Source organism: Centroberyx gerrardi, chromosome 18 (genome assembly GCF_048128805.1).
Source record: "Centroberyx gerrardi isolate f3 chromosome 18, fCenGer3.hap1.cur.20231027, whole genome shotgun sequence".
Taxonomy (NCBI): domain Eukaryota; kingdom Metazoa; phylum Chordata; class Actinopteri; order Beryciformes; family Berycidae; genus Centroberyx; species Centroberyx gerrardi.
The window spans coordinates 8,092,056-8,164,144 of NC_136014.1; the positions used below are offsets into that span (position 1 = coordinate 8,092,056).

The following is a 72,089-nucleotide window of genomic DNA, read 5'->3' on the forward strand; positions in this document are numbered from 1 at the left end:
GGAGGTATGGAGGAAGGCGCTGGATCCCGGTGGGGGCAGCGTCTGACTGAGGCCAGGCTGGAGTGCTGCAGTGGCTAGTTTACATTCCACAGAGTCGGCTAAGCTTGCCCAACCTCTGCTCTGCATAGACGCACACAAACACACACACACACACACACACTGATACAGTCGCACTGTCTCCGGCACAAACATATATACATATACACTGCACCCGCATGCCCACACCCTGGAATCTTCAAACTATTAGTACAAAGTTCCTATACCACCATCAACCCGCTTTGTCGGCAGACAGTCCACCCCTACCCCTACCCCCCTCCCCCCATACACACCCCAACCCCCCCAGGCAACTTTAGCAATGGCGTCACTTTGCTTCATTGCAGTGGAGGGCACAGGAGGGAGGGAAGCGAGGGGAGGTGGCGGTCCCGGGGGAGGAGCCGGCCAGTTTACAGCTGTATGGAGCGGCAGCGGCCTGGCTCCCCCCCCTCCCCCCCCCCAGAGACCCATTACCAGGGGTCAGATCTCTGGTCTCGGGGCGGCCGCAATGCGCAGGCCTCTATGTGCAACCTGTCAAAGATCAGCTGCGTGGCCCGCTTACATATCAGCAGCACGCCTGTATCGTCGGTAGGTAGCCTGTGCCTCAGGTGCCCGTGTTTGAGTCACAGAAGAAAAAAGAAGGAGTGCGAGAACAGCTGTGTGCCCATATACAGCGTTCCCCCATATATTGATTATAATTGGGCAGCCGGCCCAGGTAAATTAACAGCCGCCCAAGTAAATTTTTGTTTTATATTTAATTCGGCTGCTGTGATGCAGTAAGCTGGCATTTATGCCTGGCATTTCTGGTTGATGTAATTTTAAAAACAAAGATTTAAAGCTTCAGTAGGCAACTTTGCACATTATTGGCCCCAATGGCAGTGAGAAATAATTGTTTACATTTTGAATCGACTTCAATACCAAGAAATGATGTAACTCGAAATCAGTAAACTTCTTTCACCTAAATGTCTTCTTCTTAGTGGTTGGTGGGGGTGGAGGAGGTTCAATCGTCGTTGGTGAGTTCAGCTTTTCTGACGTTCAGGAGTACCTTTTGTATTTTGCTGTTACGTTTTGATTTGTCACATCCTGTGCAGTGAGATTTCCTGCCAATAACATTATCTGAAACCAGAATTCCATTTGGCCGTTGGGGGGGGTGGATGGGACGCTCTGCTCCGATGCAGCCCCACTTTGTGATTTAGGCTGATAAGACAGGTTTATTCTTACATAAAAATCTTTCCAAGTGCAGATTTAATGCTGTCAAGCACTGGAAGTGTGTTGGTGAACTACAGACCATAATACATTGCACCGATGACACAGCACCTGGAGCCAGTGCTCACCCGTGTCCCATATGGAATAGGGAGGCAAAGTTTGAAACACAGAATGCACAAGATCCAGAGGAGGTAACCCACTTGTAATTAGCTGTATGTTTGCTTCACAAAACTGGCGATAATCAGATGGGAGTATAATAGTCCACTAACGTCACCATAGCAAGTGCTGCTAATGCTAGTCTCATTAACTTATAATAGAGGGAGAGATTTTCATGCCTGAGCAAAGATGAGATACTGAGCTCACTAAATGAAATGTCAACAAAAATGCAGCCAAAATACAGCCTACTTGGATATATACACACAAGTGAAAATTGATGAAAACAAATGGCGAGTGGTGGGCAGAGGAATAAAGAGCGTTTTACAAGTCATTAATAAACAGCATGTGTTTCACAGGCCCCTCGCCCGCCCCCGCCAATAGTGACTGCCAACCAGTGGGAAACGCTGCATATAGGTTTGTGTCCCTTTATGAAAATGTGTGTGTGTGTGTGTGTGTGTATGTTTGGCATGATGAATACATTTGTATACACGTGCACCTGCGCTTTGGTTTGTGCCGTGCACGCTTGAGTACGCATGTGCTGTGTGAGTACTGCCCCCCCACCCCCACCCCACCACTCCCTCCTCCCCATGTCGCCCCCGGCTCTGACGGAGCCACTGGAATCAAATCAAATCAAGTCAAACTCATTTCATGTCCCCCCTCCGAGGAATTCCTCTGACGTCCTTGGCACCAACAAAGATATAAGATGACATTAAGGAAGCGCGTAAACACGCGGCGGCGCACGTGCGAGGAAGGACGCGGAAAGCACACGCGCACGCACACACACACACACACGCATCACACGGCGCGACGTAAAGATAATTCAAAGCAGCGGCATGCGACAGGCCCTATCCACACTGTTCCTTCCCCTCTACCCCTGCAGTCTCACACCGCTTAGTTGAAAGGACCTGTAACCCAGCGTGTACATCATTTTTTTTTTCTCCAGGAGACAGCCTGTAATGAGAAAGCGCCATTATGGGTCCAGCAGGAGCCTGTGCCTCGGTGCTGCCGCTGCTACCACAGTTACCCGTGAGGTCTTTCTCTTTGTTAGTTAAGGGAGAGAGCAGCCCGCAGACGTCCCCCGCTCTCTGCTTGTTAGCTAGCAGTAATGACCAGGCTGTGGGGAGCCAGGCAACCAGGCCAAGGCGCTGGCAGCCCGTTCCCCTCTGCTGGCCCTCAGCTTACCGACAGGAAGGGGAACAGAAGCAGACACCACAGAGGACACACTGGGAGAATCAGATCCGACAGACTGAGGAGGCAAGGAGGGGAGAGCGGGGGGAGGAGATTTCTACCTCCGGACAGACCGAGACCAAACTAGACCATTACCGACACACACACAAGCACACGGGATCCAGCTAGCACCCCGCCTGTTCGCAGAGCTGGCATTAGATCAATGCTAGCTGTGCAGCGCTAAGATCAATGCTTACTTTGTACAAAATGTGCCTCGTAGGTTTATGTGGTTCTCAAGGATCATGTATTCGCGTGGATGTGATTAGAATTTCTAAGCCAAGCGGCTGTTTGAATTGGAGGAGACTTTGTAATGGGCTACCAAGAGGCTGAGGATCTTCCAGCACAATCAAATATGACTTTTAACACAAGGTAAAAAAACAAAACAAAAAAAATAACACTGAGGTCGGTGTTGTATTGCATCAAAGAAGTATGCGATTACATTTCGCAATTGAGTTACAAGCAATAAGTAATTCCTATGATCTCCTCCCTTCAGTAGTTTCCAGATGGTCTGTGTTTGCCTATGATATATGACCTGTACGCACACGCACACGTGTCCCATGTACGGTGATAGAGAGGTATTATCATGTCTTGTTTATTGCGTTTACATTACACATGACCAGATCAATAATTCAGAGGGGAGCCACGCCAACCATCTGCATTACAGGGCAATATTACAGCAATAACATGGAATGGCCTGTTTGTCACCGTGCCCAATAGCGTGGTCTCCAGGAAAAGGCAGCGGGGAGTAGTAGAAGTATGGATATGGATGTTGTATGGATAGTAATATGTAATTCACTGCACCCAAAGGCCCCATAAACAACGATCAATGTAAGAAAGAGTCGGGAGGAGGCGAATGCAGATGATTGTATCTTTACTAGTCAACGTTTTTGGTCTGCAGAGCTTTTCAAGATCCAATCATGAATGCTGCCTGAGGCGTGGATTGGCAGTTGAGGAAGCATTTCGGTGCTCAGCTTGGCCGGTGTTTGCTCAGGTACTGATCAGTTGTGGCAGAGAAATAGTAGTAGTCATCAGCCGGGGCAAGAGAGCTGAGGAAGACAGCTAGGCGAAACTTTTTTTTTTTTAGTATAACCTAGTTCCCATTGAATTAAATAAATAAATCCATCAAATGAAATAAATAAAAAGATGATGTGGGCCTACTATAGAAGGTGGTGGTGTTTTTTGCGGGCATCCAGCGCCTCAGCCCAGGGCCACAGTCTCCGCCCCCCTCGGTGGATTGCGGACGGAGTGCAGCGTTGTGTGAAGACTCACAAACAACATCTGCAGCAGCGGCAACCAGGCCCTCCCTCTGTGCCTTGCTCTCCTGCCAAGTCCGCCCACGCTCCCTCTCATCTGCTCAGGCCATCTTCCCTTCCTCCCTTTCCTCGCCGTTTCCTCCCTCGTTCCCTTCGAGAAGGCCCATCTTTCATCTAGACTGTTTACTTAGCACAGGCCTGCCTGGTCCAGCGCTGTGGATTCACTTGAATGGAGCTGAGCTGAGCTGACTGCAGTGCCGAAACACAATAGGCAGTGCATTATTGATTATGTTTGTGATCTAACCTTGGTGCTCAGGAGTAGCTCGCCTCCCCACCCACCCCCCCCTTCCCAGCGCCCATGCATAATTTCTGCAGTGAAAATGTGAGTTTCTTCACCTCTTAATGGAAAAGTTGGGTGAACTCTAAGGGATTTCCAATAATGCGGGATTCTGCATTCAAGTTCAGCTCCCTTTGTTTACCCGCCGGCAGACAAACAACCCAGTGCTGCCTCCGCGTGCACGTGTGTTGTACTGTGTGCACACACCTATGTTTGTGTTTGAGTGGTGCTGTCAGGGGTCAGCATGCTAGAGCAAGAGAAAGGGAGAGGAAGACTGTACGAGAGAGAGAGAGAGAGCTGCATTATAAATAGATGCCATCAATCAGGGGGATGTCCTTCATTTGGCACGCGTCAGTCCTGGAGGGGGAAATGCATATTCACACTTGAACAATGAGTGTCAGTCACACAGCTCCCACCAGACACATGACAGCTGTGCATGGTGGCTGGTTACGCACTCTCAGACTGGGAGCTCCGAGCAGGCGAGGGAGTGAAAGCCCAATCATTTCATGAAGAGGACCCGAATAGTAGGGACCCTCCCCAGAGGAAGAGTGATTGACTCGCCTGCATGCGCGATCTTTGATGCAGTCTTGACTAGTGGCAGCACTGATGTTTAAGACTACCGACACGGCGCACATGCAACAGGCAGCGTTGCTGGCGTGACTGACATGTAACATGGCTGACATGAAGAGTCTCAGAGCGCGGCGGTAGGAGCGCGGCGGAGTCTCTCTCTGTCCCCGTGGGTTGCCTCGACTGATCCTTGCCGTCGGAGGAGGGGGGAAACAGTGTGTTGTTGGTGTGTTCATGAAGCGAGGATGCAGCTGCTCCCAGCTGGATCGCAATGTTCTGCCAGCAGTTGAAGTGTTTAGTCTCTCCCTTCACTTTCAGCTTTCACAAAGTCACGTTGTGTAAACTCTCGCCCTGGCTTCGGCGAGCGCACGCAAGGCCTCGGCGACGCTCGCTGCCGGACACCAGGAAGGACTGGATGAAAACTCTCATTTGCGGCAACGCGTGATTTTATTTCTCTATTTCCCCCCCCGTGAGAGACGGAGGAGTGAAGGGGAGATTGTGTTTCTAGGTGTGATTGCATCAGCTGTGCGTTAGCGCTGCCTGGCACACTGTGTATTGGGTTCCTTCATCTGCCGTTAGTTAATGTGATTTGAGCAACAGGTCCTGCTTAGTGGCTGGGTCTGTGGAGAGGAGAGATGCGGCCGCTGCTTTCTCAGGCTCCACTAATAGGGGTCAGCCAAGATAGTGTGCCAGTATTTCTCTTTAATCGCATTTGGGAAACTTCATCCCTGGGAGGTGAGGCGGGGATTTTTTTTTCCCTGTGAGCCTTGTGTCTTTTTTATTGTCCTCAGGAGGAATGCAGAGTTGGACCGTTTAGGGCCAAGCCCAAATGGCGAGACTAAAAAAAGGCCTTTGGTTATGAAAAGCCGCAGAGGGAATGTTTGCACTGTAGCTTGTAATTGTCAGTTTCATTACACTAACAACCAACAGTATAGCCAAGTCAAGCAAGTTGAGATTGACTGTTTGTGATTAGTCTCTCCAGCAAACCAGAAACTCCTCAGTCAGATCCCATTCTGCTAAGCTGACAGAGCAGCTCACCACCCTTACCCCAGGATTGTTTTGCTACAACACCGCAATAAACTTCTGTTGAACCTGCCAAAGGCGATCACGCCAGCCGTCGTTGCACCGCTGCACCCCGGCCAAAAGCCCCCATCCACGCGAGGGTCTAACACATGAAACTGTAACGCGGCCTATACGTTAACTACAAAAGGCTGACAAACAGGCCACATCAAGTGGAAGGAGCATCCAAGCAGAAGCTGATGGGCCGAGCAGACACGCACAGCGCCAGACGTGGAGCCGGAGTGGAAGGGATGGGAGAGAAGTCAGGCGAGCAAACTAGTATGGACCCGAAGCAGAAAACGCAACGTGACGGGGACGAGGAGTTCTGTCAATATGGCTTCTGCTGTGACGCATGCAGGCCGCCGCGGTGGAGGGAAGAGAGGAGAGGAGGGACGGATGAAGCTCTTAAAAGAAAGATGAGAGGGGGGGGAGAGAGGAGGAGGAAAGGATGGGTGAGGAGCTACAAGAATTGGACCTCAACATGGAGATTTGCGCCAGTCCCAAACACCAGAAATGTCTGTCCAAACCGCAGCCAAACTCAAGTGTAGTTTTTTTTTGAGTCCAAACCCGACTAAACCTCAACATCGCTGAGACATTTCCCAAGATTAGCTGAGGGTAACAGTATCTTAACATTTTTTTTTTTAACCAATCCCGACCCTAACCCAAGCAATTAAATGAGAAATTCAGCGTGAGCTTACCCAGGTCCGGTATACTCGGGTCCCATTGGTTTTGAGCTCGAGCTTCAACAGAAATCTGAGGCAATATGAGGAAGATGAAATAGAGTAAAGAGGAAGAGAAAGCAGCCACAATGAAGCAATGGCGAGCGGAGCAGAGGGTTGAGAGGAGGACAGCAGCGCACCCGCAGACACGCAGCCAGGCAGGCGCATGGAACAAAAACACCCATCTTAACTTATCAATTATTCATTTTGTAGTCCATTTTAACATCTTATAGCATTTTTTCTTGAAGCAAGTGAAGGCAAGGACGATTGTGTGAGCTAAGTCAGTTCGATGCAACTCAAGGACTTCCTCAAAACGGGCGATATTATCTCAGAACCACTTGTTTGGTGAAATTTCAGAAGAAAACGTTAATTTGCAATCAACTACCTCCCGCTGGTGGCAGGTTTTCTTTCCACTTGTTATGGAGAAAGTGAGATTTTGATACTGAGCGCAAGATAAATAGAGTGGCTTGTTATTATGGAGGTGTTTTCTGCAGTGTGGGGATTTGAGGCCAGTGAGAGCAAAGGAGGTAAGAGCAGTCGCAGACGGAGAATGGAGGTAATGTAGCAGAGAGCGATGAATGGGTGGTAGCTCTGTGTTACTGCTGTTTATAGAACTCCTGCTCAGTATTAGTCAGGACTCGGGCCCCTCGGGGAACACTCTTCATCTCCCCCTCTGTCTCTCTGTCTACAGCCGCCATCTTTCTTCCTATTACCACCTCCCTCGCTCCCGCTTCTTCCCTACCGCGCTCCTTTTTTTATCCCTCCCCTCTGTCTTTCTCTATCACCATTTTTTTTGTGCGCGTGTTCTCGGTGTTCTTGCTGTCTGGGCATTCTTGCGCTGTTTACTTTTCCCTCATCCTTGTTTTTTGTCTACCTCCTCCTCCTCCTCCTCCACTGCCTCCCTCTCTTCCGCCGCACAGCCACTCCTCTCCATCTCTTCTCGCCCCAGTCGATGCTTTATCATTCACGCCCCGGCCTGGGAGAGGGCGCTTTGACTCGGGGGCTATTTTCGCCCCTCGGCCGGGGTATAATGGGAGCTAACTGCGGCCCGTAAATTCCGGCGCCGAAGATGAGCGAGGTGGGGAGCGTTTAGGGTGTGGGGTGGGCTGGTTATTGTGCCGGAAACGTAACTTATTGCACAGGAGACCGCCTAGCCCCCCCGCTCTCCTCAATCACGGCTTTATTGGGAGATTGCGATAGGAGGTCGGGACAATTTCTCTCGCTGTCTTCCTCTGTGGCTGCTGTCCCCTAACCACCGGCTTCAACCTCAGACACATTCCTTCTCTGTCTGTTCTCTCCGCGGTGCCATTTCTCATTCTCTCTCTTTTTTTCTTTCCCTCTCCCTGCCCGTCCTATCTCTTTAGGCCATCTCAGTGTGATTTTTGATATCTGATCATAAAGATTTGGTTCCGTGAGCTCAGGCCGTCTCAATGCAATTTTGGATATCTGATCAAAAAGATTGGGTCTCACGGGTTCGCATGAGTGTCCGTCCGCGCTTGGCCTGAAAATGCCCACCGCGTATCTCCCATGGGTGTATTTATCTAAAATATGTTCATAATACTTTTTTCTCCTCTGTTCCTCTCTGGCTCTCATGCACACTGTGGCTGGATTGCGGCCAAATTACATTTGCGATCAGAATGCAAGTCTCATTTCAAAAGGTCTGATAGCAATCCAAGCAAAATCCGAATTCGCCGCATCTGGACGTATCACATTATGCGTCGCGGCATGTTCAGATGATAAAAATCACAATCGAAATGACAAGTTTAACCGTAGCCTTTCTCTCTGTCTCTCTCCTCTCCCTCCCTTTCTGTCACCGCTTCTCCTCTGCCATCCCTCCCTCCCTCTCTCTCGCTTACCTCTCTTGTGTATTCAGTCACTCATTAGTCCTCTTTAAAGTGACTGAATGAAGGTGGGCACCCTCGGCAGGGGGTCACCACCCGCCCTTCCACCCCCCGCTGCCCCCACCCCTCCAGCTCGTCCCTGGCACCCCAGGCCGCGAAAGGTCAGCCGTCATTGGGACTCATTACGAGGAACAGAAACCGGAGCAGACAGGAACTGTGTGTGTGTGTGTCTGTGTGTGTATGTGTGTGTCTGTGTGGTTGTGTGTGTGTGTGTGTGCACAGCTGAGCAGCTATATAGCCTAAGGTAGACGGGTGCCCTAGACCTAGAGCTTCGTGTTTTCTGTTTTTCACATCCAATAACGTCAAGGTTCTTTGTCTGTAATATGCTTCTGGCTTTTATAGGTAGAACTTTGTATTTCTCAGCACTGGTATGCATTTAGTAAATGATCAATTTGTAATGGTGCTTAGTTCCACAATTTCTCCGCAACACTTCCCCCCCGTACACACACTCTTAACGCATACACTCACTCTCTGACACTCAATGTCCCGTCTTCTCCAGGTATGATACATGCATCTGCTTGAGTGGCATTGACTCTTGCTCTTTCTCCATCCCCCCCCCCCTCTCTCCAACACACACACACACACACACCCTTGAAGCAGGACCAGTCCATCACCCTCCCAGACACGGTGAATTTACAATGCTGTCCTTGACCACGTCTGAGCCCCGAGATCCACCTTCACTCATCAGGAGACAGATTGGGTTGGCAGGTGGGGCCCCCGCTCGGGCCCGCGTTTTTTATTTGGACATAAAAAGTAATGAAACACGGGAATGATGGGAGCTTTTTACTGCTAATCATATGTCCCTCCGTCCCAATTAAAAGCTTGTTTGCATAAACCGCCTGCGCAAACACACCCCCTCGATGCCGCATCCCCCCACTGGGCCGGCGAAGGTGCGTGCGCCTTTGCGTTTGTGTGTGTGTGTGTGTGTGTGTGTGGGTGCCTATCTGTGTGTCACTGTGTGAGTGCGCGTGCGTGTGTATCCTGCTGTCAGCGAATTCTCCACAGAGATAACCTTGAAGGAGAGGCTGTGTGCTTAGCTCTGATACTGAATGCCAAGCTGCGGAAGGCTCGGTGTTCTCTGGGACCTTTGGCCACTTCTTCTCCGCTTAATCCTAAAGCTGCAACGAGGGGGTGGGGTTGCTCTAGCGGGCGTTGAATGGTTAAAGTGTCGCTCTGTAAATAATTGACCCCTCTTTGAAACACATTCACTAACCCTTGACATGTAAACTGTCCGGTGACCCCGTCCTTAATGGCACCATGTCTCCATAAATCAAGTGCAGATCAGCTATAGATGCACGCAGACCATCTGGATACTTTGTGAGGTACAGATAACCAGTCTCTCTTAATGCCTGTTAGTGTGACAACGTGTCTAATTCTTAGCATTTTACAATGCGGTGACAATCTAAAAATACAAGGTTTGGATGCGAATGAGTGTGTACTCCCCTAGTATCTGTTTTCCTGTCTTTTCTTGCCACCTCTCCCCATGCGTATGTATCCTAATCCTGTGCAGTTACTTTGGGCGTCATGCCCTTTACTCTCCTGGCTCGCCATCTATGTTTTTTCACCTCTTTTTTCCTTCCCTCGTTCCCACGCCAGGCTTTCTCTCCGCCATTTAGCCTAAGTTAATGGACTCCTACACATTCAGCTTGGAAATGTTGTGAAGTAAACAGCGGCTCATGAAATATTCACCACCCTCCTGCGTGTGTGTGTGTGTGTGTGTGTGTGTGTGTGTGTGCAGCCAGCCGTACCCAGCCAAGCCGGGTGACTCTGACACATTCACACGCTCGCACATGCACTCACACATACACGCGCGGACACACACACACACACACACACACACACACACGCATATAAACCACCGGGACGCCCCAAAAAGCAAAAGGCGTTTCCACATCTCGGCGCCGTGCCAAAAGAGAAGTGAAATGGAGCATTGGGAGTGGGAGCACTCTATGCTGCTGAGTGAGTCAGATGTTTGCTGATATTCATATTGATGAAAAAATCAGCGGATCACACTCAAAAATTAATCTTAATGCATTTATTGCAAAAAGCATCAGCGGGGGGAAAAATAACACAAACATTTCAGCATGAAGGCTTGTAGCCTGAAATATTTGTGTTAGTCGTTCCCCTGCTGATGCTTTTTGCAACAAATGATACATTTTTGAGTGCGATCCCTCAATTTTTTTCATTGATCTTTATTTGATGGACCAACACCAAATTAAACTAGTTAGGTCTGATATTTATATTGGAAATGAAGTTGAAATTGAAAAGGAAATTGAGGCAATGGTCCAGACACTAGTATCACCCCGTCCTTGGAGAAGTGGGGTAGTGACTGGAAGGTCGCAGGTTTGAATCTCCAGAACTGGCTGAGAAAATCGCTAAGCAAAGCTGCTCAGTGGCTAATAGCAGGAAACTCTGGCTGTACTAGGCAGCTAAAAGAACACGCTTGCTCAGCAAACCTCCCCTGGATAAATAATGGTAAAAAAAAAATAGCTGTTCATGTTGGAGTTGATGTTCCTCTTGCTTCATGTCTGTAGTCCAGATATCATGTCACCCCCTCCATCCTGCTCATAACCTGATGGTAGAAAAAAAAGTAAAGAGTTCAGTCATTCAAAATTTTATTCCCAACATTTTGCATCAGAGCACAAATATAGCTGTGCTTTCCAATCATTGGTCATTTTGAACTTTATCCATAAAATGAATATTTCAGCTTCGGAGCTTTTCTACCTCCTTTTTTTTTCCTTCGCCGTGCATCCCATTAACGCTGCTATGCAATCCTTCCCGATCTCCTCTTGCCTGTTTCTATTTTCCAGACACAGCCATCATATCTCTGCCACCCCCGCCACATACCATACGGTGTGCCACGTCTCGCTGCATCTCCCCCTGGGGGTTGCCCCTAGCAACACGCACTAATACACACTCGCTCATGCGCCGGCCTAGATGGGAAGCGACAGATATGTATGGTATAGATGACGTTCCATTCCAGCTGTCCCCGAGCCAGAGTGGTCTTGCTGGTGTAATAGAAGCCGTCCTCAGCCCCGGCGCCATGCATAATTCAGTGGTGAACCTCATCCCGGTGCTCATTGCCCGGAGACTGGAGCGTGCTGATAGATGACCTCTGCTGTGGCCCGAGTCACGTTGGAAGATTCACCGGCGGCGCTGAAAGCAGGTCATCCCGGTTGACCCCCGAGGCTCCCGCGTGTTGCTGCGGCGCAGGGACATTTAGTGACAGCGCTGACAGTCCGCCCTGCAGTTCCGCATGTACCGCGCCGGCCCGTGCCGCCCGTGCCGGCCCCTCGGTCGCCGTGACAGCGAGGTGAAGGGCGTTATGGGAGAGTGGTGGCGTTTGTAGCGTCGTATTGTCAGGAGGAAGGATTGGAGGGTGGGGCGACGCAGAAAAGATGTTCCATTTATGAACAGTAGGGATGGGACAGTATATCGAAATGCAGTATATCGCAATACAAAAATGTGACAATACGTATTGTGGGTAGGGATGCACTGATCCGCCTTTTTCAGTCCAGATACCGATACCGATAACTGGGCTTTGGGTATCGGCCGATACCGAGTACCGATCCGATACCAGTGTTTAATTAATAAGCTGTATGCCTCAGTGTGGAAGAGACTGGGATCATTCTTTTATGTGTAAGGCAACATCAGGCTTGACTTTAACATTGCTTTCCTAACTTTGTAAAACAAAATATAACAAATATATACATTGATATAAATTTACTGAATTGTTATTTATTATTAAAATAATAAATAATCGTGCACCAGCAACTTGGTAAATCTTCAAAATTAACAGGAATTACAATTCAAGTGTAAACCTTTTAAATGCAGCAACAAATTGGTCAGGAATTAAAATTCCAGTGTAAAACAATACAACTGCATCAAATGAGAACAAAATGTGAACATTACATCACAATTAAGTCACAAACTAGTGCAAACAAACTTGATAAACTAAATCACAATTCACAGTAGTATAAACAAGTAACTTGGTAAAAACAAAACATTCAAAATATGCAGAATAAGCCTAAATTACTGAAATAACTCTGGCTTAACTGGTAGTCTTGCTTTAAACTTGAAACAGCCCTCAGAAAAAAAGTCAAGGTATGTTAGTCTGATTATGTGTCGGCCGAATGGAGCAGCAGTACCTGACACTTTAAAGTCGAGATGAAACGGCATTTCGAGAGTATCTAACTTCCGTATCGTGACGTATTTCCGAGTGAAACAGGAAAGACAGGCGGGACATAACGTTGGGAGGAATTTGATTTGAACGTTGAAAAGTGGGTGTGTCATAACACCCGAAGACACACCGAAGTACCATGCTGTTGCTAGCTAGCTAACTAATGAATCTTAGCCTCTTAGCTCTGTGCGCTAAAAGTTGAAGATTGATTGATGGGTGGATGTCATGATATTATTGGTTGAAATTAGTTACGGGCATGCTTACGTAAGCACACGGCATATTTTGTTTTACAGGAAGAAAACATGATTGAATTTTGATATAAGAATACAATGAAATTGATTTTTGGTATTTTTTTTGGCATATTGTTAAATAGGTGCACAGTATGACCGGGGATGTGATCTAAAAGGGTTAAAAAGGCATTTTTCATTTCATCTCGTCTTTAAATCATGTTGTGGCAGGAAACAACGTTGGCCTACAGCCGAGTCCCCTTAAACCTGGGATTTATGAATGGAGTCTGGCTGGACGTGCCGATTGTATGATTGGTGGAAAACGACTTTACCTCGCAGGTTAAATGGCAGCCTGCTCGGCCGCGCGGTGACCCGGGAGAGTTTAAACATATAACCGAGACAAAGTATTCATACAGGTGTGTTTTTAACTACCGAGCATCAGCAACGACCCCCGGTCAGCTCACCCCGACCCCGGCTCTGTTATGAGGGCTGGGCGCCAGGTTAGCTTGTTAGCCTGGATGCTAGCTGCGGGAGGCTCACTGCGAGGCTCCGTGGAGCCCCACGAGCGAGAACTCAGCGCGTGAGACGCTGCGCACGGCGGGCGGGATCCTCCGGAGCCGCCGGACGGACCGGAGGCAAAATGGCCGGGTCTACCGGCGCGCTGCTGACACATGACATAGTACGTGCACGTAGACGTAAACATAGAATTGAATTGAATAGATCGGCCCCATTGTCACCGATACCCGATCCAGCTATTTGAGTCAGTATTGGACCGATATCCGATATCAGTATCGGATCGGTGCATCCCTAATTGTGGGGCAGAAAAATGAATCTTGATATTAGCTCCATTTTATTCTGCTGTAGGAATCACAAATGAGACGGCTTGACCATCACAATTTCACAAGCTCTACATCCAAATTATATTATTTGCACTTTGTAATGACATTTCTAAATTGTTGTTTACGTTCTAGCAAGTCAATGCCACTGCTAGAAAGATCTGTGGCTCAGAAATAAACACAATTCTGCACAGTCAGACTTTGTTGTCATTGAACTTTTATTTATTACATCGTATCGTGGTTGTATCGAATTGTGAACCCCATATCGCGTATCGTATTGTGAGATAAGCATATCATCCCATCCCTAATGGACAGCATAGGGCCTTTAATTCCCTGCAGTGGTTCAGTAGGACTGCAGATTCGAAAGGGAGCAGTCACATATTTCATTTAGGCTAGAGTGGCTCAGGCCTCGCAATCATGTTTCCACTTTACTTGTAGGGAAGGGGGGGCGGTGCTTGGCGGAGAGAGAGAGCAGAGGAACAAGAGCACTATACGGCCAACTTGCCTAAACTTTCACTGTCAGCAAATCTGTCACACAGTCCAACTTCGAAGTGATTCTGCCACAGTGGGAACGCTTTATTTATTTATTTAACTGACATTATTCTAATTTCCATTATTTATATAGCCCCTATTCATGGCAACTCGAGGGCAGGTGTGGAGGGCAACGTTGGTTTGAGAAAATGCAAATGTTTTTCCAGCATTTACAGTTCGCTTGCTCACATCCGGCTGTGTCCCTGGTGGAATATTACACCGCCAGCTCTTCATCAGTGGAATAAATTCAAGTAGAGTGTCGTTTTCTCTTCAGTCAGGCCCCATTTTGCTGAGAGCCGAGAGAGGACTCAATAGGTGACCCTTCATTCTTTCAGTTATCATAAAACAAAAACTGTCTGAAGCTAAATCGAAAGAGTGACCATGAAATTCTCTCTCCTCTCTTCTCCACTCAATCACAACCAAGGCTGGGCTGTAAGGCATATTGAAAAGCAGACTTGAAATCCACTTTACTCGTTTTCTAAAGCCATTCACTGGGTTTGATAATGCACATGATTATTTTTCATAATGTGCAGTTAGTAGAAATGTCTTTAATTTTGACGTGGCGTCAAGGGGTGATCTCGCAGGTTTTGTACCTTGTGAGGTAGAGAACATCTCTTTATTAGTGCAGTGATGTAAATAGGTGCGCGTCCTGCATCTCTGACGCGTTAAAATCCAAAAGGACACAGTAAACTCACTATCGACGCGTCCATGGGACGCACCCTATTTTTTCCTAGAAAATAGTCTCAATCATCGCGAGAGAGACTTAATGCCCTTGCTGGGCCTGCATCCAATGCTACTTTCGCCACACAGATTTCATTTCAACAAGGCTACAAACTTGGTAATTGGTAAATAAACTCACTTACCGTCGCGCCGTGTTGAAAAAAATAGTAATCCACCGGCCACGATTTTCTCACCGTCTGCGCATATATCTCTGGCATATCTCCCATTTTGTTCAGTCTCAATGAGTGAAAGGAAAACGTTTTAAAATGCCACCAAAGAAAAAGATCAAACATATTGCTGGCCAACAAACTATTGCAGGTAGGGATGTACCCGAATCCGAATCCGTTATTCGGGAAAGCACAGATAGGCTAATGCGATGGAAACAGATATTTCTTCTACCCGAAATTGCACGTTATTATTCGGGGAAAAAAGCCATAATTGACATGTCTGTGCGTCAGCCGCTATGTTTCTTCAAACAGATTCATATCATTGTGGATGACCACAAGATAAAAATGCCCATTCTGTTTGCAACATAGGACTTTGATTTCACTAACTAGTCGTTTCATTTACTACACATTAGAGGTCTGCAACCCGACCCGAACCCGACGGGACCCGAGACTGTAACGCGCTTGGTCGTGTCTTAGCTTACATTAGCTTTGTGCTTGTTAGCTTTAGGGAAGTAGGCTAACGTTACTCCCATGGATGTATTAAACTGGATAGCATGACAGAGCGAGACGACGTCAGTATTGGGTAGACTGGGAGTAGTTGGTAGGAGCCTACTCAACCTGTTGCTGTAACTCAGTCTCAGTAAAAAAAAAACAAGGAGCGCCACCCAGTGACTTAATCTGTTACTGCAACCAAACAATGTTCCAAAAGCATAGTAGGCATATTTGCGACTGTTACAACTGTATGTCGGGCTCGGGTCGGGTCGGGCTCGGTTGGTTTTTTTTCATGCTGTTTTATGCTCCTCGCTTTCTCCTGAAGCTCTGTGTCACACAGGCTGCTGGGCACACACAGCCCCCCTGCGTGTCTCTCTCTCTCTCTCTCTCTCTCTCTCTCTCTCTCTCTCTCTCAATTCAATTCAAAGGGGCTTTATTGGCATGGGAAACATACTTTTACATTGCCAAAGCAAGTGTGAAATAAAAAAAAAATGTACGTACAATTAAAAATATACTAGAATAAATAAATGTGTAACCAGAGCTGTGTAACATTGCAATCAAATATATAAATAGGAGTAGGTAAAATGAACTTAAAAAACTTAAAAACACAAATTTTATTGGGGACCCACTCAATTTCCCTGGGACCCACTCAAATTACCACCTGTGGGTCCCGGGGACTCACTACATTGAAAACCTATTTACATCACTGTTAGTGATTATGGGTTCCTACCAGTGAGGCACTTAATCGACCCCGAGTTCTGTTCCTTGAGCTTCATGTTCCCTCAGTAACATGACCAGGTTAGCATTCTCATCAGGAGTTCCACGGTCCAGACTCAAACTTGAGGACAACCCAGCCAAAAGTGTTAGGTCAGCAAAATCCAGCACTATTTTGAACAAGACTAAGAGTCTAACAGCCCCGCGACATTGAATTTTGTGGAAGCGTCCCTGCATGGAATCCGACTCAGGTCTTCTGACCGAGAGTCTGCAATCTAACTCCCTGCGGCCCGCTTTCACCCACGTGACCAAAAGCGGTGAACAGAGCGACCGACCGACACTGCGATCCATAGAGCCCCTGCTGTCGTGGGGCTAAAAATCAATTCAGAGCCCGCTTTTATTATTCTATGGCCTTCACTGCGACTCATGTGTGTTATATGCTTTTTTTGAAATGTGCTTGGTCTTTTTTTTATGTGACGAGATTGATCCTTATAGCATTTCCTTTAACCTTGTGAAGTGCTTTGTGGCAAAATGTTTTGTGTTTAAGGCATTTAAATACAGTTGATCTGAGCCAGCTTGAAATTTAGAGCAGCTAGCAGGCGATGTTATCTTGGCAGTTTATTGACATTTACCTCACCATTATCTTGACTGGTATTGGTGACTAGTTGTCCTGCCAGTTAGGCCATTAATTGCATTACTATTAACTTCCCTCAGCTCTCTGTTCCCTATCACTAGGTTAGCCTGACTTGCAAGCAGAGCTAGAATAGCTAGCTAGCAGTGCTATCCAAAATGTTCTTGTCATTTGCCTCACCATATCGTAACTGGCAGCAGGTGCCGCCCCACCCCTTCCAACACTTTTATATTTATCAGTTTTAGTCTACTGAACACAAACCTCATTATGGCCACGGCGGCTTCTCAAACACAGCGACAAGGGTTTCGCAGCCTGCCTTTTAGTAAGCTGCCGGTCGCGCATTAGCTGGCAGAGCGCTACCCGCTCGCAGCGCTTATTTTCCATAATAAAACACAGCTCAGCATATCCTTGTCCTGCATGCATAAAGAGGAGCCACCCTCATGTCAGCTTTGGTTAGTAACAACAGCAGCAGGAGCCTCTCCGAACGTCTGCGCGGTATTCAATAATTCCATAGCGTTCAATAAGGAGCGAGGAAGAATAGCCGGCGCCTCGTTGTTTCCCTGACCTCAGCTGCTGTATTCTGGGCGGTTTGCGCCAGTGAAGCATGAACGGTCTCTATGGTATTACAGCATGGCACCATTTATGTCCTACATATCAACTATGCTGCCATGGTCTACATGGTGAGCTACTGTTAACCTACTTCTGTGCTGCCAAGCTAAACCCAAGAGGAACACTTTCCTCTGTCTTGAAGGCACGCAGGCAGAAGCACCAGACACACTGGGACTTGTCGATCAAACCAACCCCACCACCACTCACAGAGAAGCTAAGATGCTTGGAATTATGCCAGCGTGCAGAGAGATGACAACACACATGCACACACACACACACACACAGTGATATTGTGTGCACGTACACACACACACCTGCCATCCTTGATCCCATCAGACGACAAGCCTCGGTTGCGTGGCAGGGCTTTGTTGGGGGAGTTGACAGGGAAGGTTGCTTCATAAACCCGGCACGCGTCCATCTCCGTCTCCCCCGCTGCTCTGGGATGAAGGGAAGTGATGATCCAGGGATTTTTCGTTTTCCCCCCGCTCCGCCGAGCTCCGCCGTATCACCTTGACAATGTCGCACTCCGTCACGGAGGCCACGGGGACGGCGGAGGGGGCGCTCGGGGAGCAGGACAGAAAAACGGCGCGGGATTTAGCTGTCACCGAACGAATCCATTAGCCGTCGGGCTTAGCTGTGCTTTAACTAAGAGTGAGAGAGAAAAGGTCGGGAGGTGGGTGGGATGGAGCGTGGGCGGTTGAGGGGGCGTCGTCGGGGGTTCAGGAGAATAAACGCTGGATTCTTGTTTATGTCCATTAGATTGTACTAGTATGTGTGTGGCTGTGTGTGTGTGAGAGAGAGATTGAGACTCAAAGATAAAAGCGTGGGCAATCGGCAGACAAAAGCCTTTCAGTGCATGTGTGCGTCTGTGTGTGTGTGTGTGTACAGTATGTGAGTGTGTGTGTGTGCGAGCGAGCGGGATGCGGAAAGCGGAACATCCCTGGCCTGCCTCGACAGCAGTGCAGCATCGCTCGGGGACCGCGCATCACTATGTAAATGCAAATTGCAGTGTCATGCTGATCAATCCTGTAGGCTGCTGAGACTGGGTTATGTCGGGACCAGTCAGCAGCACCCAGGCTGTGTCTGTCGGTCTGTCAGCCCGACACTCGGCTCTCTGTTCCTGCATGCCAGTGTGTGAGGCATGCCTGCTCTGCCCTTCAGGAACAGGATTTACTTGTTTAATTTGGCTAGCTGGCCTAGCTGTTCAGCGGCTTTAGTTTGTCTTGAGTTGGCCGACTAGTAGGGATGGGACCAGATATCGAAATGCAATATATCGCAATACTAATCTAGCAAGTCAATTCCTTTGCTAGAAAGATTTGTGGCTCAGAAATAAACATAATTCTGCATAGTCAGACTTTGTTGTCATTGAACTTTTATTTATTACATCATATCGTGGTGGTATCAAGTCATGAACCCCATATTGTGTATCGAATCATATTGTAGCAATTAGCAGGACTAACTCGGCTGTCTTTCTCTTTTTTCCCGCAGGACACACCTGAAATAAAAGAATCCCGCAGGACTGACAGGACGTGGCGAGGCAGCGTGGGGGAAACCAGCCAATCGGCGACTGAGTGGAAGGGAGAAGACACCAGATTTGCATCTCAGAAGCAGGACGGGCCTCCAAGCCGGAAACCCCCTGGAGGATTGAGTTGATACAGCAAGCAAGTGGCGTGCAGGACATCCGAACACAAAAGGACATCCGAGCATGCTAGCCATGCTTTAGCACACATAGAAAAGACTGGTCGACTGACTTTCACCTGAGATACGCCTGCTCCTTTTCTTATACACCGCCCCCCCCCAGACACACACACACGTGTACACACACATCCCCCTCTCATCCGCCGTTCACTCGTGTACCATCCCAGCGAAGATGCCAATGCCAAGGGCGGCGCTGCGGCAGTTGTGGTGACGGGGCACAGAGCGTGCGTGCACGTCCGGCGGGCAGGCCGGTGGGCGGGCGGGTGGGCAGGCACACCAAGAGGTGTTTTCGGGTGGGCGTGGTTGAACCATGCGGCCCTGGGCGGGTTCATGGCGTTGGATTACCCTGGTGCTGCTGGCCTGGGGCACGCTGCTCTTCTACATCGGTGGGCACTTGGTGAGGGACAGCGAGCACCCGGAGCGCTCCAGCCGAGAGCTCTCCAAGATCCTGGCCAAGCTGGAACGGCTCAAGCAGCAGAATGAAGACCTGCGGCGCATGGCCGAGTCTCTCAGGTACCAGCAGCTCAGATGTCAGTGTGGTTTTGGGGCGAATGTGAGTGTATGAGAGACATTTGAAATTGAACTCTTAAATGAGTCCCTTGTGTTTGATGACACCAAAGAGAGCGGAGGGGCAGTGGTGGAAAGAGTACTAGAATGTCTTACTCAAGTAGAAGTACTGTTACTTTGCTGATATTTTACTTAAAGTAGTAGTACTTAAGTACTGCTGTAAAAATCTACTTAAGTAAAAGTAAAAAGTAGCTAATTTACTTTTTAGAAAAGAGAACATTGTTAGATATTTTCCATGCAATTTTAAAAGGACAAGAGGACACAGTTCAAACTAGATTCTTTTCAATGGAAAATTTGGAAATTACATAATAAATTGCACAAACAAAGAAAAGCCAGATTACTCTTCTGTGAATGGCTCCACAATTTGTCAATTTATGATGGTCTCCTTTCTGTTGCTTATGGAGAGCCACAAAATGTGTACTCTGTAATGGATGTGATTTAAAATGCAGTACACAAAGAAGCTACTCCATTATGGTAACGTGAGTAATTGTTACCTCCACCCTTGGGAGGGGGATACTTCAGAAACAAGCAGCACCAACATACAATAACAGTGTACACAGTGTGCAAACACAGTGCACCATCATAAATAGAAGCATAACACATCATATGGGCTCACAGCACGCACAGCATCGTTCACACATTCAAACTATATGTGTCAAAAAGAGAGAGGGTTGTGCTGTTATCTGCATACATTAACAGTATTTCACTTAAGCATAAACCTTGTGGATCTGTGTATGTGTGTCTGTGTGCGCACGCATACGGTTGTGCGCCTGTGTGTGCGCGCGCCAGTGCAGGGCATGCAGCTGTGTGTCTTGGTGCGCGCCGTATTAATGGGGAACTCGGGCTTCAGATCCGGCTGTTGCTGCTCCTCTGTGATATTCCAATTCGCTTTGATGCGGGGCCCTCATCAACGTACGCAAACATAAAAACACACGCACACGCGCCACATCAGACAGCTGGTCCCCGATTAAATCCCTTGCTTTTGTAATTATTCAGAATTGGCTCAGAAACAAAGGTGGAATTCACGGCATAAAAAACAAGTGCAGCTTTCAGACGACCAGTGTCCAGATGGGTCCCGACACACTGCGCGCTTGTTGCTTGTTATTGAGTTCAGTCGCTGATCTGGGACTGAGGCCTCCACAGTTGTTTACTGGGGCAGCGCTACAGTGCCTTCTCAAGTCCCACTAAGCTCCGGCTAAGTATCCGGGAAAGCAAGCCAAAGCAGGCAACTAGCATGCTGAGGTTAAGCTTAGTGAGCTATCGACAGAGAGAAGGGGTTGGTTTGTCCTCTGTTCAATTTGTGTGTGTGTGTGTGTGTGTGTGTGTGTGTGTGTGTGATTACGTGCATGCGTGTGTGTAGTGGTCAGACACAGGCCCAGGAGAGAACACCGCCAGCGCCTCATCCTGTAGTGTCTATTATCCACGTATTAGAGCTCTAATAGACGCAAAGAGGCTGTTAGTGAGCTGCCCGTCATCCCAGCCGTGGCCCCTCCCCTCCCCTCTCTCCCCATCCCCTCCTCCGGTCCTCCCCTCCCCCCTTTTCACTCCTTCTTCGCCTCCCTCCTCCCCCGCTCCTTCACTCCTCCACCAAAGTGCTGACAGAGACATGGCGCCGAGCCAGACTCAAGCCGGCAGGTTGTCACAGACTGACTGACTATGTAACAACTCAGTAGCTTACTGATCTACTAACTCACTGCATGCCTAGCCCAATTCAAGGACTTTACTGGTTCTTCAGATTTGGACTGAGGGCATGAATCCCTCCATGTTGAGAGTGAGACCAGTTATTTGCCTGCCATACTGAATCGTCAAAATCATTCTTTGACTCACAGATTTCATGAGCATCCCGCTGACATTAAATAATATCAAATATCGCATGTGCCATTTGGATGCTTTCATCCAAAGCGCCTAACTTTACCGTGAGTGCATTCACTTTTCCTACGAGTGGCCTCAGTGGGAATCAGACCCATAAAACTGACATTGTTAGTCCCGTTCCCTATCTGTTGAGCTCCAGGGCCTCAAAAACTGCTCCCTCTACACCACTGTTCTTTCTTAAAGGACCACAATGGAAATGAGCCTTAGGGCATTATCCTGATGTCTTCTTTTTTCAATGTATTTTGGCAGAACTATGCATAATCTTTAATATGGAATTGTTATATAACTTCAATCAATCTATCAATCAATGCATAGATTCAGATTGGTATCGCCTTGCCAGTCTGCAGATTCAGTCGAGCGACTCGTTATTCAGGCCGTTTCTGAGCGGTTTGAGTGACAGGCGAGCGCGGCAACCCACCAATCACCCAGCAGCATTAATGAGAGGTGAGCGGAGGGTCGAGCCACTCGGCCCGTCTGGCTCCGCCCTCTCCGCGGCTGTCAGTCACCTCGGGCAGGAAGCCACCGCTCCCGCGGAGACGCTGACACGCGCCAGCCTGATGGTGTGACAGCGGAGAGAGCGAAGGGTGAGAGTGACAGCTGGGCTGAGCGATGAGGACCTGATCGATCCCCCAGGCGTGCCAACAGAAGGACGTGGGGAGGGAAGGAGTGATGCAGAGGAGGCGAGGAGGAGGCAAGCGTGATGGATGGCGCGAGGGCCGCACTGTGTTGAGAGCCAAGAGGAGGAGAGGGAGATGAGGATGGAGGGGAGGAGAAGAGCGGTGGAAATCAAAGTCATGGCACAGACCAGACCGGGGCCAAATAGCATTTCTTAATCTGTTTAATAGGTTGTTTCATCTTACCTAGGTGCCACATGGGTGGGTGTTACCACATAGGACAATACAGTGACTGGCAGAAACGCTAGATGATCACAACAGAGTATGTAAAAGTCAATTTAGTATGCCCTAACAACTTATGCAACGCTGTTTAAACCTGATGTCATAAACCCCACCCATCTGAAAGTTAAATCAAACACAAAGAATTATTTGCATCTACCGTTTGACCCAGATGTAGGACAGGCAGAGAAGAACGAGGGGAAGAATCAAGACAAATTGTTTTTACATGCTCCAGAGGAATTGTCTTTTAATGGTCCAGGCCATTGACCATTAGACCTCAATTACTCTCCTTCCATGTGCCCTTGTGTCTTTGTCGGTTTGCTTCCAACCCCATTAGCTTAGACGTTTTAACATCTTAACCGTTCATGCTGGTGTTTGCATATGATTTCCCTGCATTGTCTCATATAGGCCTGTGTCATTTGGGTGCCTATCTTGGAGGTAACATGTAAGATGTAAATGCAAACTGTTAGCGACCCGAGAGTCGGTAGAATAAATCGGCGAGGCCGCTGTCCACCCCTCTGCGGGGCGATAGTGAGAGGACTCATTTACTCTGTAATGTTATTAACCCAGCGCGGCTCCACCAAACAGATGCTGCTGCCGCTTCCAGACCTGAACTCCCATCGACCCGGCCGTCTCTCAGGCCCGGCGAAGGAAGGCCGACTGCCACACACACTAGCCCCATTGTGGGAGCTGTCTGTGGGCAGGACATCTCTGTCAAGTAGGGCTCAGAGCGGAGCTGGCTGGCTCTAGATGTACTGAGGCGTTAAAGCATGCAAAGCAAGAATGCACCATTCAGAATCAGTTTACTAGGAATTAGCCTGGGTGAGTCGGTGTACGTAGCATGAATACAGCAAGGGAAGTAGGCCTGAGCAGACACTTAGTTAAGACACAATTCGCATACACACACACACACACATCTAGTCATGCAACCTTTTAAGAATTCTGAATAGGACCTGCATTCCTATTCTGGGCTGTGGTAACAGGTTTTCATGGTATTGCCAGTCATTTTCACCCATTTACAGTGTTTACCCGCCTTTTCCCGCTGCTACATTCCTGCGGTTTATTAGCTTGACTTATTGGAGTCAAGTGGTTGCATGTGGTCAGTTCCAGGAAAGACGTCAGACTAATCCCTGTCTTGTCACATGCACTCACAGTGCTATGACACGCGCGTGTACACATACAACAAGTTGATATACACACACACACAGCGATATTAAATCAATGTTCCCTCCAAATGTAAAAGCAAATTGCGTTCATGTAGCCCACTTTCATCTACACTTCCCAGACCACTTTACATTTCCATCCATATGTATGGCTTCCCAGGTCAGCTCATAGGTTTCCCTTTGAAGTCTAACAAGCCATGTATATGGAATATTACCGGGGAAATATGCATGCAGCGGCGCCCGGGCCACCGCCCCGCCCGGCTCTGATCGTCCCGTGAACTCGGCGGGTACCGGGCGCCGGGGGGCGGGAGCCAATGGGGCGACTGCTTGGGCCACCGTATCAGAGGGAACTGGGTTGCGTGCCGAACCGCACCTGCCTTCCCGATGCCACGATTTCCCAGCCTGCCTTTTCACTCGGCAAAACCGGCAGAACCCCGCCCCACCTCCCCCGACTCCCTGACTCGCTCCTCGTCTGTTTCCTCTCCCGTTCCGTTTGATTAAGAGGCTGTTGAATCCAGCTGCCTCGTCTAGTCCCCACTTCACGTCCCTGGGAGATAACGTCAGGGATCATTTGTGTATTCGCGTATGGCGTGCGCCTCTCTCCCGCGTGTGCGCCGTCTGTGGGTTTTGATACCGCCGAGTGTTTGGATTCATTTGGCATCTGCATGTCCCGGTCGGAGATGCTCGTGCGTCGCCTGCGCCGGCGTGTGTCTCCGCCGTTTATGTCTCTTTGGAGCATCGCTAGCTAACCTCTGTAGCACGTCTGTGTTTATTAGCCGGCGTTGGCGTGCTGGAAGAGCTGAGGGAGCGTCGGAGTACAGCCTCGGCGTATCCTGCCAGATGTGTTACGCAGAGACAATAGAAGCTCTTTCTTCTGCCTCGTCCAAGGAGATATCTTGTTCTTTTATGTTACCGTTTCAGAAGCTCTTAAACCTCTCCCGGGACATGATGTCACCGAGGAACAGGTGCTGCTTCCCGTGCGATAGTGTGACTGGCAGGTCGGGGTGTGGCCACTGGGAGATCCTGTTGAATATTGTTTGAACAGACTTCGCTGTGAGAACCGAGAGAGAGAACTGATACTTAAGAAGGGAAATGCACCTGGGTCTTCTTCCAAAAGATCTGTGTCAGGCAGCTGAAACCGTCACGCCTCAGATTTCACCGTGAAAAGAAACACAAATTTGAGACATATATATAAATATCTCAAATACCACCAAGGTATTGAAAGGTTTACCCTCGTCCATCACCCGGTGTTACATAATGCAGCGGTTAAAACACCCTCCTTCTCATCACTTGTTTCCATGGCTTTGAAGCACCGTGCTCAGTTAGTGCTCAGTGAAGTGGGAGGCCAGGGCGTCCCGGGGACTGGCGGCTGCACAGCGGAAGGGGGGGTCGTACAATAAGAAGGGGGCTGTCTACGCAACTTTAAAAATCCTCATCTTTATGCCTGCCAGCAACTGATGTTCCTCACTCAGGGAGCAAATTGAGTTTGCATGCCTTGATGACTCATTAACGTGGCCTTTGCAGCACTTCACCAATGCCCCTGTGCATTTGCACATATTCCATTTTTAATAGTTTTATGTAGAGGAGATGATTTAGTATGATGTTGACGGCAGTTCTTTTTTTTTTTTTTCTCTCCTCGGCTGAAGTTATCTGATCTGTGTGTTCTGAGCATGTCTGAGTGTTCATTTGTGTTTTCATTTCACACATCGCGATGGTTATTTAATGAACAGGTCATTGAGACGGAACCGTGCAAATCCCGATTTAAATCTTTATATCCATCATGTAGTCCTAATGGATAAAACACTGTGAAAATATACCATTGTAGCAGTGATTAGTTTACAAATATGCATTCGGGAATAGCTTGCAATGAATTACATTAATGTGGAGTGCATTAAATGGGCTGAAAGGCGGCCCAAACATCATTTAAACTATAATCAGCAATTAGGCTTTGCAAGATTTCCAGCAGTAAATTTGCTAAGCCTACTGAGTACGTTGCGTTGGAGCACAGAGCCCTGTCATGCGTGCTCACATTTAATCAAGACAGCCACAAAGAGCCACAGAACCACTATAGATGAGCTCTGGCTCAGAGACAAACAAGGCACAAGGAATGATCAGTTGTTTAAGACGTCACGAGTTTTGTGCGACAATACGCCTATTCAGCTGTATTTCACACATTTGAGGAAGAATAGGCTGCCATGACCAGGACAGCGCTAATACAGGATAAATACTTAATGATGGGGGATTTCTGCTATGGCGGAAATAACAAATTAGATTTACTCTCTTTACAGTAACTGAATAGCTTTTTGTGTGCTTGTACTTTTGTGAGTGTTTTTTTTTAAATGAGTCATTTCACTTTTAAGTATGTTTTGACTGAAGTATTGTTCTTCACTGGGAACTGGAAACTGCATTTTGATGGTGTGGCTTCCATGTTGGAGCGGGACATAACACAGGATGGGACTGTTCAAAAGTGCACGTTGGACCAGAACAAACATGGAAAGTGACTCGGTGCTTTGCGCATAATTTTGGATTCTTCAAAGTGAATAATCCAGAATCGCGCCATTGGTTATGTATGCTGTGAAGTAACCTAGTTCCAACTCGCTGTCCTCTTGTCCTTTTTGTCTTTCATGGGAAAGATCATGTGTAATAATAACTTCCTTGTTTTTTTTAAGTGACTCCGTAACCTTTACTCTACTCTACAACTTTTTACTTTTACTTAGACTTACCAGTAATTCTACTTATACTTAAGTAAAATTTCAGCCAAGTAACAGTACTTTCCATCCATATCACTGTATACATATGCTCACCAAACACTCTCTCTCTCTCTCTCTCTCTCTCTCTCTCTCTCTCTCTCTCTCTCTCTCTCTCTCTCTCTCTCCCAGGATACCAGAGGGCCAGGCAGAGGCAGGGTCCCTGGCCGCGGGGAGACTGCGCTCCCTGGAGGACCAGCTAACCAGAGCCAAGCAGAAGATCCACAGCTTCCAGAGACTCACCGGAGACGGTGAGCGGGGCCCGGGACACCTTGAAGTTGCAGGGGGAAGGGATCGGGGCGTCGGGGTTCGGAGAGATGGAGGGATTGATTTGGAAAGGCGTAGGGGTTGACTACATACGGTATAAAGCCAGGCGGCGGCTTGTGAGCTTTCGCCTGCAGTCAGAATCTCTGCCTCAGCTACCCCATTAACCCTGTTGTAGCACAGCGGTGATGATGGCAAAGCTCAGCCAGCAGACGGGCAGGGTTATGTGTGTGTGTGTGTGCGCCAGTCTAAGCAGGGGTCAGAGGGGGGCAGGAAGGCTGTCAGGTGAGCGGGGAAATGTGTGAATGAAATGGAAGCGGTGCAAATGCCCCAATGGCAGAACGGGAGTGAGAGAGGCAAGAAAAAGAGACAGACAGAGAGAAAATAAGAAGGACATGTGAGCGCAGAGGGCAGCGCAGGGTCAGCCTTTCCATCTCGCCGCAGGGGGAAGAAAAAGCTAAAAATACCCTCCAGCTTTTTTCCGCCGAGGGACGGAGCGAAGAGAAAAGAGAAAGAGCGGGATAGGAAGGTAAAAAAAAAAAAAAAACCGTCCCCCCGCCTTCTACCACCGCCACCACCACCTCCTCCGCCTCCTCCTCCTGTTTCAGGCCGTCCTTCCCATTCCCTGATATTTTTTTTTTTTTTTTTTTTTTTTTTTTTTAGGGAAACCAGAGCTAGCAGCTGTGTTATCCATGTGGGTCACTCCACATTGTTCGGCTGGGGCGGGGTATAGAGTTCCTTCCTGTTGTCAGAACAGTGTGAGAAAAACACATCAGAGAGCCAAGAGCCACAAACCAGTGATCAAATGCTCCATAATGAGGTCAAAGCAACACCTCGGGACACAGGGGCAGACAAGGAAAAGAGGAATATTTTAATAGTCGCATCCTGAAGCCACGCTACATGCCGATAGCCTGTATGGGCCGATACTCTAATGATCGGGAAACGAGATCTTGTATTCCCTCCTGGTATTCCTAAAGAACTTTGCGGGGGTTTTTTTGTCCCCCGTCACTCTGAGGATGAGATGCTTTGAAGTCAGACTCATTGTTTCATCCGTTTAGGTCATTGCTGGACCTCAATCGTCATTCTGACTGGAGCATGTTTGTTATGTTTTGTTCTGATCCGGTCTCTCTTATCCACCCACCCCCCACCCCCCCTTCTGCAGGCCCCGGGCCCACTCAGGAGGAGCTGCGGAGGAGGGTGGAGAACGGCGTCAAGGAGCTGTGGTACTTTGTCCGCAGCGAGGTGAAGAAGCTGGCCAACGTGGAGGCCAGCGAGAGGCAGAAGTACGCCGACACGCTGCTGCAGGACCTGGGACACCAGGAGAGGTGGGCATACGGTGCCTTGAAGTCATGCTATATGTCGTCAGTAGAAGTCCTTGAATGACACAGCAAAAGTGGTAATTTTCGATGGCGATTTGACACATATTGAGGCAGGTCATGAGATTAAAATGATGGAAAGCAGTAAAGTTATGGCAAAAGCTGACAGTGAAATCAATGTGTTTTGTTGCTAATGCTATTCTATGCAAGAATAATAATAGTAATCAGTATGCTAGTGAATTTGATAGTTGTCACATTTTTGGTGCATGCATTCAGTGTTGATTAGAGTTTGCTAGCGCTACCTGTTGATGCTGTCAAAATTTGGAACTAGGAGATGAACAAGAAGACTTGAAGGCAGCAATAGAGCAGAGGTTGGCAAGGAACAAAGGGCAAAGGAAAGGTCACAGACACACCCACACTGTCATCTGGATGGCTGGCCTCCGCACAGCTGAGCGGAGAAAGGCCCGGTGTCACTTAGCCAAGTGCTTCATTGTAATCCCGCTGAAGTGGCTTACAGGGCCCATTGTCTCAGCCGTTGCTGCCTAAGCAGCTTTCCGCAGTCTGATTCCTCACCCCATACACACACACACACACACACACACTTTCACACACACACACTTTCACATAGGCATTCACTCTCCCTCTAAGCCCCCCAAGTTTCCTTGTATGTGCTCCAGGCAAAGGCTGAGAGAGCGAGCACAGATAGGGGCAGAGGTGGAAAGAGTAATGAAATATTTGACTCAAATCAATGCACTGCTCCTTCATTTAAATTCTGCTCGGGTAGGGGTAAGAGCACTTGTCTAGGAAATTTCCCCAGTAAAAGTAAATATGTAGGGCATTTAAAAAAGGATGCAAGTACGTATTTACTCTCCAAGTGAAAATCATTAGGATATTGTGCATCTCTCTAAATTGTACTGTATTGTATTGGATTATTTACAAGAGCTGATAAGTATTTGTTTTACTTGAGATGACATCTGAAAATATGAATGAGAATAAGAATTAGTCAGGTACGTGTAGCTACAAGGTCAGACTTTTAAATAAAACTAAACTAACTAAAACTACTCAAGTACAGTAACTGCTGTAGCTGTAATTGGCTACTTTCACCTCTGGCTGCAAGGTTATTATAGTAAACTAAAACTAAGACGAACCTAGGTGTTAAAAAACACTGTTGTACTGTACACTGAAGTAAAAGTATTTTTGTTTATGTGCAGGGTAAAAAAAAGAATGAATTTTGGATGGAGCATTTTTCGCTATTTTCTGAAAACTTGATTAATTGAAAAATTAATGTAACATTTTTTTTTTAAAGAATTCCTGATTTACTGTTTGTATTACACAATACCTGTTGCAAGCGCAGGGCAAACGGGGTCAGGCCTTCCTCTCCCCCTGGGGCAACCCATGCTAAAGAATGTACGCACTCACAGCAGTGTAAGGCGCTTTGAATGAAAGTGCCGTGTCACATTACAAGGACAGGAAGACGATCCCGCAGAATCAGTAAGGCGGTACGTCTTGCCTTCCGCTACCCCTCCGCTCGCCTGTCTTCCCATCCTCTCTCTCTCTCTTCACTCCTGTTGATTCATGGCGTAATTGTAAACGGGGCCGGTAATTGCCCTCCAATTGGAGCGGGGTAATCAGCACTGAGGGCCGCTGTGCTCCGCCGCCAAGCCCACCGCCTGCAGCCTCAGCGTCTGTAGCCTCAGCCAAGCCACGGCGCTGGGGAAGCCCACAAGTTGTCTCACACACACACACACACACACACACATATGCGTGCTACACACTCCCGATTCATACATATACAGGACTGCAGCAGAGTGCGGCGTTCCCCCCCCCCCCTCTCTGTCGCTGCCAGAGCCCTCGGGGGCTGTCTGCCGATCCCTTCTTGTTAAGTCTTGCGGCCGGCGAGGTTTTGCTTTCCCTTCCCGCAGAGGGTCTGTGATGGCTCCCCAGCGGGCGCTGCCCAAAAAAAAAAAAAAAAAAAGGGAGTTTGACATCCCGTTCACACACGCTGCGGTTACGGCTTCAAAATGGGACAATGAGTAATGATACTGTCTTAGCCGTGGAGAAAGGCTAGCATTCGCCGTGCCGCGCAGTTGAATGAGGACACGGGCCGTTTATCCGCTTTATGCGTATGTGTCTTTGCAATGTGCTGCTGAATATGTGCATAAGAACTCTCACTCACACAGGATGTGACTGATTTGGGTCAAAGAAGTGAGTAATGAATTAAGCTTGTGTGTGTGTGTGATGTGTTTGTGACCAAGTAGCTGCCCTCAGCTGCATATATCAGAGCTCTCGGGCGTGTTTGTAAGTGGATGGTCACGATATTTGGCAGTGTGTGACATGTACACAAACTCGCTGTCAGAGGCTTGCAGATGGCAGACTTAATCCAAAAAAAAAAAGAAGAGCTAAACAACTAGCAAGACTCTGTTGCAGCCAGGCCGTCTGACGGAGATAACGCTCCTTCTATCCATAAATATCCTTAAAGCATGTTGAGCCTCGGTGATATTTAACATACAGTATGGTGTTTAACGTATGCTGCCTGGTGGATGCTCTTATCCAAAGCGCCTTACAGTACCAGGAGTGCATATTTAGCATGGGAGGGTGGGGCATGATGCACCTGCTGAGGTCCACAGAACCACATTTTACTTATATGCAATATAAATTCTACTTCTACTACTAATTCTACTTCTACTAATATTTATTTATTCGACTTATTTAGTGCATCCTGATGAAGCATTTAAAATATGCATGTGTGTTTCTTTGTGTGTGTGTGTGTGTGTGTGTGTGTGTGTAGGTCCATCATGACAGACTTGTACTACCTCAGCCAGGTGGATGGAGTGGGCGAATGGAGGATGAAGGAGGCCAAGGACCTGTCGGCTCTGGTCCAGAACAGAATCACCTACCTACAGGTATCTACAGGAACACCTGCTGCCCAAACAACTGGCCTCCCACACACACACACACACACGCACACACAAACACACACAGTCATAGACACACACACACGCACGCGGTGTCTCCATTCACGCATTCAATCCTCTAACTGGCACGCGCGCACATATAGGCACACAAATGTCGTGAGCAGTCATGCAAACCTTTCCCTTACACACACTCGCACACACACACACACACACATATATTTGGAGACATCTTTCACACTTGCTTGTCTCATTTGCACCACACATAACTGTCACCATCAGTTTCTAAGAGGAGCAGGTGAGGGGTGTGATAGCAGAGTGTTTCAGCAGTCGGATCTGACAAGGGAGGCCTCCTGCTGCTTGTCATCTGTCCAGTCACACACACACACACACACACACACACACTGCAGATGGGCAGACACACATATGCAGACATTCACAAGCGTACATGCACACACACAAACACACAAGAGACGGACACGAACGCACACAAGCGCATACGCAAGCACCCACACACACACACACGCACTTACACAGGCATAGACACATGTGCACACGCTCACACATGCATATGCGTACACCCACACCTCCACACACACACAGGTATAGTGACACACACACCCCGAGCTCCAGGACCCCTCCGCTCACCCCCAGCCGACCCCGCTCCCCTTCCCCAGCCCCGGTGCTGTCGGGCCCGGGGTGGGGCGGTGCGGCGCCGGGCCCCGCAGCATTAATGAGCCGGTGTGTTTGATGAAGAGGACCCAGTCAGTCTGGCTGGGCGGAGACGGCACCGCTAACAGCTGCTGTCACCACCGCTGAGGGATCACACCGCTCCACCGGCTGCCATCACTAATTCATCACACACACACGCACTCACACACACACACACACACACAGAATCATACACAGATGGATTCACCCACACCTACGCCGGGAATGCGACGCACGCGCGTACACATGCGCCGCCGCCGCAAGATTGATGCACACGCTCATACTCAAAGAGATGCTCTGTCTGTGTGTGTGTGTGTGTATGTCTCTCGCTATCTCTCGCTCTGTCTCTCTCTCTCGCTTACACACACACAGAGCCAGAGACTCCTCCCTCCTATCCTGCTGTCTCTGCCACCCCCACCAGCCTCTCTCCCCTCATTCCCGGTTTAACTAACTCCATCTCTGCGTCTGCTCCATCTGTCCGCTCACAAAACTGGCGCCTTGAAATATATTTCTTTTGTACTATCTATTCAATTTTTTGGCATTTAAAGTGGTCATATGCGAGATTGTATTTTGGATTTTTTTTTCAACATCTTTGCTGCTCAGCGCTCATTGCTGTGGTGTTTCTGCACTGCACTTCCCAGAGATCACCTGTCAATCAAACAGTGTGGGCGGGACTGTGTGTCATCTTTTTGGGGGATTTTCTGCTGATGAAGTTTGATCTTCTCTTTTCTTAGTCTGTTCAGCCATGGTGGCTATCGCTGCTCATGCTAACTACCCAGTTCTTCTTCTGTTTATTCCAAACAAACCGCTGTTGCTGTTTCATTTATTTATATGAAAATGTCGGCGTGTCTTACTTAAAACATCTTTTGTTCCTCTCCTCTTCCAATATGTCGTGCGTCTCGAACGTGGGCACCTGTAGCAGATAATTATCTGGCCTTGACTCGACATACTATTCCTCATATTCTATTGTTCTCAGGCGTATTCCCTCCACAAACAATATCTCTGTGGTCTCTCAGAACTGAATCGCGCTGCAATTGCCTTTGCATCGCACACTCGCGAAAAACGCACCGTTTAAGCAGCCACTTAACCTACAGAGCGGCACTCAGAGGCCGCCTTTGTGCTCGCATCTGCCGTCATTATCCTTGAACCGGGTCTCAGAGCACTTCGCCGCCATTCCAGCCTCGCCATTATCGGCCCCGAGATCCGACGGCGGCCTCCGCGGCGCTCGGCCCCCGCCGCACGTCGATCTCATTTAGCCGCTGCGACGGGAAAACAGCCTTTCAACGTGTCCTTTTGTCAAAACGCCACGGTAGATTATTAGCGCTGTAAGTTAACATACACCAGTGGGGCTGGTAGTGAACCGGCAGCAAATACCTCCAAGGAAATACCTGTGTGGCTTGTTCTGTCAGCACTGATGGCTGCCCCGCTCGGCTCATGTTATTGAGCGGCGGCGGCGGTAATAAGTTTTCGCGAAGCATGAAGGAGCCTCGCCCGCTCCTCGCCTCGCCTTTCTTTCTCTATTGTCTCCTCCTCTCCTTTCCTTTCCTCTCCTTTCCTCTCCTTGCCTCTCCTCTCCTCTCCTCTCCTCCTCACCTCACCTCTCCTCTCCTCTCCTCACCTCTCCTCCTCACCTCTCCTCTCCTCTCCTCACTTCCCTCCCTCTTCTCACCTCGCCTCTCCTCTCCTCTCCTCGTTTCCTCTCCTCTTCTCTCCTCACCTCTCGTCGTTTCCTCTCCTCTCCTCGCCTCTCCTCCTTTCCTCTCCTCTCCTCTCCTCCTCTTTTCACCTCTCCTCTCCTCTCCTCTCCTTGCTTCTCATCCTTTCCTCTCCTCCTTTCCTCTCCTCACCTCTCCTCCTCTCCTCACCTCTCCTCCTCTTCTCACCTCTCCTCTCCTCTCATCTCCTCTCCTTGCTTCTCCTCCTTTCCTCTCCTCCTTTCCTCTTCTCACCTCGCCTCTCCTCACCTCTCATCGCCTCTCCTTTCCTCTCCTCTCCTCTCCTCCTCCTCTCACCTCTCCTCGCCTCTCATCTCCTCGTCTCCCATCTGTTCTTTCCTCCTGTCTCTCTTCATCTTCTCGCATCTCCTCACTTTTCCTCTCTTCTCCACTCATTTACTCTCCTCTCCTCTCCTCTTTTATCATCTCCTCTCCTCTCCTCTCCTTTCCTTTCCTCCTCCTCCTCCTCTTCCTCCTCTTCTCCTGCTAGCGTGTGATAGGCAGCGTTAGCTGGTGGGTGCCGGGCGGCCTGATTACCGTGAACCATCTACAGCTGCAGCAGCCTAATGAGGAAAACACTCCCATCAGCCAGTAATTGCTGTTTAGGAAGCCGGTTGGCACGAGTGTTGCGGAGACGCTCAGACCGGCTGCCGAGCAAATCACAACCCGCCCGGCGACTCATCGACAACACAGCATGTGTCACTCTGCTGGCTTCCACTTTTTCTTTTTTTTTTTAAGAAAAAAAAAATCCTTGTTTTTTTCCCCCAGTGCTTCCCATTTGGTATTCTTCCCTTCAGTCTCTGTATGATATTGAAGCTAATTTATGAGATGGGGAATGAGAGGGGGAGGTGGGGAATCAGAGGAAGAGCAAATTGGAGAGAGAGTAGGAAAGGGAGAAGAGGAGAGAGAGCATCAGAGAGAAAGGGGGGGTAGAGAAAAGAGATGGGGGGAAAGAGAGAGGGAAAGAGTGAGAATAGGAGGAGAAAAGAGAGGTGGCAAAAAAGAGACAGGGGAAGAGAGAGCATCATAGAGGAAAATGGAGAAGAGGAGAATAAGTGACAGGGGGAAGCAGATGGAGCAAGAGAAGAGAGGGGGAAAGGTAGAGAAAGGGAGAGAGGGAGCATAAAAGAGGTAGTGAAAAACGAGGGAAAGAGAGCGAGAAGTAGAGGATGAGAGAGCAAGAAAAATGGGGGGAAAGAGCATCAGAGAGAGAGGGGTGTTGAGAACAAGAGAGGGATGGAAAGAGGAAAATAGAGAGGGGGAGAAGAAGAGAAAGAGAGTGAGAGGGTATCATAGACAAATAGAGAGAGGCGGAGTATAAGACAGACAGCCAGGCAGAGGGAACAGAGGAAAACGATATTAGCCGTGTGTTATTACAAGTCAGAGAGCGGGGCTTTGAGAGATACAATACGAAGGTCAAGCAATAAAAAAGGTTGAAACATTCTTTCCTCCTCCTCCTCCTCTTCCCCTCCTCCTCCTCCTCCTCCTCCTCCCCGTCCCAGAACCCCCCAGACTGCAGCAAGGCGAGGAAGCTGGTGTGCAACATCAATAAGGGCTGCGGTTACGGCTGCCAGCTCCACCACGTCGTCTACTGCTTCATGATCGCCTACGGCACCCAGCGCACCCTCATCCTGGAGTCCCACAACTGGCGCTACGCCACCGGCGGCTGGGAGACCGTCTTCCTGCCCGTCAGCAACACCTGCACCGACCGCACCGGGGCCACCACCGGACACTGGTCGGGTAAGATACGCTCACACGCATATACACACACGCACCATCATCGCACGTGTATACACAGCTTGGGAATGGTAAAGTTCTGAGACAACCGGCACTTTGGCGGCCCCAAGTGGCAGCGAGAGGTAACTGTTTGAATTTTTGAAGGTTTGAAGTACTTCGCTACCCAGAAAAAGCGTGTAACTTGACCTGAATTTCTTCTGCTGGTAGGGGGGGCGGTAGTGGGGGGAAAAATAACTTTTCACAGCAGGTTCAGCTTTCATTAGTGAATCCAGCTTTCTCCGGACAGAGCGCTCACTCACTGCTGTTAAGAGAAAGTTTTGTGTCACTCTTAAGTTTTGATTTGTCACTTCCAGCGACTGTACCTGACACCAGAAATGAATTTCGGGAAAAAGGGTGACTCTATGGTGTCTCAGTTGAGTTGGATGGGATGCTCCTCTCTGTTGCAGCCCCAATTTGTCATTAAGACTGATAAAACAGGTCCTTTTTTTTTTACATTTCAGTGCCAAAAATATCCATCTTAACATAGCACTTAATCTAGTATTGAGTCTTAAAATCAGAATTTTCTTAAAAGCAAGTGATAAAATCTGAATTTTCTTGATACAAGTGGAGTCATCTGTCTTATTCTGCCTTGTTTCAAAATATTGACACTTGTTTCTAGAAAATGCCTGAAACAACTGAAACATTGGAAACTGCATTGGAAACTAATGGAATTGTCTCACCCTACAGGCAGAATTTTTCATTTGATTTAAAAAAATAAATAAATAAATAACAGTTTAAGACTAAATGGCCTGTTAAGATGAACATTTTTGCAGTATGCACATCCCAGCTGGCAAAACTAATATTGCCATACTAATTTTTAATTTGCATTTTTACCCACTTAGATAAACATTTCCATTAATCTGACTTATGCCACATGTAGAGCTGTTCGTAGAGCCGCGCTATACAGATAACTCATGTTTGACCAAAATGTCAGATGGAATCGAATAATTCAAACTTTACCACATGCTTGACTGCTTGACCGTCCACAGTCCTGCAGTGCGAGTGTGTTCGCCTCTGCCAGGCTGACAGGACCTAAGCATCTGTAAATGAAGATCAATGATGATTTGGGATTTACTCCATGAAGCCGTGCCCGCTGTGCTCCCTCTCTATCTCCTTCGTTCTCATTGCTCTGTCTTCCTCGTTGCTACATCCTCTCAGCTCTTCATTTTTTTCTGCTATCGCTCCATTTGACTCGCGCTCTCCTGGGCTCTCCCTCTTTCTCCGGCCTTATCTCCTGCTTTCCCAGCGCCTTCTCCCTCTCATTCTTCTGCCTTTCATGTGTCCTTTTCCACTATCTAATGTGTTTCTCTGGTGTCTCTCACAAATGGCCTCCTATAGATCCATATAGGCCATCTGGGCGCTTGCAGCCTACAGCCAGCTCGCTCGCAATGCTACTCATCTCTCTTGATGCCTGTTAGCATTTTGAAGTTATTAATTCTCATTATTATACAGACTCGTAAATGTGCAGAGGCAGCATTTTCTGTTTTGACCAAGCCAGCTCACTAGCATAGGCGTTGCTAACATAAGCCTGTTGGGTAGTTTGCTACGCCTGTGTTCATGCCTGTTTTACCCACAGTGCATGCAGGGCACATTCCTTGGAGCCCTGGACCACCAAGGGACCCAAAAGCCTCAGATGGGGTGTAGATATACTTTCGATATCTCATTAATGTCAAGCGGAGCATGTGCCCATGTCAGCACATTTATGTGATTGTAGTGAATAGGAATCTCTTGCAAATCTCATGCAAGCTTATGCCAGCTGTTCAGATACTAGGCCCTAAATTTGCAAGTGAGTTTCAGCCTTAATTCAAATTGTGTTATTATTAGTGGTTTGTGGTGGATGTTCCCATGGCTGCTGTATGGACATTTGCAAGTTGTACTTTGACTGGTGTATGTTGCCTGCTGTGCAACTAGCCTAAAATGACAATGTGGTCTGGTTGGCAGTGTGGTCTGCATCTATGTGCACAATGTAAATGTAGCCTATAATATAATTTTTTAGGGTGAATTCAGCATGAGTGGGACACTTTTTGCATTTCTGAATTCTGTCTCAATTCAACATACTAGCCCCCAGTGGGTGATACACGTCTGAATTCCTCAACGTATTGCTTAGTCATGCTGTTATATATTTACAGGAAGCATGAGGCACCTGTTTGTGTACAGTGTGCCCAAAGCCTATTTTTATTTAGCATTTGCCAAAGTGGGACAGCAGGTTAGATAAAATGGGACACTCCAATTCTATACTATAATTCTGTTACTTATGAGGCCTCATCCTGCCCTCTCTTCTGTATCGTTTTGTGGTAATTGCCACCGGTCCTTTGTGGTCACCTTCACATGCAAATTTGCATACTGTCTCGGGTATCTGAAGTTGTACATTGGGCAGTTTTTTGTATCTTTTGCCTAATGTATGTGTTGGGGTGGGCACTTAACGGAGCAGCCCTCCCAGTCTGCAAGTAGAAGACCTTTCCCTTTTCTCCACTTCTTCCAGCCTCTCCTCGTATATCTATATGTAGTTAGCCCATTTTCTATGAAGTGTTTCCCTTAGGATGTGAGATGTTTATAGACAGAGAGAGAATGCATGGTGTGTGCATACAGTTTATATGTGTTTCTGTCAGGAAAAACATATAGCTTAGGGCAAAAGACAAAGATAGAGGGAGAGGGAGATAGAGAGAGAGAGAGAGCGGTCAAGTCATTATGGGACCGGCACTGATTCCCTCCGTAAATGAGAAAAGAGGAAAACACGGTTAAAGAGAAAATCCACCTTAAAATAGAAATCCTATACGCTGTGTTTGCCCCCCAGGACTTTCTCTCTACAACAGCGGCGTAACGGTTGTCTGAAAAAGAGAAAATAGATGAAGTTTGGAAAGAAAGCGGCGAGGTTGTCAGTTGCTTCTCACTGTCTGTGTGAAACACAGGCCATTATATATGTGGTGAGGATGCCTCATTCCCTGTCTATCTGCTCATCCGTGTCCTTGGAGTCTCTCAGTACACCCAGACCGGGTTTTACCTTGATGTTACAGGAATACACTGACAATTTGACAAGCGAGTTCTCAGATCGACTTACCATTGAGCGAGGGGGAAGACTGGGAAAGGTTGTTCTCACCTCTGTGTGTTTATTTAGCCCGCCACCATGCATGCTAATGCTTTAGCACGCCGTTTATGCTCCGTGAACGGCGTGAGAGGGCGTAGCGTCACCCCCGAGGCCTGGGAATATACGAAATTCCGAACACACAAAGGGGAAACTGTTACCAATCTGCCCGTCGAACAATGGTTCATTGATCAAAGAGCTAATTTGCCGAAGAGTCAGTGCATTCCTTTGAGGTTCAGTGTAGAGATATTACCGCCTTATGAATGTGTCTGACAGAGGGAGGGGAGACATAATATTCCCTGCCATGTAAAATCTCAAACAAGCATTCTGTAAGTTCATAAACTCGGTCTCTAATTTATTATCAATGGAGAAGCTCCAGGTTCTGTGTCTGGACGGTGTCACCCCCGGTTCTCCGGTTCCGTCGCTATGTTAATCTTGTCAAATATTTATTGAACTATAGATCATAGGGATAAAATATATGAATTCTGTTTCAGGGCAGACCCTTATGCTTTAAGTCACAGAGCATAAATGTATTCACGGGGCATCGGAGTTGAGATGAAATTTAGAATAGCTTTGTGATCTAATTAGGTAGCAGTGGGAGGAAGAGGTACTGCATATCTGTACGTTTGTGCCAAGAAGTGCAGGCCTCAAAAATATGCCCATTCCCCCTTATGTGAATCCTGCCAATGCTGTTATATAAGCAAAGACGGGCCTGGGAATATTTTTTCCGTTCAATATTTAATGCCTCTACCAATTTATATTCAGTTCATGCTCCGGCGTACAAACACACACACACACACGCACACACTCAAATTGAAGCCTCTGTGTCTGTGTCCTTGTTTTTAACATGTTTTTTATGTACCCTTTCTGTGAAAGACCGCTTTTAATGAGTCATTATGCCATTTATTTAGAAGGGTATTGTGGAGGCTGTGTTTGCAGCTGTATTAGGCCTGTCTGTGGCAGTTAGAGCAGCCTCTTTAGTCTGACAGAACACAAGACTCAAACTTGTTTTTAAATCACTGGTTTAAAGTGAGAGACACTCACACACACCCACACACACACACTCATACACAAAAAAAAACTCTCCTTGGGTTTTAAGACTGGAAGAGAGTGAAGGTTGTGTCTGCCAGGCATATCCCTTCTGGTGAGATGAGATTAGCCGGGGCTGTGTGTGTGTGCGCGTGTGTGTGTGTGTCCGTGTGCATGGGTGAGTGGGTGGGTGCGTGCGTGCTTGTACGGGTGTGTGCGCTTGCGCTTGCGCTTGTGTGTTCGCATGCCGTCCAACTGTCCTCACACATATATAGGTGTGTGTACATGCCTCTGTGTGTATGGAGCGACGGCCTTGCTGCTCCTTTGTGTGGCGAGGCTCTCTGGCCTGGCAGCGGAGGGGAGGGAGGCTACAGTATCTGCCGCCCAGAGAGGCTGACCTTCCTAATCAGCCCCGCTCAACCGTCTCTGCCCAGGGCCTCTGCCAGGCAGGACCCAGCCTCCAGGGGGGCCGATGCCAGCCGCCCCCCCCCCCCCCCACCCGGCCCCGGCCCCTGGCCCTGAACAGCCTGGGTACAAAGGAGCTCACCTTGGCCTTTAAAGGAAGGACAGGCAAAGAGCAGCTGTCACTCAGGACAGCGGGACGCACAGGGGGATAAGGGATTTGGGTTCAGGTTAGAATAGGAATGAATCCATAGTATAAAAGGGCTGCATCACAATATGAATGTTTTTATTTTGGGTAACGATATTTTATGGTCTTTAGTTTTTCCAGCACCAAATGAAACTCGATGAAAAACCACCCGCCTCCCACCAGCTGAGTTAATTACAGATTCGAGTTGTTTACTCTTTATGCCGTGCTTAAAAATAGGTAAAACTGCAAAATGCATCTTTAGAAAGAAAAAAATCTATGTGTTGGATTAGAAAAAATAATACAAAAGTATTGTTGATAATGGTATTGCAGAAACGCTTGCCTCCACTCCCATATTCCTCAAAATTCAGCATATCACCAAACCTGACAAGGCGTACTCTCCTACCTTTAGCTTTTCTTAAGAGAACTTTTTTTTTCTTTTTTTCAATAACTATGCAATAATATTTTATTTGGGCAGGCTTTTGTTTTTTATTTCCAAGACTGCATTGCCAAAGCATACATATTAAGAATGCCCACAAGAAGAGAATGAAATAAAAACAGCTTGTTTTATACTTTATTGATCCCCATAGAGAAATTTCTCTTTCTCTTTTCTCTTTTGTGCCTCCAGGAAGGTCAGAGGTCAGATACAGAACAGCAGCCCCGGAGCTGGTAGGGATTTAGTGTCTTGCTCAAGGACACTTCAGCATCGTGGGTGCTTGGTCAGGGTATTCAGGGGTCCTTAAAAAGTGTGAATATGTATTAATAATAATCATTAAATTAGCCTAAATTTAATGCCTTAAAAAGTATCAAAAGGTCTTACAGTTATTAGAGGTCTTATTTTTTCACTATGCAATTGGGTTGGATTTCTTTGCACTGCATATCCTGTCTTAGTTTAATACATAACAGGATTTGTAGTAGTTAGATATGAAACTTTCTTTTCATTCTATCTGCTTTATTTAACAAGTGGACATCCTGTCCCTTAACAATTAATTTCTTGTTCTTTTTCTTTTTCTGCCCATTTGTGTCAGAACTTTCATTAGCTGTGTTCAATTGGAAATCAGCTTGTTTTGCCAGTTTTGTTTCTTTTTCGATTCCAGGTAGCCTTAAAAAGGTCTTAAAAAGTTTCTTCCTTGGCTTTCTGAAACCTACAGATTCCCTGTTACTGTCAAAAGGTTTGAACCCGGGACGGTTTCTCTAACCACTAGGTCGCCTCTGCTGCCCCATATCATGTTTTCATCTTGAGGCAAATTCCAGTCTACTCTGTCAACAAAGGCAATTAAGTATTGAATCTTGACTCTCTTATTCCTCTACCCCCCTCCTCTAGGTGAGGCCCACGACAAGGACGTCCAGGTTGTGGAGTTGCCCATAGTGGACAGCCTCCACCCCCGGCCCCCCTACCTGCCCCTGGCCATCCCCGAAGACCTGGCCCAGCGGCTGCACCGCCTGCACGGTGACCCCTCCGTCTGGTGGGTGTCCCAGTTCGTCAAGTACCTGGTGCGCCCCCAGGCCTGGCTGGAGAAGGAGATCCAGCAGACCACCGCCAAGCTGGGCTTCAAACACCCCATCATCGGGTAAGGACGCTCCACACTCTCAGTCTCTGTCCTCCTTTCTCTGCGGTAATAATAACTTTAATAGTAGCAACTTTATTTCTGCAGCACTTTTCTGGAATCAAGTTCACAAAGAACTTCACAGTCAAAACAAACAAAAGGCACGGAAATAGGGTTACATAAGAAAAGAGGACAGCGGCAAAAACAAAGACATAGCTGTAAGGGTGGTAGAATTATACAAACCCTGCTTTGGGTAAACGTTGAGGGGGGGGGGGTGGGGGGTAAGGTTAATGCAAGGTTAATGCAATAATATTAATAACTTAATTTGATAATAGTGGGGTTTTTTTTACCTCTATTTATCCGTGGAAGTGTTTTGCTGTTTCATCACCGCCTCGCTTTACATTCATACTGAGTTGGCCAGTGCGATCACGGTCCTCTGCTGTTGCAGTTGCAGTTCTGCAGGAGCCATCGGGGTTTACAGTGCTTTGCTCAAGGGTACTTCAGCAGTAGATGGTGAGGGAGGGGAAAGTGTTCATTCACTTTCCCCGTCCAACTGGTCTGGGAATTTGAATTGTCTTCAGGACACAGACCCACTTCTCCCAATTTTAGGATCCCATCAAAGTATCCATCTTAGGTCAGAGTTGGACAAGGGTTATGTTTTCGCCCCATTCCGTCTGTCTTTTCTGTTTGTCTGTCTGTCCCAAAGTCATGAACGGATTTGCATGAAACTTTGTGGAAAGTTTGGTCATGGGGCAAACAATTACTGATTCACTTTTCGCACAGATTGGCCAAAGGGGGGCGTGGCGGTGGGCGTGGTTTCTCATATAAAGGCATATAACTTCCAAATGGATTCACGTCACTATCAAACACCATCAAACATTGTGGCCTATCAGCAGACAGAAGAAGAGGCAAACCCTCCATTATTGGCCCAGTTAAACAACATGGGAGCACTATGTTTAGACATAACCACCCTGCCAATTTTTCCAAAACTTGGTCCAGTGGTAGAAGGGCAGCTCTAATGGCCACTGAACAGATACAGAGCTGATTGGTCATGTGGCGTTGTGATAATTGGCTAAAATGCTTAAAAATGGCTAGAACAGGAATATCTCATGTCCCATTTCAGGTCCAGTCATGAAAATGTGTGTATCACCTGATGTGAAACAAGTTGGATTCACTTTTCTCCAGTGCAAATCAACTTGTTTTAAAAATGTTCTTGACTCAAGTATCATTTTCTTGATAGTGGTGGAGTGAGCTACCTGTTCTCAACCTGTTGGTAGAATTTTTCACTTGATTTAAGAAAAATAAGATTTTAAGGCTGAAATTTGGACTGGATGATTTGTGGTCTATCCATGTAAAGCTTAGTCTTGCGCTGTCTCCGGTTTGAAACTGGCTAGGGACGATTTCTTGTTGTGGTCCAGTACAGCGTGTGGCACTAATACTGTCAGGGTAATGGGTTCGATTCCCAGCAGGGCCGCCCCTTCTAAAAAATGCATGCACTCACAGTACTGTAAGTCACTTTGGAGGACAGCTTCCGACAAATGGGATGGATGTGTTTAGGTATTTATTTATTTACTTTTCTCTTTCTCCCCGTCAAGCACTCCACATACGCTCATAGGCTGTGTGCCAACCTCTTTCCCTTCATAAATCTTTTCATCCCTAGTTCCTTTTCGCCCCCTTGTTTATCCTGTCCCGTTCTGTTTAGTTCGCACCTGGCTCAAATAGTATTTAGCGTTTGTTTTCACCTGCTTAGCGTACCAGACGAGAGGGGGGGTGGGGGTTTACCACATCAGGACAACTCAGATAGTGTCAGGTAAGCCGTCAGTCATGGGAAAAGTATATGAAATTGACTTTCAAGTACTTTGCTGAGATTGTCTAAAGTTTCATTGTACTGACCCACGAGGCAAACTCCACCCGTCTGGTACAGGCAGTAGTTTAAAACAAACGCTAAGAGTTATTTGCTAATACTTTTTGAACTCAGCCTGGTTTCGTTCTGTCATTCCCTTCACAACTCTCACACCCATATGTTCATAGTTTGTGTGCCAGCTTCTCTCTCTCTTCATAATTCTTCCCCCCCCCTCCCCCTCCCCCTTCTCTTCTTTCCATCTTGCTCTGAGCTGTCGTTCCCTCCTTTCTCCCTCACTTATCCTGTCCTGTTCTGCTTGGTTCTCGCTGCCTCCTCTCTCATGCTCTCTCTCTCTCTCGCTCTCTCTTGCTCTCTCTACTCCTCACTTTGGTTTTTACCCCTCTGCCTTTCATCAACCCTGCAGCTACCGTCACTCTCTCTCTCCCAGCCCTCATTTCTTTTTGGGGTTTTTTTTGTGTTTTTTTTGCCTTGACTCATCCCCGGCTTTTTCATCCTCCCCGTCCTCTCGCTGCCTCTCATTTGTGATCGTCCCTCCATCTTCATCTGCTCGTCCTACTCCGCGCTTTCTCTTTTTTCTCGTACGTATCGCGCTCACCTCTCCCTCGCGTTCCCCCCGCGCGCATCCAATCCCACGATTCTCTCGCTCTCAAAATTTTTTTCCACACATCTCTATCGCTTTACTTTTGTCTTTCCCGCTCTATGCCTCCCTCCCTCCCTCCCTCCCTCCCATGGTGGAAGAGAACCTCAGCCCCCCCCCCCCCCCCCCCACCCGTACCTCCCACCCCACTCCTTCCCCTCTGGGGAAAGCGTATTGAAATGAAGTGCTGGATAGAACAAAGTTTCTATTTCTTTTTTTTTTCTCCCATCTTCAGCTCTTGATTCATCCGCTCCGCTCTGCACTGATGTTGCAACAAAGTGCCTGAGCGCGTCTCTCAACACTGCGGGGGAAGGCGGGGTGGGGTGTGTTTGTGTATGTGTGTGTGTGTGTGTGTGTGTGTGTGTGTGTGTGTGTGTGGAGAGTGGGGGAGGGGAAAGAGTAAGAGTGGGATTGAAAGAGATCCATAGTGAAACGTTGTGGAGGAAAGGCGTGAGGGCGGTGGTAGGGCCTTGGAGGGGGGTTAATGGAGGGAGTGGGGGGGGGGGGGGGAGCCGTCCCGACAACCAGCGACCGTCCCACCCGTCCCTCCGCCATGCTCCCCTCTCCCTTCTCCTTGTTAAGAGGCTGGCTGCAGGCGGGCTGGATGCCTCAGACTACAGGCAGCTCCATCCTGTCAGCACTTAAAGCTTGCCTACTGTTAGCATGGCCAGTCAGGGAGAAAGAGAGAGGAACACTAATGCGACGACGGCGCTATCGCTACGGTAACCAAGAGGCACGTTCAGCTCTCTATGGGGATATGGGATTCACGATTCGACAGAACCACGATACGATAAAAGTTCAGTGACAACAAAGTATAAGTCTGCAGAATTCTGTTCATTTCTGAGCCACAAATCTTTCTAGCGATGGCGTTGGCTTGCTAGAACGTAATCAGAAATTTTAAAATGTCATTGCAAGTGCAAATAATATAACTTGGATGGAGCTATAGCTTCCTTTATATCAACCTTGTTCTTTATTGAGCAGTATCTAATTAATACAAAGGATGTAAAAGTTGTATTATTGTGAAAATCTTCACATCTTAGCTGCGATTTTTCACAAAATTCCCACAATCCTCTTCTCACACTCAAATGATTTGACATGACGTCACATGACCGTAGAATGCACTTCTGGGTTCTTCCTCTATTAGCTTGCATGGACTGCAGCGATAAAGTGACATATGGTGAGATACATGTAAAGGTAAATCTTGTCAACACATACTTTGGCATTTTATAATGAAGCATATTGTTGTATAAGCAGTGCTTCTATGTATGTATGTAATATGCCAGAAGCTATATCATCACCACAAATGCACTGTGGGACTGTACGTAATCTGCACTTGTTATGTCTTGTGTGTGTGTGTGTGTGTGTGTGTGTGTGTGTGTGTGTTTGATGTTTTTAATGTATGCTTTTATGCCCACCATGAGAATTGCCCTGCCGCTCAGGTATTGCGTGAATAAATAGAATGAATAGAATTGAATTGAACTAAACTGAACTGAACTGAATTGAATTGTGGTTGTGTGTGTGTGTGTGTGCGTGTGTGTGTGTGTGTGTGTTGGGGGGGTTCGGGGGGTGTAAGCAACACCTCACTGTGGCCCCTGTCTCTGCTCTGACGGAGAGAGAAAAGGGCGAGACAAAGGGAGTTCACAGGAACAAAAAGAACAGCAGACATGAAAGAAGCCAGGGGAGAGCAGGACAGGGAGAGCAGGACAGAGAGACCCTGACAAAGGACGGGAAAGCCCGGAGTCAAGACCCTCCGTCCGATCAGAGGGAGAGAGACCAAATGAAAGATCGTGTTGTGCCCACTGTTGTGTATGTAGGTCCCCCCCCCTCCCCTCCCTCTCCCTCCCCTCCCTCTCCTCAGTTCTCTCTCCTTACTTTGGGGTTTTATTTGCCATGTAAATAAAGGGGTCTGTGGCTCCGGTGAGCATCCCCGATACTGACTGATTGATCTCCGGCCAGTCTTAGCAATTAGGCCCAGTCTCTTTATTCTCTTTCCATCTCTCTCTCTCTCTGTACCTCTCCCACTCTACCTCTTTCTCTCTCTTCTCTGCCTCTACCTTTTCTACCTCTACCTCATTCTCTTTCCCCCCATTCTGTAGGACAAAAGAGCCTAGAGGTTAGAGAAGCAGTTTGAATCCCAGGACCAACTGGTAAAACATGCTTGGGGACAGTGAATACACACTCAACAGCTATTGTTTAGCGCCCTAAAGCAAGGCACTTGACCCCAATTGCTCCAGTGGAGTTGCTCTAGAAGACTGTGGTTGTACTGGGCGGCTCCCAGTGTGGAACGCGCGGACCTGTGCGAAATGTGAAGCCGGGCGTTGCCGGGAAAGAGCGCACATGCTCAGTCGACCTTCCCCTCGATAAGTAAAGGTTAAAAAAAACTCCTTTTATTCCCCACTTAGATTTTGAAGTTTGGTTCGCCCCTCAGGGCCAGGAGTCACAATGCAGATGGAGCAGCGGTGGTTTTTGTAATTGAATGGTTCTGGATGGAGCAAATTGTGTTTCGCCGTCCGTCAGTTTGAGGGATGCCTCAATGTCAGGAGAGGAAATGTTTCTGTTCTTGCCCGCTCTTTGTTCCGTTTTCAAGCTCCGCTCCTTTTCTCATGTGTTCAGCCGGTGACAGCACTCTCTCTTTGTCCTCGCTTACTAGAAGGGATGACAAGGACACAGTAAAAAAAAAAAAAAGATTCAGCTGGGTTTGTTATTTCCCTTTCTGGCTTTCTCTCTCGCTGTGTTTCTTACACTTTCTCTGTCACCGCTTGCCTTTTCTTTCCCTCTTCTCTTTTTTTGTTGCGTTTCTCGCCCTCTCTTTCTCTTTCTTCTCCCGCTTTCTCTCTCGGTCCCCTCGCTCCTCTCCGTCTCTGATATCTCTATGTCTATCTCACTGGTTCCTGCCAGTGACGGAAAGAGCACCAAAATATGCTTTTCAAGTAGGAGCGCCGTTGCTTTTGCTGAAATTTTACTTAAGCAGAAGCGAAATTACTGGTGTGAAAAAATGTACTTGAGAAAATGTAAAAAGTTGTTAAAATGTTATATTCTATATCATTTTTCCCAGGCAATGCACAAAGGTAGAGAGTTCAAACTTGGTTCTTTTAATAATAATTTTAAAAAAAATAAATAAAGTACAAACAAAGCATGAATCAACATCATCCCTCATTTCTTCACCACCATACTCAGTGGTTTCAAACCAACAGAAGAAAGGCCCTGGATTCAGCCCCACTTTGTGATTTAAGCTGAGAAGACAGGTGTTTTTACATAAAAGTTTTGCATGGTGCAGCTTTAAATCAGCATATACTTAAAGGTGCAATGTGTAGCATTTTAACATTGATAAATTATCACCATTAGTCATTCGCCATTAGTAGAATTACTGAGCAAAAGAGGCCACCGCCAAGAAGATTGGCAGCCTCTACTGGCCTCTACTCTGCATTTTACATTGTGAGCTACCGGGTCAGATTTGGCGGGAAATCTGCTGGATTGCTTTACAGCAAAAAAAAAAACAGGAAGACGGCGCTGTTCTGTCAGCACAAATGCAGCTAAAGCTTTCATGGTTTTTGGCACTGGCAGATGGTGGAAGGAGTGAAAGGCCCAGAGAAAACAAACTCATGCACAGCAACGCCAGGCGGGGCGAGTAGCAGCATCCGCTTAGCCACGGGACGCAGCGGGGTTTAGGGGCAACACTAGCACCAACAATACCACAGTTGTCTCCACCATGGTTTCATTTGTTTACTGTAATTATACCAAGATATCACAATTAATCTGACAATAATAATAATACACTTTATTCTAATGCAGAGTTTACAGAGTGCTTTACAAGAAGACGAAAACAAGAAAAGTAACGTACGTAACGAGGAGATAAAATGAGAAGCTTAAGCAATAGAAAAAACATTAAAAGGAAGATAAATACATTGATGAAATTAGCAAGAAACAACACAACATTAAAAGTGAGCAGGATCAAAAGCAGTTGCATAAAGCCAACTCTATAAAAGTGTGTTTTAAGAAGTCTGAAAAAGTCTAAGAACTCAGCAAGCCTAAGTAAATGTGATTTGTCGCTTCCAGCCTGGGTCTGTAACACTGTCTGTGTGTGTGTGTGTGTGTGTGTGTGTGTCTGCAGAGTCCATGTGAGGAGGACAGACAAAGTGGGCACGGAGGCGGCCTTCCACCCCATAGAGGAGTACATGCTGCATGTGGAGGAGCAGTTCCAGCACCTGGCCAGACGCGTCCACGTCGACAAGAAGCGGGTCTACCTGGCCACCGACGACCCCTCGCTGCTGCAGGAGGCCAAGACCAAGTCAGTGTGCACGAGCGTGTGTGTGTGTGTGTGTGTAGATTCATTTTTGACCTCCTCAGCGTTTGTTGTGACTCGACCTGACTCCACCCACCCGCCTTCTTGTCCCTTCCAGGTATCCGGACTACGAGTTCATCAGCGACAACTCCATCTCGTGGTCGGCGGGCCTTCACAACCGCTACACCGAGAACTCGCTGCGGGGCGTCATCCTGGACATCCACTTCCTGTCCCAGGCTGACTTCCTGGTCTGCACCTTCTCCTCGCAGGTCAGCCCACTCTCCACAATACACATTCAGCATTGAAACAGAAGGTTGAGGTGGGACATGATGTGGGGAGGGATCGTTCAAAAGTGGGCTGGGTGGACCACTGAGTGAACGTGGAAAGTTCTGTGCACGGCTACTGGTACCCAATGCAGCAACCACTAAAAATGTGGCATTTTCTAGGAAGGAAAATTCATTTTTGATTTAAAAATACAAGAAAATATATATTTTTTTGTAATTTTGTTTGTCCATATTGTTAAATGGCTGTACATTAGGACATGGAAAATGTCATTTTTCACTTCATTTTGTCTTTAACCATTAGAATAGAGTTAGGAAAGGAAATTATTACTATTAAGTAGTAGTAGTAGTAGCAGTAGTTCTAGTAGTAGTAGTAGTAGGACTAGTAATAGTAGTAGTAGTAGTATGATCTGTATTAATAATAATAATAATAAAAATCTATTTGTCATCATAAATAATTATAAGAAACTTTATTTTAATAGCACATTTTGAAACAGATAATCAAACAGTTACAAATCAAAGCCAGTAAGATAAACAACAAAAATACCTGTCATGAATTATGAACAGGGCTGCAGCAGAATAAAACAATGAGAGTAAAATAGGTTCAAACAAATATAGAAAAGCCTTTGTGTAAAAAAGCGTGATTTAAAATGCACCCTTCATATGCAAGGCTGTCTTCTGCTTACAGCATGCTCCTCGCTCCGTTACGCAACGTCTTGAAATCACGGCCGGGTAGGAGAGCCAAGTGTCAATCAGGTGTCCAATTTGCGACAAGGGCAGGAACCACTTTGATAATTACCGTCGTGTCACTGCCAGCATCAAACCCGACTCGGCCTCGCTCGCTTGTGTTCGAAAGCATAAAAAACAATTAGCCCATTCATTACGGCTTTGACATTACAATGGCGTTTTTCGTCCATTATTTTGATCATCTCAATTCTTAAAGTGGTATTTTTATCGCGGGTTATAACATTGGGGTGGATGGGTTCTTAAGCTTCCTGCCAACCCTAAAAATAATGTGCTGGCCCACATAATTCCCATCCATATTCCGGGCTTATTAGTGCGTGTCAAGGAACTGACGCGGATGAGTCACTTAGTATGCCTTCCATCAGGAGTGATATGTATAGTCTGCTGTCTATTGTGTGTCTCGCAAGATGCTGTTGTCCCTGTGCCATGTGCGTCAGTATGTACTGCGGTACTTTTTTAACATGTTTATACACTTTTGCAGCTCTGCCACCAAGACTAGTTCCCTTATATTTATTAGAAAGATTTAAAATGATTCTGCTTCTGTCCCAGGTGTGCCGCGTGGCGTACGAGATCATGCAGACGCTGCACCCGGACGCCTCCTCCTTCTTCTACTCCCTGGACGACATCTACTACTTCGGCGGCCAGAACGCCCACAACCAGATCGCCATCTTCCCCCACCAGCCGCGCAACAGCGAGGACATCCCCCTGGAGCCCGGCGACGTGATCGGGGTGGCCGGCAACCACTGGGACGGCTACTCCAAGGGCGTCAACCGCAAGCTGGGCCGCACCGGCCTCTACCCCTCCTACAAGGTGAAGGAGAAGATCGAGACCGTCAAGTACCCCACGTACCCCGAGGCGGACAAACTGCTCAGCGCTCAGAAAAAGTAAAAGATGGGAGACGTGCGAGGGGAAGGGAAAAAAAAAAAAAAAGATATGAGGAAGAAAGCGAAGGAGAAAGACACAGACTCCGATCCAGGGAAGGAGGCTGCTTTTGTACAGAAGAGAGAGAGGGGTTCTTAGCGCGCTAAGCTGAGAAGAAAAGAGAAAAAGCCTGTACCCAGGGGTGATAGGAATGAGAATGCACTCTGTGTGTGAATGTGTGCGTGCGTGCGTGCGTGCGTGCGTGTGTGTGCACTTGTGTAAATGCCCGTGCATATGTCAGGTCGTCGGAAGACTTGCACCGCACCGCTACCCCCGGCCCCCGACGCTCAAAAAGTTGGGGCAATGTAGAGACGTAGAAGTGAACATTGATTTTAAACAAAGCAAGAAAACAATTAAATCTACACAACTGACCAAGCTCACTCTCCCGAGACTGGGACTGGGACCGGGACTGGGACTGGCGCGGGCCCCCCAGAGTGAGCTTCGAATCAACGGCTGCGAGAAGAGAAAAAGAAAAAAAAAAAAAAAAAACGAGGACACAAAAAAAACAAACAATTATAAACTGGGGGAGAGAAAAAAAAAAGTGTTTTGATTTTTATTTAATTATTTTCAGTGGTTTTTTGATTCTAATCTTGCCTTTATTTTTTTGTTTGTTTGTTTGTTTGTTCTCCTTTTTTTGTTTACTGAATGTACTGTATCTTCTTCTTGCCATGCTCACAGCTTTCCTTCCCTCCTTACTCCATCCATCTTCACTGTGCTTCCTCCATGTCGTCTCTACACGTGCAATTGATTTTATAATACCATACTGTGCTTTTATCGAGTGTTTTTAACGGTCTTAATTTTGTGCGCGTGGGGTTGTGCATTGTATACTGTACAGTGTGCGTGCGTGTGTGTGTATGCGTGCGTGCGTGCGTGTGAGAGGGAGAGTGTGTGTGCCTGCCTGTGTGTGCTGTATAAGTCTCAAGGGGCCATGTCGCGACCTGGTGCCTGTTATTGGTGAGCAGTGTGTTTTTTTCCTTCTGGCTGAATCGTGTTTCTGTGCAGCGGGAGGCCGGCGGCGACAGTGGGACTGTCCTCAGCCGGCACTTAGAACAATGGTGAGCTCCAGTCACTCCACTGGTGAACAATGGTAAGACTATAAGAGCGGTGGACTAATGGTGAACTCATGGTGCACACACACACACACACACACACACACACACACACCGGAGCCGTCCCGAGGCTCACCAAACGAAGCACTCCACTGAGCTAATGTCCTTTTGACATCTCCGCTGTCTCTCCTGTCCGTCTGTTTTGTTCGTTTGTTCTGATTTTTTTTGTTTTGTTTTTTTATTTTATTTTTTTATTTTTTACTTTTAACATTGCTGTTTTAAAATAAATGAGGAAAAAAATATGCCTATGTTTTAAAAATGATAATGCTATGTCATATCAGATTCAAGAGTCCCCCATCCCCCCCCCCCCCCGCCCCCCATCATGAAGGCTTTTTTCATAACTTATGTTCTTGGGCATTGTCTTTGATAACCACAGATCGAATAAACTTGAGAAACCAACACAGCGTTTTTTTTTTATTTTTTTGTTGTTTTTTTTCCCCCTCCTCCGTCTGATTCTGTTCACCATCTGCTCCTCCGTCCCTCTTAACTGGCGGCACCTGCTCATTCAATCAGGCTGAACATGCTTCAACCGCATTGCGCACGTTCCAAAACCGAGAACCAGGGGCTTTTTATTTATTTGGAGAGTTCATTTCCAGAAGGGGTATATATCCATTTTTTGAAAAATAAAAAGCCAATACTTGAAGTTTGTCTTTGATAACTCCGACACAGAGAACGGGGGGGGGGGCGCCCCGGTGTCTCGGAATCTGTTTGAATGTTGATTTACGAATTGTTTTTTATAGTAGGCGTCACTTTTTCGAGTCACGTCAGAACAAAAGTCTTCATTTGGTCTTTTGCGTTAACGTTTCAAGCGGCGGATCGAGCTCGATAGAGACGTTACCATGCCAGGTCTTCATTTAAATACGCCTCACACCGCTACATGACATTCCCTGCTCCAAATACCAAACATTTGACAGCAGCGTACTCCCCATGGAACCGTAACACAGGTACGGCAGAGAAGAACCGGTACACTTCCCGCTCCTGACAGCCTTAGTGGCCTACTTCCCGCTTCCCGCGTGTCGACATCGTTTATGATTTCTTCCTCTGTGTCTTATTCATGCGCTGTCCTGTTGTCTTATTCAGTTTGGGGGGAGGGGTGGAGGAGGTGGGGGGGGGGTGGGAGTTTCATTACAGATCCCTCTTTAATTTCAGTGCCGATCTGCATGCTCCATTGGACAGCCACAAGATAAAGCACTCGGCGGCGGCGATGAGTTTTTGCTGCACGCGATGGAGAATAGTGGCTTTATTGCTTTTTCCCCCTCCGCCTGACAACAAACTCATACACACCGCCACACACACGCACACACACACTCGCCGAACATCTCTTTTTCACCGGAGTCCCTCGTGGGCTTTATAAATGCGCGCGCTAACTGGAGGGCACTTTAATTAAAACACACTCGGCGCTGTCACAGTGGTCTGTAACAGTCATTTAAGAGAGACGTTAGTTCAGTTAATTATTCTGTTAATTGGCCGGCGCTCCCGGAAGAGAGCGTTTGGGTTTTTTTAGCGGGCTCGTTCGCTCTCTTTCTTTGTGCTCTAATTGTCGCGGCGCTCGTTGGCGGCTCTCCCTCGCGAAAAGGGAAACCGTCCCGTCCTGTAGCGGCCCGATCCGTTTTTTGGGGGTTTTTTTAAGCGCGCTCCGGGGTCGACGGGTCACACTCGGCCCCAAACTAACGCGGTCCTTTCCCCCGCGGCCTCGCCTTAACGCTCCAAGAACAAGGGCCGGGATTTCAATGCGGCCATGTACCTCTGATGGAATTCATATTATATAGAGATAAGTGAGCGCGCCGTCGCCTCGCGGAATTCTAATCTTGTAAAGGACGGCCGAATTCATTCCGACTGACTCATGAAAAAGAAGAGTGGAAATGGAAATGGTTATTGTAGTCGCGGCCGGCTCCAATCAGCGCCCTGTCGGCGTGGCGGGAACAAGCGGAGCCTGCCCCGCGGTGCCCGGCCCACATCAAAGCTGAGGGGAAAGAACTTCAACTCTGTCAGGTTTTCACCGGGGCGAAAATAGATTGCGAGGTGTCAATCTTCCCCCCCTCTCCCGCTTTTCAAAATCAACTCGGCAATTAATCGGCCGCACTTTGGCAGTTATTAGTTCGGTGCGGCTGCCGCCACATGTTTTCTTTTAAGCATATCTCCCCTGACTCTGTAAACCTGATTCTTGGCACAGAGTTGGGCCGACTTAAGCAGGCGAGAAGCACATCATCACTCAGAGGAACAAAGGCGTTTTGTTTGGCACACAGTCTTATCAGTGATCCCTGCTGCGGATCCAATAAATCAGTGTTTTCAATTGAGTGCTGAAACAAAAGACTATATCATGATTGTGGAAACAGGTACTCTCAAAAACTGCACAAAAAGCATTTCGCTGCAAAACCACCTATCTGCAAAATACATGTTTTCTTTTTTCTTAGGAATGGGGTAAAGAATGCTTATTTTCGCAGTTGCGTCATATAATGGAGTTTAAACACCTGTTTCAACGGCCCAAGAGTCATGAAACTCACTCAGTACATGGAGTAAGAGGAGGAAAAACAGAAATTTGAAGTTTGCTTGTACATTATTTCTCAGCAATGCGCTCTTGAACGTGATTGCATCAGCGGCATCTGCTGACATGGGGGCAGAGGTGTTGATAGCGACGCTGTCAGCTTCCCGGGGAACGCAGCTGGTCACAGAGCGCCGTGATGTCACACAGATAATGGAGCCGCAGTCGAGGGAGTTGCAGTTGACAATTCGCTCTCTATAGCTGCCTTTGTTGCAGTCGTAGACACAAAGCACTTTGTGTTAACGGGGCCTCGATGGAGACCAACTGCATTATTAGCAGTGTGATTATGATGTGACGGTAATGGCATATTCATCCACGGTAATGGCGGCAGTGGCTGCGATATTATGACAGCGCACAGCATACAATGACGTATTAATATCCGCCGTGATACTGTAGTACTGTGTGCATTGGATAGTGATATCACAGTAGTCCTCCACTATCCTAATGGCTGTGTGTCGATAGGGACGTCCGCTCTACTGTACAGCACAAAGACTAATGTTCCTGTTGAAACCCCTGCTATCACTGAGCCTCTGTGTGTCCATGTGAAGACTGCTGCAGCAGCGACGGAGAGAGTCCACAGCCCCACGCCCCCCCCCCCCCACCACCACCTCCCATCAACCCCCCCCCTTCCTCCCCCACTCTTCCCCCGCTGCTGCCTGCGGGGTTCGGCCCGCTGTGATGACCATTAGCGTCTGGCTGAGGCTGCAGGAGATAACAGGTGATTTAAGGCCCTGTACCCCGGCGCAGCCAGAGAGAAATGGCCGGCTGCTGCTTATCTCCCCCTCCGCCATACTCCACACACTTTTACATTAGGCTCCCCTATTCAAAGCCATCTGTCTTCCCAGTCAGGGTTTGATAAAACCGCCTGCGCGCCTCACGACGGGGGTGGGGGGTGGGGGGGGTGGGCGAGGAGCGGGAGACTCGAGGAGACGCACGCCAGCCACTCCGTCTGCATACTTATACACGCGCGCGGGGCGGTGACTCGGGAGGGCCGGGGCGACACGGCGGAGCTCGACAACACCACACACCGGCTGAATGCTTGATGCACGCCGACTCAGAGCCCGGGGCGACACGGTGGGACTCGACAACAATAACCGCGCGCAGCTCACAAGAGATACTGTACCTGTTTGTAAAAGAGAGACCTGAGCGTGTAACGCCGCCCCTAGACTAATTGCAAATCAATGGTCTTGGTGAGATGAATGTGGTGGGGATGATAATCGCCTTGGGCTACAGTATATCAGCCATTCATGCTCAGTGCCTAACACTAATCACAGCAGGTAGGCCAATAAAGGCTCGGGAGATGTTATCATTTGCACAACAGAAAAATTCATTATATGTCTTTGAGGCCCTTCTACCTCGGAGCACGGCGATGACAATGATAGGAATCCCATTCTGACTTGATTCCTCAGAAGGCTTTGGCATGTGTATAGACTGGTGATTAGATCTTAATGCCATAACATATTGGGCGGCCTCCGGTAAGGAAAGAGGATTAATACACGCTGCCTGCATGTGCATATGGGAGGATATAGCTATCTTTGGGGCATGGCAGAAGAAGAAAATATGCGGCGTTATCTTAAGGAAAACACATTGGAGATCAGGAGGAGATTGCGCGCGAGGGGACGAGACAGCGAGATTCAGATGTGGAGCGGGAGTTGTCGTAATTGTCCCGGCCTGTTGATTTTTCCCCACCGCGGCGGCTAAGTGGGCAGCGCCTGTCTTCCTTCGGTCCCCGCTCTGTAATTACGGTGTCATTGTGCGACAGCGGAATAGCCTCCACCGGCAGCTGAAGGACAGAAAGTTCTCGGGCGTCTGGGAGCCCGGCTCTCCCTCTCTCCGTCCGTCTGTCTGTCACTTTCCCCCCCTTCTTCCTCTATCTACCTTTCTCCCTTCTCTACCCCTCTGTATCCTCATCTTCCACCACCTCTCAACCCCTCCCTCCCTCTCCGCCTCCCCCCCTCCCCCCGTAGCCTTTTGTCCTCTCGATCTGATGACCAAGCAGAAGTGAAGGGTGCCCGCGTAATTAACTGTGTTGCAGAGGTTAATAAGTTCCTCCTGATGGCAGATTATGGCCCCGAGTCTTGCGTTTAAGTGCATGTTGCCATTGGCGGAGCGAGGCTGAGGAATATGCTGTCATCTCCTGCGAGGGGACGAATCTCCTTCTCCTTCTCCTAGCCGGTGAAGGAAGGAAGTCCATTTGGCCCCCAACACTCGGGTGATCAGGCTGGTGGGGTGCCAGGGTGTCCTAGCGGGTGGGAAGACCATCTTGTCACCAGAGGATCACATGTTCAACCCCTGCAACGTGTCCATCCATGTCTCCTCGAACAAGACAATGAACTCCTTCCTAGTCTTGACTGCTTATTTGCTCTGTACATGTGTGCGTCTCAGAGGCGTACGCACAAAAGCACATTTCTAATTGCAGTGTGGAGCATGGTAATTGAAGTGCTCTAAAAAAAAAATCTTCCATTAGTGCCAGTGGAGTGGCGGACTCTGTCCTTATGGCCGCTCAATGGAAAAGTGGCCACTTTTGCCAATTGGCCAGTCACCAACAGAGGGCTTATTCATAAAACCCTACAGCTATGATCAATTCGCTGCCAGGCGTTTTTTTTTTTTGTTGATACACCTCAAAAATTACTGACTGGCCTCAATTTCCGAAAAGAGAATCCGATGTCAGTTTGATTATTCACGGTTTAATTACATGTTAATTCAGGCGCGCATGTCGGGCATCACCCTGCAATTATCCAGTTAGCATTAGAAGACGCAGGTGTTTAAGGAACCTCAGATGAAAGGTATTACCTATAAGCTCTATTATGAATAAGCCCTAATGTTCCCTTCCATGTTAGTCATCGGAGAGCTTCCTTAGATGATATTTTCTCCGCCGTTTGTTTTCTTTCTGTGTTTCTTCCAAGGATTAAAGGCGAGCGCTTGTAGCTATTTACAGTGGCGCAACTCTTTGAATTTGGCAGATATCTGAAATCTGATATCAGAGTTGTTTGCCCGGCCTGCTTTGTTATCTTTTAAAGCGTTATTTTCTGTCTTGTATCCGTCCCTCTCCTCCCATCCCTCTCAAGTCGGCTTGTGGAATGTTCTCCTGTAAGACACGAGCGCGCATTTCTGTCTTTTGAAGCTCGGCCCGGGCGAAGGTATTATAATTCCTAGCGGAGGTTTTTTTTTTTTTTTTTTTTTTTTCCATGCAGATGGGTGAAGTCATGGAGTCTGAAGCTTCGATTAGACATGCTGTTAGATTACTGCCTCGAGCTGCAGTCTCCCTCTGATTACGGCCTTGTCCTTGACCTGACCCTTACCTGCTCACTGTGATCCCAGCCACTGTGATCTCAGGCAGAGAAAAGGCTGCTGCAGTGTGTGTGTGTGTTATTGTACGCGTATACATGCATTCATGTGTATCTATGCACTACATTTATGCACATACTGTCTGTTGGGAGGCATGCAGGTGTACATATTAACGCACGGCTGAGCTTGTTTTACACATTTGTGCGTGTTTTTTTTTTTATGTTTTTTTTTTAGATGACCTCCCCGCGAGGCAGCCTGTCGGTTTATTCCTGTCCGCCAGATTCCCTTTCAGAAAATGTCGTATTGCCCTCTTTCATTGCTGTCTTTCATCCCACCAAGTTGTCTATTGTTAGCCCTGCGGATTGTGCATCAGCTCGTATTTCAGAGCGGCCTTGGTGGCAGAGTTTTCAAGATCGATGGGCACCAGCACTCTTTCTCTGAAGCTGCTGAAAGACTGGAGGACACGTAGTCACTGTGGCGTAATCCGGGCGCCGCGCTGTAATTTCACTCTTGACACACATTAGAGTTGGGGTCAGTGCACTTCAGCAATCCAAAACTTTTTTTTTTGGTCATAAAAGTGTTCTCATATCTATTAAGCAACCGTTTTAAAATGTTATTTTGTCAACTGCAGTTTGCATTTTGAATTGAGTGCATAAACAGTGAATTAACCCCAACCCCGACAAACACTCACACATGGTGTTTTTATGTGTGTCCCATATGCCCCCATTCAAAGTGCCGAGACCTCGCCAGCCGCCCCTGCTGCCCTCTCTCAGCGTGAGAGCGGGCCGAAATTACCAGCAAGTATTTATTAGGATGCCTGAGCACGCCGTTCATCAAACACACAGCGGGGATTATTTCATTTCACAAGTTTAGCGGAGAATTCAGCCTATTCATATCATCCCAGACGTTTGCCAATTTGCTTAACATCCATAACATATCCGTAATACCCCAAAGCAAACAAGATCCCCAGCCAATCACAGGTTGCTCACCGAGCGGCTAATTCTTTGGAGCGCTATCGGTTTTCATGCGGACTAACTTGCTGGTAACTTCGACGAACAAAAGGAGCGCACGGTTTAGGATGAGTAATGAATGTTGGAATAACAAATGTCACGTAGTGAATGCCTTTTAACAAAGCTCCTTTCTTACATTACCATGAGTGTTTACATGTTCAGGCTCCAGGCTTTGTGCCATGCTTTCTCCATTGAGCTACACAGGACAATGTGTGTTGGCTTCAGGTTGGCTTTTGCAGATCAGGATAAATATACTACAACCCCAATGCAGATGGTGGCGAACACTTCTACATGACAGTTCAACTCAAATAATGAGGATGTTTCCTTACCCAACTGTGAGTGCACAGGACTGTCTGCACATTGTCATGGGATAGATAGTGAACTTGGTTAAACCTCTGTTCATCCAGGGAAGGTTTTTGCTGAGCGTGCATGTTCTTTTGCACGCCAGCGCTGCTCTTCTTCCCATTCCTACAGCTTCATACGTTCCCACTTGGGGACCGCCGAGCCGCAACCGCAGTCTTCTGCTGTCGGGCCACTGAAGCAATTCGAGGGTTGAGTTCCTTGCTCAAGGGCAACTCAACAGTAAGCTGCTGAGACGGGGTCCGGCCTTTTTCCTTCACTTTCCCCCCGTCAAGGTTTTCCCGGGCCGCTTTGTCTAGCCTTTAGGGCAGGACAGGACAGAAAGTGAGATTCAGCCTCCCTCTAGATTAATAATGCAGTGGTGCTATTCAAAGTCTCCCTAACTAATCCGAGCATTCCCTGAGAGCCCCCGCAGTATGTCGGTCCCTCCAAGTAATGGCTTATCAGCTAGGGATTCCTCCGGTGCCTCGTGGACCACCGCTTTTGCTCGAACGTGGAGCTGAAATCCCGGTCCAGCCATCCCAGAAGAGTTCCCACTCTATCTGCTGCGTGCGCTGCAGCCACAGCGAAGGCCTGGAACGTAAGGGTGTCATGATCAATATTCCTGGGAGTGCTTGCCAAGGCCCCTCTGAGATGAGGTAAAGACAGATCTTATCTACTGTGCGTGTGTGTGTGTGTGTGTGTGTGTGTGTGTTCGAGAGAAGGGGTGGGAGCTGCTGCGAGAGAGAGAGAGACAGAGCAAGAGAGAGAGACAGATGGAGAAAGCGAGTTAGATGGAGAGAGAGAGTTCGACACCCACTGAAGAGCCAGTCACCATCAGAGATAAATGCAGGGGGATGCACTCTGAATAATTTATACACGCCAAAAATAAAATCAAAAACCTTGTTCTCTCTCCTTGCAGATAGATGAGTTCCCTGGAGTCCCGGGAGACCTGCAGACAAAGTAGCGAGGATGGGAGGATGAGGCGGGACGCGGCGGCGCGGAGGTCTTACCTTTTATCCAGGCGCCATTAGCGGTACATGATTCATAATTGGTTAATGAACATTTATATTTCATTATGGAATTAATTTGGGTTCAGTCAACCCGACTGGTATGGATTTGGAATTAAAGAATGAAGAGGTGATCATGCGCGATCGTAACTCACGCCTGGTGCACATTTCATCTGTAAAAGCTCTGCGTGGCACATCATGTGCAGAATAGCACGTAAGGTTGTTTTGCATCTGACAGAGTTCAAGCACAGAAGGACTTGTGACGTATCACCTCAATGTCAGGCCATTCAAAGATACGTGACATTTTATTGGATAGCTGCAGAGACTTAAATGCCAAAACAGTACTTGGTGTAAAATATCCAATTACTTTGAGATACCTGATAAGTTTGCAGAACAGGAGAGCTAGTTTCACTGTGGCTAAGTGGCGAACTTCAAATAGCCACTCGCTATGAATAGTCTAATTTTTTATGCATGATGTTCATCACATTGTGGCTGATGCTTCCAAAAGAATTCATATGAATGTATTGCTACTTTTATTGATACTTTGACAACATCCATTTGTGTTCGCTCATACATTATTAATGCAAAAGTAGGATGAATGCGATGGGTGCCGCACCTACACAGCAACAACAAAGCAATGCGGCAACGGATTCTCTCAGTTGAAAGGAAACAATTTCTGGCAAACAAAGTTTTATTGCATTTTTCAAGTAGTAGTAAGTAAGCTTGTAAAGCAGATAAGGGGTTGCACAGTCAGTCAACAGGTTAAGAATATACTGCAATGCTTGTCTTAGTAATTCATTTTGACTTCAAAAGAGCTTTGGGGAGTAACATTGTGACGCAAATGACAGAAGACCTATTACCTGAGCAAGATCACTTTAAGTGTTAAGAGCCTGTGATGAGATTAATATACCTTTCCCACTTAGCATGATATTCACCATTTGTGGGAGCCGTACACTAGCTGGGGAACAGATTTCCAGTCTTTGATAAAAAGTTTTTTATCCAGTGTAATAGCTGTATGAATCCAGTCTGCTCGAGGTGCAGCAAGGCCCCTAAGCATCAGCAGGTCACCCAACACATACAGGCTAGGTGTAAATGGAATGCTTTGACCACCAACAAGCTTGATAGTCTCATGAATTGCTAACCACAGGTCCTGAACTTTTGGGCATGCCCACAAGAAATGGATCAGGGTGCTATGATCGTCCCCGCACATCCAGCAAGATGGGTTAGTTTGACCTTGCAGAGCCTTAAAGGAGTCCAGTAAATCCTATTTAATATCTTAAACTGAATCAGTCTGGTTCTAAGCTCGCATGGCGTTCTCTTCAGATTCCTCCCATCTGTAAATGATTTAAATCAGCAGTTTGAATCAACTTCCCAAATCCCTTTAAAGCTATCCGCCTTACACCCCCACTAGCATCACTGTCAAGTAATTAAACTTAAAATATCAACTTTTCAGGAAGTAAAGGAATCAGCTTTGTTTTTGACTTGACCACCATGCATTATAGAGTTAATCCAGTGGGTTTTGAAAGGGTTTCATAAGACCAAGGCTCATAGAAATTTATCAGCTTATACAGGATCAAGTGATCCTTCAAACGAAGTTAAAACATGAAAATCACAATTGGACTTACGGGGTTTTCACATGACAACAGCAGCATAGTGTACCGATGCTTCATAACCCCTTCCAAACATGCCCAGTATCTCGCAGATTGGAGTTTTAGTTCTACAAACATTTCTTGTAGGCAGAGCTACTCTGGAGGCAGAAATAATCTCATTGGTTAAACCTCAATGGACGGAGCCAAAGAACCACAGTTTTTCTGGCTAAGTAACATTAGACTGAAGCCCAGTGAAAAGGCAACAGGTAAGAGAGAAGGAAGATAATATTATGAAGCCCAGCCCTCTTGCTACCAACTGAAAATATGCTGTCAAGCCATACTAAGTTATCTAGTTAGCTAGTTAGCCTAGTTGACCTTCCAAGTTCAAACCAGCCATACTAGCCTAGAGCTATCTTGGTAAGCTAGTTAGCTAGCTGCTGACCTTCCAAGGTCACGAATGCCATGATCATGAATTAATAAACAAATAAGTATTTGCCATTTATATTTTTATTTATATTTTGACAAGAGTTCTTTCTTTGCCATTCAAGTTTGCCAGTTAGCTAACTTCCACTCTAAAAAACAGGTTCTGGGAGTGAACATTGGACATTGTGCAGTGAACACTGAGGTATAACTCAAACAGTGAGATAATTTCTGCCTCCATGTTTGTATAACCAAACTCCAATCTGCCAGTATCTCAGTGAGGCCCAGAGAACAGTGAATGGCAGGCTCTGATGGTCTCGCTAAGCAGGAGTCTAACTAGAAGGTATGTACCTCCAAAAGTGGTACTGCAGTAAGTCACTCTGTTGTTGACATGAACACATTTTCAATGAATGCATTGCTCTTCATTAAATGTGAATAAGGCATTAGAGAGAAAAATATCTTCTGCCATGAGGTGTGTGGTAACATCTTCATATTTGGCAAAGGCAGACAATAGCTGGAAGAATTTGCGATTTGTCTAAAGCTCCCTCGCATGGAAATTTTGATAACCCCTGCACCCCCCCTCCCACACCCCCACATCCCCCCACCGCCCCACACCCCCCGACTCGGCTGTGATCTGCTGAGTGTGGGGGTACACGTGTATTCTGCTGACAAATGGGAATCCAATTATTTGATCTGACACAGAAGTGCTGACTTCACAGAGAGAGAGAGAGAGAGAGAGGCTGGCCGCTTGCTGGATCCCCAGGCCTGGGGACACATGGGAGTCTGCCTGCTGGGGGCATGGCCCTGAGGTAGACGGGGCCACACACACACACACACACACACACACACACACTCACGTTTAGAGGGCTAAGGGTGGGGTGGGGGGGTGTCAAACAGAATAGAGGATTGGTACAGTACATTAAATCCAACCGACAGGAGATATTACTGAAAAGAAAATGGATGTTAATCATAGTTCTGAGGGCGTTTAGCACCAGTGTGTGAACAGGTGTGATTACAACCTGCTGCGCAGTGTGAATCATACATCATCTTAAAGGTGACTGTATATGTCATGGTGTGACCGGCGATCTCTGGGATCATCCCTGCCCACACAAGTGGTCAAGTACTACATTCATCCTCAAGTGAAAATGCTTTTGGTTATGAAATATTGACTAAAAAGTTCACCCCGCATGTTTTTTGTTTTGGTGTTTTTTCCTTTGTATTTGAAGTCTAATCTGCAGAGGCTGATAGAAGACACGCGCCGTCTACTCAGACTTTGGACTGCTTTCATCTACCTGTCTTCCCGGTTCTTGTGTTCTTCTTGTCCACTCAAATCATCAACCACTTTAGTCTGCTCCAGCTTTTCACTTCTGTTTTCTGCCCAGACTCCTCTTGTCTTCTGTTCTATTCCTTTTGTACAGTAAAACCCTTTCACTCTGTCTAAGCGTATCTCATTGAAGGTTAAGCCTCGTACAAGCCGGAGTGCAACCTCACCGCCACAGGCAGGACCTTCAGGCCGTTCAGGAGTCCAGACTGTAAAGACTAAAGGTGATTGAGCCTTTTTTTGTCCCGGGCCCGTAGCTTTGGGACAGCTTAGGGTGGGAAAATGTTGTCATCTTTTAAAGGTGCTGTGTGTAGCATTTCAACATCAATAAGAGAAGACTGGCAGCCTCTACCAGACTCTACATTGTGTTTTTCATTGTGAGCCACCGGGTCGGATTTGGTGGGAAAACTGCTGGATTGCTTTATGGCACAAAACAGGAAGAGAGAGCTGTTCTTCCAGTGCAAACGGAGCTAAAGCTTTCAGAGTTTCTCACAATAGCAGATGTTGAAAGGAGTGAAAGGCCGATGGAAAAATCACTTCCAGCATGTTTATCCTCTTTAGTAAAGACAAAGACAAAACAAACACAAATGAGGAGCGAGCGAGCGAGGGAGGGGGAAGGGGGGCAAGTAGCAACATCTTCTCTGCAACAGGAAGAGTTTATGGAAAATATGGTCCCAATTTTTAGACCACATTTTGAGAATTTATGATAATTATACAAAGGTATCACAGTTAATTTGACAATGACACATTGATGTTTAAAAATGCTAAACGTTGCACCATTAAATCACTCCTTAAAATACACTTTTGCAGATGGGCTTTTAAATAATTTGTTCCCCTTCTTTATTCTTGTTTTCTGTCTTATTCTCATGTGCCTGTTTTTAAATTCATGTCTTGATTTTTTCTTTATCTCATTGCTTTTTATTTTTTCTTTATTAATGTTTCATTTAACACCACAGGCATCATTTTGCAAAGGGCTATAATCAAGATTATGGTTATGATTATGATGATTATAAGCAGTACTAGTTGTACCAGAGGCAGTATAAGTAATAGTATAGTCAGTTTATTGTCATCCGAAGATACTGTTCTCTTCATTAGGAGTACATCGCACATTATGAAAGATATCGGTTCACATAACTTCAACTCATCAACATCACATAATCAAAAGTTCTTACAAGCACGGTACAAAGTACAAAGAGTTGAACAAAAAGTTGCCCTTTCTGAGTCAATCAGTGCCTTTAGCGTTGTGTATAAACTGAACAAAATTTGGATGCAGCGAGACTCTCTGCTGACAGTGTGTATGGATGTTGGCAGTACATTGGTAAAAGCCGAGGTTATTGTCCAGCGTGATGCAAGGGTTCTGAAAGCCTCCTGCGGCTCCACTGTCTCTCTGTTAATGATGGCTGATGACAGTTGTTGAGTGGGATCTGTCAGACATGGAGGGTGGAGGCTGATGAAAAGTTCACTTGTCTTAGAGAAATGAAGCTCGGGGGGAAGTCGATGTCACACCATAAGGTGAAGTATGGAATGGGCCGCCGGTGGGCTGTCAGAGAGTTTTTGTCGTGGAGGACTGCAGAGGCGGCAGTATTGTTACAGTGTTGGAGGTAGAGGTAGCTGTGACAGTAACCAGTGTAGAGGGGTTAGGGGGAGATGTGCAGGATGCAGCCTGGGTGGGGTGGGGGGGGTCCCTATGGGTCGTACTGATGATGATAAATGAAGGTGTGCTGCTACAGGACCTGTACACCCAGGGGATAAAAAATGGAGGAAGTGACTAATGCTGTGGCGCTTCTTGATGACTTCACAGCGTTGGACAGTGTTACAAGGCAAGCTTAAACATGAAGAATATCCAAGCAAATGAGTATCCCGGTGTAATGGCCAGGTGTCTCAGCACAATCCAGCAGAGCAGAGCTGGCCAAAGTAGGGCCCGCGGACCAAATTTGGCCCGCCACAAAACTTCTTTCTGGCCCTCCGATGGCTTCCATGAAGTAATAAGATAGTCCCTTTGATCGGTTTTGATGTAACTGAATTATATCTGGAGAGTCTTCGGGATAACATGTTTATTGCAAGGCATGTTAGCAAACATGATGATGTAAGAGTTAGGAGATGTTTACATGAGAGATTACTAATTAATCAGTGTCAAATCACATTGGCTTGCAACTGACACTTCTGGCCTGAAATGCATTTACACTAAAAGTTTATTTTATTGCGTTTTTGGATTTGGTTCATTTAGGTTTAACAAATGATGATAGGCTTTTTTTTCTCTAGGTTAGATTACTCTGTAGACTAGTTTGTTATCTGTCTTGTCAGCTCTGAGCCTATAAATGAATATATAAAGTAACCTTTATTTTGTGCCAGGAGATCAGTTTCCTGATTGAAGCCACTGACAAATTAAAAAATGTGAGGGGGAATTCAAAGAAACTTACATTCCGGTTGATGCATGGCGGAGGAAAATAACAAAAAATACTGACAGAAAACACCTCAACCAAACTGAGGTCTGTCCATGTGGACTTTGGCCTTTACATTATTCCTGGTTGGTCTGCACACAGTCAGCGTAGGTGGAGATATCGGGACTCATTTCCCTCGCTTCAGAAGAAGCCTTTTTCTGCCATTCACTCCTGTACAATATGAAAAAATGAAAAAACATCTTCCGCAGACTTGACAATTTCCCGAGCTGTAATCCATCACAGTAAACATGAAGTCTTAATTTGGTTTTGTCAAAGTTTTATTGTTATTTCATTGTGCCTGAGGTGAGTGTTTTCATATCACTGCATGCATTACGTTACGCTCTGCTTACTGTCAATCACCTGACAGCCACAGGAAGAAATGGAAGTCTCCACCAGGAATTAATCACTCAAAAACATGTCGCCTTACAAACTTTTTTTTTTGTCACATCCATATCATTTTATTTGGGGCGTCTTTGTTAGCTGGGACAGCAGTTCATTTCAAGCTAGGTTTGACACCATAAAGATTGTATTTTAAAAAAACGTCGAAAAAGGATTAAATGTTAAAAAATCTAATTACATACATCATTGCAGAATGATTGGGGGCAATGTAAACTAGACGTTTGACAGAAGTAAATGGGCTATAGCTGTAAATAACACTGCTATGGTTCAAAAAATGATTCATTTTGTTATGCTAGGTTTTCCAAGCATGAGTTACTGCTGGCTATCAGATGTCAACACTCGTCTCCTTATACCCATAATGCCTTGCATTCTGGGGTCATTTCCTGGTTCGGATTAAATTCAGTAAGTTCAGATGGCATTGTTGTCACCTGGCCAAACGAACCGAACTAAAGGGGTAAAGCGCTCCGAAACAGGCTTGGTGTGAACGCGCGCTTAGCCTAACTGCCCCTCCCTCCCCTATTAGCCCTGTCTGCTCTCTCTGATGGATACAGCGGTGGAGGCTGAACTACAGCTGCATACCAATCTGCCTGTGTGGGACGTGGCTGAGCCGGCGGGAGGGGGGAGGGGGTCGGGGGGGGGAATCCGGCTGGGAGTGAGCCGTTAACCCCGCGGTTATCGGTAGCTGAAAGGCTGCGACGCTCACTTCCCAGGTATACACACAGGTATTTCCGCTCGGCCGCCTCCCATCTATCAGGCGCTCGGGTACGCCGGCGTATGATGACATCGTTGCGGGGCCCGGGTAGGTGACAGAGCACGACGCCCCATCTATCGCTCATCTGCCCCCCACCCCCCCTGCCCTCTTCTCCGCTTCCTCTTCATTGTCTTCCTCCTCCAATCATCAAGTATTCCGCGCTTCCTCGCATTATTTCCCCCCCGAGCGGCGCCGCCTCCTCGTCCTTATCCCTCCCGACCAAGCGGGCTCCCAGGTGGCTGCTGGATTAGGCTCACGGAGGCTAATGATGCTGATTTATGGCACATAAATCAGGAGTAGTCTTCCAATGGAATCTGTAAATTCTTGAAGTAATTTCGCATCGCGGTGATTTATAATACGTCGGAGGACGGAGACAGATACCTGGTGGCTTGCAGCAGCGGGGCCTGGGGGAAGAAACCTTTCCATTTGGTATTCACACACTCACACACACACACACCATCACCACACACACACACACACACACATAAACACAAAAAGGTGTGTGTGTGTGTGTGTGTGTGTGTGTGTGTGTGTGTGTGTGTGTGTGTGTTTGTATACATATGAATAGGCACACACATACAAAAACCCACCCACGTATACACAGAACACCAAGCAAGTGTAGTGGGTGTGTATTGGACAATACACAAAACACCAGGCATGTGTTAGGTGTGTGTGTGTGTGTGTGTATATGTACTGTATGAGTGGATACTCCAGCATGGTGCATTGTGTGTGTGTGTGTGTGTTGGTGCATCCCAGTGTGCTGCATATGTATACAGATATATTACTTGAATTTCTTGTCACCAGGATTTTTGTTCTATTTTGTTACATTTGTCATTCCAAGTGGAAACATCCTGTATTCTGATGTATTGTTGCTGCTTGGTGTGTGTGTGTGTGTGTGTGTGTGTGCATCCGTGCATGCCTCAGTGTGTTTGTGTCAGTCAAAGCAAGCAGCCCAACACATCCAAGGAACTTCCTGCACTCTGATGATAATCCTTTGAGGCCCGAGAACAACAAATCCCGAACCCCAGCCTGCATTAACCTGAACTGAGGAAAGGGAGAATAAGGAGACAAACGGCTGGACTTCAATCCTCCTACATGACGCCGTTAACCCTTTCCTTTCCAAATTATGCGAGCGTGGGAGCCACTGTACGGATCACATTCTGCATTCCAGACACAGACATCCTGCCTGTAAATGGATGCCGGCATGAAGAACATTGTTTGCTGTCAAACCTTGATAAGTTATGGCTGAGGGGGGCGAATAAAAAGCCCTCATAAATTCCGAAATGAAAAGGTAGGGCGCCATCAGAGATGACCGATGCTTGGGCGAATGGAAGTTTCCTGCGCTTTGGTGCGTTTCATCCTGAGTAATGAAGATTAGGTCCCTCAACACAGAAATGACCCCAAAGATGAAACATCCCTTTATCTCCCCCCCCCCCGTTTCATCCGACAAGGATTATTGATTCATGAATGTAAATGATCATTCAGGGTTTGATGTGCCCTTGAAGGTAGTCTCTCGCTCTGTTCTGAATCTCATATCAAGTCCACGCTCGCTGCAGTTGGCTGAAAGACGAGTGTGACGTCGGCCGGGTTGGGGGGGGGGGGGTCTGGGGATCCTGCAATATTCATACCCCCGCTGCATTATTTGAGGTTATTTTTCATCTCTCAACAGGAATTCAACATTTGCTTTTACGTGATGGCGGGAGCCGGCCGCCGTCCTCGCCGCTCTGCGGGCTCGATAGACATCAGTGAGTCAGATTATTATTTTTTGCGCAGCCGTGGACTAATCTCCCCGTAATGAGGTCCATCTGTAGCAGCGGCAATAAATGCTGTACCTTCGCTTTAATACTCGATCTCGCTCGAAACGCCGCCTGATGTCACGGCATCTTGAATCGAATTCACCGTTCCATTCGGGGTCCCAGCGTCGCTGCAGCCAGCGAACCTGTTGATTGCGAACACCGTGGCCTCCTCATACACCCGGGCCTACGGTGCACACACACACACACCCCTGCCGCCCGCTCTCCCTAAAATGGTTTCTCCCACAGTTTCCATAGCAACAGTCCAGTTTTAGTGTTCTGTTGTTTTTCCACCGATAGAGAGTGGCTAATTTCTCAGAATGAGGGTCTTTGATGATAAAGAAAGCCAGGTTGCGAGATTTACATAATGAATGGATGCCACGCTAGATCAGTCACCACCGAGCGCTGTTGATTGCTTTTTGATGAATTTCTTCCCTCCACGTCCTCAGGTGCCTCAGCCGCCGCAGCCCATTGTGTCCAAAAGAGCAGCGCACATTCATCTTATGTAGGTCAGTCTTTGTGTCTTGCGTGCACACATAGCCAAAAAAAATGTCCTTAAGTGTAGTCATATTGCATGTGCCTTAAGGGCGGGTGTCACGGTGTCACTCGAAGCCCCGCGTTGGGTTCTTTGCGAGGGAGAGCGGCCCATGCGGTGCTGTTTCCCTGTGTGAAGCTGTGTGAACACACTGCTGCTGAGGTCACGCTAGGAGACGGAGCACCTCGGGGTAAACTTAACACTCGGCGCTAACCTTTTCTCAGGCCTTGAACTCGCTCTCACATTTCCTTTTTCTCATCTGCCCTCTTCCGAGCGCGTGTGTGTGCGTGTGTGTGTGTGTGTGTGTGTGTGTGTGTGTGTGTATGTGTGTGTATGTGTGTGTTTGGGGACTGGGAGAGTTTAATCACATCCTGACAGATGTGTGGGGTATTGATTTGTGACTGTTTTGTGAGCCCTGCTGCTGGCCCTTTGGGACAGGCATAAACCCCTCTATCAGAGCGACCTCCCCACAGGGGCTTGGTCCACATGTGCACCCCGCATCGCATTCGTGTGTGTGGGAGTGTGTGTGTGTGTGTGTGTTTCGGCAGGAGCACAAAGGTGAACCTAAGGTACTCGTTAAACCACTCTAGCACTCGCAGGGGAAATGTATAGCTCTCTGCAGATGGAAATGGTCGATTCCTCCCCCCCCCTCCCCGAAGAACGCCAAGCTTATAAATAAACAAAGTTGGGATGAGATTCACGTTTCAGGGCACAAGCAGTAGTTATGGCCGCTGAAGGAGCGCCAAATGGCTAGTGAGTGGGTTTGCTCACAGTGCAATGGAACAGGGCAAGCATCCCGACTATTTTGGCCCCGGTGAGCGCTCGCTTTGATAAAAGGTTTTTCTCCTTCCCCCAGTCAGACGCCTGAAATTACATGACCTCCGATGTGAACCGGTGCCAGCGTGATCCGACCTCTCCCACTGGCACTGTCTTTTCTGCCGTTGTCTTTTCCAGCCCGCCGCCCCTTCATACACACCTAGACACACACACACACACACACCTCTCGCCTCTCTCGCTCTCTCTTTGTGTTCCTCTCTAGTAGCGCTCGCCTCGGCAGCCAGGGGGGCTAGAAGGAGAGCGAGACCCGAGTCATGACATTCTCTCCTCACCTCCGAGCTGCCAAGTGGGTCGGAGAGAGGGACTGTGTTTACCGCCGCAGCTAATATCCTCGTTAACGCTAATCTGTGGGGAGTGTGAAAGACGGAGGGAGGGAGGGAGGGAGGGAGGCGGTTCGAGAGAGAGGTGGGGAAAGAGAGGGATTGGTGACGGAGGAAGGGAGGGGAGGCGTGGATGGAGAAAGAGAGAGAGAGAGCTTGGGGGAAGTGTGGAAGAGAGAGGGAGCGAATGACCGGCGGACTCATCTAGGCCCAGGATAGACTCCCTGATGGACTGTGATTGGTTCATTAACCCCTCCTCTTCAGGCTGGGAGACGCACACACACACACACACGCACACGCACCGACTTCCACGCACAATCTCGCATACATACAAACAAATACGCTCATTAACAGGCCAATGAAGTGGGCGAGCATCAGCACATAATCTATTTCTTCATTAGACACACACACAGCCAATGGATCATTACACTAAGTATGCTCTCAGCCAAGCCTGAACCCTGAACAACAGCAGCCCCGGTGTGCTGCAGTGCCACGGAAAGTTCACATCCCCATACCGCACCGCAATAAAAGCGCTCCCAATTTAGGGTTGTCATATACTGTCAGATAGAAAAGGTGCAGAGTTGTAGCTTCTGTCCCAGCGACAAAAGGTATCTCTTTTTTTTTTGAGAGTATAAGGAAGCATCTGACAATTTGGGCCCAAAAGTGAGATATTCACATAAACAGGCCTTCCCATATGGCTGAAATTTTAGAAATGGTTAAGTGTGTAAAAATATAGTGTAATCACCACTAAAGCGGCTAGGTGCAGTCCTCTGATCGGATGAGTCACATTTGAAGATGCTGTAAAAGACCCGATAAACGCCCACCTTTGACTGCCATAGCTGTTAATTTGAATATTAATGCAGTGACCGAAAATCACCTCTCATACCGGTGCTTATGTGTTGTTTAGCAACCACCTTGTTTAGCTACTGTTCACGAGGGTTTTTTCCACTTTGTGTCACGCCTAACATCACCTCAGCTGTTCTAAATCCGCAGTAAAACACAGCCTCTCGTGGCTTATGGCTCAATTAAAAATGTTGTGTTAAACTTCAACGCTCTGCATTTAAAAGCGCCTCGGAACGCAGATGGAACCTTATAGTCCCGAGCTCGTGATTCGGCGTCTCAAACTTGTGCTAAAAGTCACACTGTGCATCGGCACGGAGGTAAAAGTCAGGTAGGAGGAGAACGCTCGGCCTGTCAGCTTGACTGGTCCTCCGTTGTCAGCCATTTCTCAAACACGGGCAAACATTTTGTTTTTTTGTCGTCTCCCCTTTCCCGATCGCATCGCTCCCGTCAAAAGCAGAAAGCCATTTTCCTTTCAGCCGTGAATCATCCCCGCAGATCTGTGTCACAGTTTCAAATAATAAATTGAAGACTCGGGACGGAAAATGTCCCCGTGCAGCCGCGCACAATCATAACGTCAACGTGATTGTGGCCATCTAGTGCATTATCCACTGTAGGAAATCCAAAGCATGGCACTTACCGCCGCGCGCACGCCGGACACCCAACGGCTCAAAAGTCGAACACATCAGCGCCGCTCGCTCCGTCACGTGCTCGTTGTGATTATTTCCGAGCAGCAGAGGGGTAATGACCCTGAGGTTGTTAACACTGAACTCTGTGGTTGTGTTTTATGGTTGCATCGCTGTCAGATTTATGTCATTCTGCACTTGGGCTTGTGTGTGATAAATTCCAAGGACAAGTGTGGAAATATGATTGCCAGGTTGTAAAACACTCCATATTATGCATTTGTTTGTGTGTCTTTGCCTATTAGGAGTTCATAGAGGGCAACGTAGAGAGCAAGGCTGCAACTGCCGCTCGTTGAATACTGGTGATTAGAAGGATAATTTGATATTTTGAATATTAGTTCATTGTTTTTCTTTCTATTCAAATTAACGTTCCACGATGGTCGGAGCGGCGGCCAAGTCGCTTAGGCAAGAGGTTTTGCAGCAAAGACCGAAGGAGCTTCTCTGTCGCCTTGCTGACATGGATTGCTAACATGCTAATGCTAAACCTAGCAAGAGAAGTACAATCTTTGATAATGCTACATTAACCTTGTTGCTAATGTTAGCTTTCAGTTGAGTTTTGACAGTTTGCTAAGCACTCATGCAATAGACACACACTTTACAGCTTTAAAGGAATAGTTCACCCAAAAATGAAAATTCAGTCATTATCTACTCACCCCCATGCCAGTAGAAAATCCGGTAAAGTTTTTTAGT

General features: G+C 47.4%; 1 protein-coding gene across 1 annotated transcript; it reads left to right on the forward strand.

The window, feature by feature from the left end:
- The first annotated feature begins 19,573 nt into the window (after window positions 1-19,573).
- Window positions 19,574-50,141, forward strand: fut8b (fucosyltransferase 8b (alpha (1,6) fucosyltransferase)). The gene is made up of 9 exons (XM_071904354.2): window positions 19,574-19,776; window positions 26,638-26,756; window positions 27,932-28,094; window positions 30,874-30,988; window positions 34,926-35,163; window positions 41,221-41,467; window positions 48,056-48,232; window positions 48,345-48,495; window positions 49,801-50,141. The coding sequence occupies exons 1-9, from the start codon at window positions 19,574-19,576 to the stop codon at window positions 50,137-50,139; spliced, it is 1,752 nt and encodes a 583-aa protein (XP_071760455.1). The 3' UTR covers window positions 50,140-50,141.
- Window positions 50,142-72,089: the final 21,948 nt, after the last annotated feature.

Bases quoted from the DNA above. Each gene is read 5' to 3' on its own strand.
- fut8b (XM_071904354.2), top strand. From the start codon at position 19,574: ATGCGGCCCTGGGCGGGTTCATGGCGTTGGATTACCCTGGTGCTGCTG. The intron at 30,989-34,925 runs GTATCTACAGGA...TCCCCGTCCCAG, and splicing joins ACAGAATCACCTACCTACAG to AACCCCCCAGACTGCAGCAA. The intron at 41,468-48,055 runs GTAAGGACGCTC...GTGTGTCTGCAG, and splicing joins TTCAAACACCCCATCATCGG to AGTCCATGTGAGGAGGACAG.